Here is a 65,000-nt window from a genome sequence, read left to right as displayed (position 1 = left end):
GTGTCACGAACCACCGGGGGGGTCACTCAGAAATCCCCCGCGCTGGCTACCAGTACGTCACAATCGGGGTGTAACAAGTGGGGGGTCACCCCTCCTTTATACCTCCCGACCGACAGACAGAGCACGTGATGCGCTCTCTAGCGCCCCTCTCATAGTCAGGCCAATTATGGAATTGCCCGACGATAAGCAAGGAGGCCGCTATACTACTTATGCCGATTATTGAAGGGTCCCCGGTGAGAGTAGGGTATATATTCCCCCGACCTCCGCGGGCGGAATATATAAAACCTCCCCGAATCTCACTGGCCTCCCCACAATAATCCTTGGCACAAACTCGCTGCCACCAACCGATTTACGGTAACTATTAGCCGAACACACAGACGTGGGATTCAAGATCGAGATAACAGAACAGCCCAAGATTAATTATATAATTTAATCAGCCTAAAGCACACTAGAAACTACAATATATACAATAGGGAATCTACAGAATATACATATGTCAGAGTACAGTTACAAGCAAAGCATGGGTTACAAACAGGCATACACAGTTCCAGCAGTTACCTTGTGCGTCTGGCCACAGGGGGGCGCTGTAGGCCAGGTTTCTAGGATCCTTCCCACAGATGTTTCCTACACGTGACCCCCAGCGAAAGAACACTGGAAAATGGCCGAAGTAGGGTTATCAACCTGGGCAAATCCAGGTCCCCTCCTACCTTAGTGACCTCAGAGGGAGCACTGCTCCACCCCTGGCTGGAGTTATGGACAAAATCCACAACATGGAATATGGCCATAACTTGGCCTGGGAGCGTCGTAGGCGGACGCCGACGCTCTCATTGTGACAGCTATGAATTTAGCTACCGAACGAGAGGACTCATGACTTGCCTACTAGTTCCCCATTGGCTGATATCACGCCTGGGGTATTTCCCCAGGTCCTGCTCCCATAAAAAGGGTGTGCCAGCATCGTCCGCATGCGGAGACACCATTTTTATGGTTGCCATATTTATCGGAAATATGGCTTGCGAGATATGAACCATTTTTTACTGGAGTCGTTCTGTCTGGATACTTCCATAGCCTTGCTAATTAGATAGCAGCCCCTACTACAGGGTCACGGCAGGGAGTCATCCTGTGTCCATTGTTCCCACATCACCTAATCTCCATATCACAGGAGATGGCTGTTGGAGGTGTAAGTGGGATGTGACACCTTCCCAGATGGTGGACATTGAGAACAAGAAGGGAGGGGGCACTGCCATGGAGTGATGAGAGCGATTATGACTGGAAGTCATAATTCATCTTCATATCCCAGGGTTTGCCTCACACCTCCCCCCTTTTGAGGGCGCTAGGGGGCAGCACACTCCGGTGTTCCCCCGTGCGCCCGTCCGCGACCTCTCCTTGTCGGGACAGCCCGTCTGCGTTACCGTGGTCACGGCCCCTTTTGTGGCGAATGGTGAAGTTGTATTGCTGGAGCGCAAGGCTCCATCGCAACAATCGCCCATTCGTCCCAGAGACGGTGTGCAACCAGCTGAGGGGATTGTGGTCCGTCTCCACGATGAAGTGGCGCCCGTATAGATAGGGTTGCAGACGCTGCAGGGCCCACACTATGGCCAGGCACTCCTTTTCCATCGTGGAATAGGCCACTTCCCGTGGTAACAGCTTCCTGCTCAGGTACAAGACTGGGTGCTCTTGGCTCGCAGAGTCCACCTGGCTGAGCACCGCACCGAGGCCGAAGTCACTGGCGTCGGTCTGTACTACAAACGGCCGCGTGAAGTCGGCTGCCTGTAGCACGGGCGGGCTGGACAGGGCGTCCTTTAGGGCCCGGAAGGCTGTCTCGCAGTCCATTGTCCAATCGACTGCAGAGGGCAGCTTCTTCTTGGTGAGGTCCGTCAAGGGCTTTGCCAGGCTACTATAGCATGGAACAAACCTCCTATAGTACCCAGCGGTCCCCAAGAAGGACATCACCTGCTTCTTGGTCCTGGGGGTGGGCCAGGATGCGATGGCCTCCACTTTCTCAGGCTCGGGCTTCAGTGTTCTCCCACCTACCCGGTGACCGAGGTACTGGACCTCGCTCATGGCCAGCTGACACTTTCCCGGCTTGATGGTCAAACCTGCCCGGTGGATCCGCCTGAGCACCTGTGCTAGATGCTCTAGGTGGTCCTCCCAGGTGGGACTGAAGACGGCAATGTCATCCAGGTACGCGGCCGCGTACCCTTCAAGTCCCTTGAGCAGGGTGTTGACCATCCGCTGGAAAGTGGCAGGGGCATTCCTCATCCCGAATGGCATCACCGTGGACTCGTACAGTCCAAATGGGGTAATAAAGGCAGAGCGTTCCCTGGCCTTGCGAGTCAGGGGGATCTGCCAATATCCCCGGCTCAGGTCCATGATGGTCAGGTACTGAGCCCCGGCCAACTGATCGAGCAGGTCATCGATGCGTGGCATTGGGTACGCATCGGCGACCGTGACAGCATTGAGCCCCCTGTAGTCCACGCAGAACCGAGTGGTTCTGTCCTTCTTAGGGACGAGGACTACAGGCGAGGCCCAAGCGCTGTTGGATGCCTGGATCACCCCCAGCTTCAGCATCTCGTCAATCTCCTGGCGCATGTGTTGCTGCACCTCCAGGGAGACCCGATATGCTGAACGCCGGATCGGGGGATGATCCCCAGTGTCCACGTGATGGACAGCCAAGTCAGTCCTTCCGGGCTGGTTGGTAAACAACCCCCGGAAGGGGTGTAGGGTGGCCCACAGCTGGGACCGTTGGTCCTCCAAGAGCTGGTGGCCAACCTCCACATCCTCAATGGATCCGCCTGCCCTAACCTGGGCTAGCATATCCAAGAGGGTTTCCGCTTCTCCCTCCTCGGGCAGGTTGCACACGGGGAGCGCACATGCCTCCCGCTCATGATGTGCCTTCATCATGTTCACATGGAAGGGCTTCCGCCTTCCACGGGCAGGGTCCAGGGTGACCAGGTACGTCACAGGGTTGAGCTGCTGGTACACGAGGTATGGGCCTTCCCAGGCTGCCTGAAGCTTGTCCTGTGGTACGGGGACCAGTACCCACACCTTTTGACCCACTTGGTAGGTCCTCTCACAAGCGTTCTAGTCGTACCAACGCTTCTGATCGGCCTGGGCTTGAGCCATATTGTCGCGTACCAGTTGCGTCAAGGCCTGCATTTTGTCCCGGAAGCGCATGACATACTCGATAACCGACACTCCAGGGGTGGCCAAATCCCCTTCCCAAGCCTCTTTCACCAGAGCCAGGGGGCCCCGCACACGTCGCCCGTACAGGAGCTCAAACGGTGAGAATCCTGTTGAGGCCTGTGGAACCTCCCGGTAAGCAAATAACAGGTGTGGGAGATACCGCTCCCAGTCACGCCCATGGGAGTCGACCAACATCTTAAGCATCTGCTTTAAGGTGCCATTAAACCGCTCGCACAGGCCATTAGTCTGTGGATGGTACGGGCTGGCCACCAGATGTCGCACCTGGACTTGCTTACAGAGGGCCTCCATCAGCTGGGACATGAATTGGGTCCCCCGGTCAGTGAGCATTTCCTGGGGAAAACCCACTCGGGAGAAAATCTCCAGCAATGCGGTGGCCACCTTGTCAGCCCGAATGGACGACAAGGCCACTGCTTCTGGGTACCGGGCGGCATAGTCCACTACCGTCAGTATGAAGCGTTTCCCGGAGCTGCTGGGGATGGCCAGCGGGCCGACCAGATCCACAGCCACCCTCCTGAAAGGCTCATCGATGATTGGCAGAGATACTAGTGGGGCTTTGGGGTGTGGCCCCGCCTTCCCCACTCTCTGACAGGTTTCACACGAACGGCAGTAGGCAGCCACATCGGCCCCCATTTTTGGCCAGTAGAAATGCTGGTTTAACATGGCCTTGGTCTTAGCGATCCCTAGGTGTCCGGCCATCGGAATCTCATGTGCGATCCGCAACAACTCCGTCCGGAACGGATAGGGTACCACCAACTGTCGGTCCCTGGGCCACGCCTCCGGTGAACCCTGCTGGACCGTGGCCCGGTACAGCCGTCCTTGGTCCCAGACCACTCGCTCCGGGTCCGAGTCCGAGGGAGGCTGTGCCGCCTGCTCCTTAAGAGCTTTCAGGCTGTCGTCAGCTTCTAACGCTGCCTGAAACCCCTGACTAGATGTGGCCAGAATCGACGAGACTGTCACATCTTCAGTCAGTACTCCGGGACCTGTGTCCTGGCCTCCACCTGACTCGGCTGCCACTTGGTCAGAAGGGGAAGAGCTATCGGACCTCCGGGAGGCCCCTTGGCTTCCAGCACTCCCACTGCGGGTGACAGCGGCCACAGCCGCTGCGACCGTGGGTCGTGCCTGCTCCTCCTCCGTTCCTGACCAAGTCGCCGGTTCAGGCAGACCTACCTGGCTTCCTGACACCCCGGTTGTGGGGGAACCATGCACCGAGATCTTACCTGGGAGCACTTCCGCTCCTGGACCGGCCCCAATCTCACCTGCCTGTTCCCCTCCTGCAGCAACAGAACCCCGCTGTGAAATCTCTGGGGACCCCACATTTGCTGTGGTAGCCCCCACCCCACACACTGGTCCTCCCCCTGCAGCACCCTGCTCTCTGCTTATCCCTGCAGAGGGCAACAGATCCCAGCTCACTGGCTGGTTACTTGTAGAGGCATTGTCACACCTTTCTCTGACCCCCTCCCCTGTCACAGCTGCAGCTGAGTGTGTGTCTATGGTGTCTATGCAAGCAGAAATATCAGAGTTCACTCCCTCCTCCCTTACATCATTCATAGATAACACATTAACATTGTTAGGAGTCATGTCAGTACGGGCTGAAGGTTCAGCCCTTGGGGGGGGGCCCAAACTGGGAGGTTATCTGCCCCAAATCTGTCCCAAGTAGCACGTTTGCAGGGATCCGATCAGTTACCCCCACCTCCCTCACCCCTCGCCCTGCGCCCCAGTCCACATAAATGTCAGCAACAGGCAGCGCCGGGTCAATGCCTCCAATCCCGGAGACAGCGAGGGTTTTTCCAGGGATCAAGTCTTGGGGGGACACCATCTCAGGCCGCACCAGAGTCACCTCCGAGGCGCTGTCTCGCAGTCCTATGGTCACAGACCGGCCGACGGTGACAGGTTGGAAGCTGTCCAGGGACCTACCACCACCCCCACCCACACAATACACCTTGGGCGGCCCTTGGGACGGGGACGGAGCCGGGGCCTTGGGACGCTGAGGGCACATGGCCTTGAAGTGTCCAGGTAGGTTGCACTGGTGGCACCGTCTTGGTTCTGCCACGGGCCTGGAGAGGGGAGTTGAGGGGGACACCCCCTGCAGTCTAGGGGCAGGTGGGGCAGTCGCAGAGTTCATCTTACCCCCTCTCCAGGTGCTGCTGGTGGCTGCTCTCCTGGCCTCAGGAGCCCGATTGTTGGTGTAGTCATCGGCCAGGGCAGCTGTAGCCGTGGACCCCTTTGGCTTCTGGTCTCGGATGAACTGGCGGAGATCCTCAGGGCAGTTCCACAAGAGTTGCTCCGTGATGAACAAGTCCAGGATCTCCGGTCCGGTGGAAAGCTGCAGGCCTTGGGTCCAGTGGTCGGCAGCTCGGGCAAGTGCCCGCCGGTGGTCAGCCCAGGAGTCCTTTGGTCCCTTCTGTAGGCTCCGGAACTTCTTGCGGTAGGACTCTGGAGTGAGGTTGTACTGTTGGATCAGGGCCCGCTTGATGGTGTCGTAGCCCTGATCTGCCTCAGCAGGCAAGTCCCCAAGGATATCCAGGGCCTTACCCCTTAAACGGGGGGTCAGGTATTTGGCCCACTGGTCCTTGTCCAGATGGTGCTGCAGGCAAGTCCGTTCAAAAGCAGTCAAGAAAGAGTCCAAGTCTCCATCCTTCTCCAGCACTGGGAAGTCCTCAACACGGACCTTTGGAAGTTTGGTGTCTTGAAGGTCACGTGTGGCTGATGAGGGCCGGAGCTGAGCTAGCTGCAGCTGGTAGTCACGCTCTGCCTGGCGCTCTTCACGTGCTGCTTGCCGCTCCGCAGCCTCACGCACTGCTTGCCGCTCCGCAGCCTCAGCGTCACGCGCTGCCTGTCGCTCACGCTCGGCCATGAGTATCTCGTAGGTATCCCGGTCTCCAGCCTGGAGAAGGGCCATAGCCATTTGAAGAAGGCTATCCGAGCCTCCCAGGCTCGGTGGAATGGCACGTGGTGATCTGCGGCCCGCTGCGGAGCCTGGTGCTTCACTGTCCATTGCAGAGCGGAGGGCTGGCATCTGGCTCGTTGAGGACCCTTGGGTGAGCTGCTCCTCATCTTGTCCATAATTGCCAGGTTGTGCGCTGTCCTCTGCAGAACGGTTTTCTGGCGTCGAGCTCCTGGAGGGCTCGTGGACAACCTCCTCATCGTCTCTGGCCTGAGCATCGGCCATTCCTTTGGCTTTGCTCCTGGTGCTCTCAGCCATTGTTGCAGACTTTGGTCACTGACACAGAACTGACACCTGATGCCTCCACACACCTTACAGTATCTGCACTCTGACACTCTAGTGTTGGTCTGGTCTGAAGACCCCAGCAGCCACAGCTGCTGCAGGCAGTCTTTAGTGTCTGGGAGTATGGGTCTCACACTCACACACACTATTATCTCGATCCCACCGCTATGCCACCAATATGTCACGAACCACCGGGGGGGTCACTCAGAAATCCCCCGCGCTGGCTACCAGTACGTCACAATCGGGGTGTAACAAGTGGGGGGTCACCCCTCCTTTATACCTCCCGACCGACAGACAGAGCACGTGATGCGCTCTCTAGCGCCCCTCTTATAGTCAGGCCAATTATGGAATTGCCCGACGATAAGCAAGGAGGCCGCTATACTACTTATGCCGATTATTGAAGGGTCCCCGGTGAGAGTAGGGTATATATTCCCCCGACCTCCGCGGGCGGAATATATAAAACCTCCCCGAATCTCACTGGCCTCCCCACAATAATCCTTGGCACAAACTCGCTGCCACCAACCGATTTACGGTAACTATTAGCCGAACACACAGACGTGGGATTCAAGATCGAGATAACAGAACAGCCCAAGATTAATTATATAATTTAATCAGCCTAAAGCACACTAGAAACTACAATATATACAATAGGGAATCTACAGAATATACATATGTCAGAGTACAGTTACAAGCAAAGCATGGGTTACAAACAGGCATACACAGTTCCAGCAGTTACCTTGTGCGTCTGGCCACAGGGGGGCGCTGTAGGCCAGGTTTCTAGGATCCTTCCCACAGATGTTTCCTACACCTGACCCCCAGCGAAAGAACACTGGAAAATGGCCGAAGTAGGGTTATCAACCTGGGCAAATCCAGGTCCCCTCCTACCTTAGTGACCTCAGAGGGAGCACTGCTCCACCCCTGGCTGGAGTTATGGACAAAATCCACAACATGGAATATGGCCATAACTTGGCCTGGGAGCGTCGTAGGCGGACGCCGACGCTCTCATTGTGACAGCTATGAATTTAGCTACAGAACGAGAGGACTCATGACTTGCCTACTAGTTCCCCATTGGCTGATATCACGCCTGGGGTATTTCCCCAGATCCTGCTCCCATAAAAAGGGTGTGCCAGCATCGTCCGCATGCGGAGACACCATTTTTATGGTTGCCATATTTATCGGAAATATGGCTTGCGAGATATGAACCATTTTTTACTGGAGTCGTTCTGTCTGGATACTTCCATAGCCTTGCTAATTAGATAGCAGCCCCTACTACAGGGTCACGGCAGGGAGTCATCCTGTGTCCATTGTTCCCACATCACCTAATCTCCATATCACAGGAGATGGCTGTTGGAGGTGTAAGTGGGATGTGACACCTTCCCAGATGGTGGACATTGAGAACAAGAAGGGAGGGGGCACTGCCATGGAGTGATGAGAGCGATTATGACTGGAAGTCATAATTCATCTTCATATCCCAGGGTTTGCCTCACAGATGGATAGATAGATAGATGGATAGATAGATAGATAGATAGATAGATAGATAGATAGAGGGATAGATAGAGGGATAGATAGATGGATAGATAGATAGATAGATAGATAGATAGAGGGATAGATAGAGGGATAGATAGATAGAGAGATAGATAGATAGATAGATAGATAGAGGGATAGATAGATAGATAGATAGATAGATAGATAGATAGATAGATAGATAGATAGATAGAGGGATAGATAGAGAGATAGATAGATAGATAGATAGAGGGATAGATAGATAGATAGATAGAGGGATAGATAGAGGGATAGATAGATAGATAGAGGGATAGATGGATAGATAGATAGATAGATAGATAGATAGAGGGATAGATAGATAGATAGATAGATAGATAGATAGATAGATAGATAGATAGATAGATAGATAGAGGGATAGATAGATAGATAGATAGAGGGATAGATAGAGGGATAGATGGATAGATAGATAGATAGAGGGATAGATAGATAGATAGATAGATAGATAGATAGATAGATAGATAGATAGATAGAGGGATAGATGGATAGATAGATAGATAGATAGAGGGATAGATAGATAGATAGAGGGATAGATAGATAGATAGAGGGATAGATAGATAGATAGATAGATAGATAGATAGATAGATAGATAGAGGGATAGATAGAGAGATTATAGATAGATGGATAGATGGATAGAGGGATAGATAGATAGAGGGATAGATGGATAGATAGATAGATAGATAGATTATAGATAGATAGAGGGATAGATAGATAGATAGATGGATAGAGGGATAGATTATAGATAGATGGATCTGTCCATCTGTGACATTTACTTTTGCCACTTTGCATAGAAATGACACATAACCTTCTTCTTCTTCACGTCTGCTCATCCATTGCTAATTATGCGAGAATTTCCCATGTTAGGGTCAGAGAAGGGAGCGTGATCACCAGTAATATCTGCAGAGAAGGCTTTTTATGGCATTAGTGATATTTCCCACCACCATTTACACAGCTCTGAAGGGTAAATATCAGGCACTTAGAGTAAGGGTAAATTCTGCAGCAATAGAGATATCCTTTAACAAAGCAAGATTGTTTTTTTTTTTAAATTGTAATCCATTTCTCACAATGGTTTTGCTGATTTTTATTTCTACATATTTGGGACTTAGCAAATTATTTTTCAAAAATAATGAATCCTATTTTGAAAGCATAATTTATTTATTTATTTATTTCCAGGAACAGCGCCCCTTTTGTCCACAAATTGTGCCTGATATAGTAGGTCTAACCTCACTGGTGGATATACTCCTTAGATGCCGTGGTTAAAGATGACAGCAGCATGTAAGTAGTTATACAGAAGGTGTCACGAGTGTGTTGTGTCCGCATGTTACTTCTAAAAGATCTGGGATCAGGAGATCTAACATTTAATTGATCGCAGGTCCTTTGTGGAGTCTACAGAATATTGGAATGGATTTACTTTCAATTGATGCTGAACAGGTTAAGGACCTTTTCCTTTTTGGCTGAGATTACTCTTAGGCGGGCTTTGCACGTTGCGACATCGCAAGCCGATGCTGCGATGTCGCACGTGATAGTCCCCGCCCCCATCGCAGGTACGATATCTTGTGATAGCTGGCATAGCGAAAATTATCGCTATGCCAGCTTCACATGCACTCACCTGCCCTGAGACCGTCGCTCTGGCCGGCAACCCGCCTCCTTCCTAAGGGGGCGGGTCGTGCGGCGTCATAGCGACGTCATACGGCAGGCGGCCAATAGCGGCGGAGGGGCAGAGATGAGCAGGATGTAAACATCCCCCCCACCTTCTTCCTTCCGTATAGCCGGCGGCGGCAGGTAAGGTGATCTTCCTCGCTCCTGCGGCTTTACACACAGCGATATGTGCGGCCGCAGGAACGAGGAACTACATCGTACCTGTCGCGGCAGCGTAATTATGAAAAAGTCGGAGCCTGCACCGATGATACGATAACAACGCTTTTGCGCTCGTTAATCGTATCATCTAGGATTTACACACAACGATGTCGAAAGTGACGCCGGATGTGCGTCACTTTCGATTTGACCCCACCGACATCGCACGTGCGATGTTGCAACGTGCAAAGCCGCCCTTAGAATTAATTAGCTGCATTATCTTATCAGTCCATTCCACTATATATACCCACCCCTGACTTCACTCCATGCCAGTGATATATCTTTTATACTGACCACTTCAAAGGAGCCTGTCTGTGGAGAAGCTGAGGAGTTTATATCAGTTGCAGCTGTGAAGTTTCCTGATGGAGAAACCGAGGAGTGCTATTTATTGTGTATTTCCCTTGTGTTGTTTTATTGCAGTAGTGAGACTAGTGTCTTGCTGGCTTACACACTAGTCAGGGTGAGTTAAGGCCTAGTCACGTGACGGTGCATGGGAGAAGGACCCGACTAGGGATGTTAGGACTGCAGGGATCAGACTCAGGTGAGTGTTAGGAAGTTAGCCCGCTTCCCTCTCCCTATTGCCAGGGCCTTCCTTTACAACATAAAATTCCCCTAATTCCTCCTTCTCAACCAAATCCCCAACATGATGAAAAAGTGGCATCAGTCGGCTTTACAGAGTAACTAACAATATCGTAGTCAAAAAATGCCCAAATAAGTCTAAATGGAGAATGCTGAGGTATGTACTGTGTGGCTAAGGCAGGGCTAGTAAGGTGTGCCGAGTCAATGCATGAAGGGACACTGTCGCAGAAAAAAAATGAGCCATACAGCCAAGCTCCAATGATAAAAGGTGGAGCACAGTGTGCAGCAGGATTATTTTGGGGCAACATAGTATAAGTATTATTTTCAGTGGGCACAGTATGTGGCAACATTATTTTTGGGCGGCAGAATATAAGTATTATTTTCAATGGGCACAGTATATGGCAGTATTATTTTTGGGCGGCAGAGTATAAGTATTATTTTCACTGGGCACAGTATATGGCAGTATTATTTTTGGGTAGCAGAGTATAAGTATTATTTTCAGTGATCATGATGTCTGTCAGCATTATTTTTGGGCGGCATAGTATAAGTATTATTTTCAGTGGGTACAGTATGTGGCAGTATTATATTTGCGCAGCAGAGTATAAGTATTATTTTTAGTGAGCACGATGTGTGGCAGCATTGTTTTGGGTGGCAGAGTATAAGTATTATTTTCAGTGGGCACAGTATGTGGCAGTATTATTTTTGGGCAGCAGAGTATAAGTATTATTTTCAGGGACATAATATGTGGCAGTATTATTTTTGGGTGGCAGAGTATAAGTATTATTTTCAGGGACATAATATGTGGCAGTATTATTTTTGAGCGGCAGAGTATAATTATTATTTTCAGTGGGCACAGTATGTGGCAGTATTATTTTTGGGTGGCATAGTATAAGTATTATTTTCAGGGACATAATATGTGGCAGTATTATTTTTGAGCGGCAGAGTATAATTATTATTTTCAGTGGGCACAGTATGTGGCAGTATTATTTTTGGGCAGCAGAGTATAAGTATTATTTTCAGGGACATAATATGTGGCAGTATTATTTTTGGGTGGCATAGTCTAAGTATTATTTTCAGAACATAATATGTGGCAGTATTATTTTTGGGCGGCAGAGTATGAGTATTATTTTCAGGGACATAATATGTGGCAGTATTATTTTTGGGCGGCAGAGTATGAGTATTATTTTCATTGGGCACAGTATTTGGCAGTATTATTTTTGAGCGGCAGAGTATCAGTATTATTTCAGTGACCACAGTGTGCAGAAGGCTGATATTATTGGAACGGCCCCAGCACTGGAGGTGAATACAGTACAGGCGTCTTTTATTTTACATGGAGAATATAGTAATTGAGAAGGGGTTGTCCGAGTAATGGGACACCAGCATGGGCAGCAGAGTATAAGTATTATTTTTAGTGTGTGGTAGTATTATTTTTGGGTGGCTCAGTATAAGTATTATTTTCAGTGGGCACAGTATGTAGCAGTATTATTTTTGGGGCAGCAGAGTATGAGTATTATTTTCAGTGGGCACAGTACGTGGCAGTATTATTTTTGGGCAGCAGAGTATAAGTTATATTTTCATTGGGCACAGTATTTGGCAGTATTATTTTTGGGCAGCAGAGTATAATTATTATTTTCAGTGGGCACAGTATGTGGCAGTATTATTTTTGGGCAGCAGAGTATAAGTATTATTTTCAGGGACATAATATGTGGCAGTATTATTTTTGGGCGGCAGAGTATGAGTATTATTTTCATTAGGCACAGTAATTGGCAGTATTATTTTTGAGCGGCATAGTATAATTATTATTTTCAGTGGGCACAGTATGTGGCAGTATTATTTTTGGGGCGGCAGAGTATGAGTATTATTTTCAGTGGGCACAGTATGTGGCAGTATTATTTTGGGCGGCACAGTATCAGTATTATTTCAGTGACCACAGTGTGCAGAAGGCTGATATTATTGGAACGGCCCCAGCACTGGAGGTGAATACAGTACAGGCGTCTTTTATTTTACATGGAGAATATAGTAATTGAGAAGGGGTTGTCCGAGTAATGGGACACCAGCATGGGCGTCAGAATCGGCCTTAACCCCTTCATCCCCGGGGCACTTTCCATTTCTGCGTTTTTGTGTTTTGCTCCCCTTCTTCCGTGAGTCGTAACTTTTTTATTTTTCTGTCAATCTTGCCATATGAGGGCTTGTTTTTTGCGGCACAAGTTGTACTTTTAAATGAAACCATAATTTTTACCATATAGTGTACTGGAAAACAGCAAAAAAATTCCAAGTGTGGAAAAACTGCAAAAAAAGTGTGATGGCACAATAGTTTTTGGGATGTTTTATTCACGGTGTTCACTATATGGTAAAACTGATGTGTCAGTGGGATGCCTCAGGTCGGTGCGAGTTTGTAGACACCAAACATGAATAGGTTTACTTGTATCTAAGGGGTTAAAAAAAAATTCACAAGCTTGTCCAATAAAAGTGGCATATGTTTTGCGCCATTTTCCGAAACCCGTAGAGTTCTCATTTTTTGGGATCTATGGCTCAGTGATGGCTTATTGTTTGCATCTCGAGCTGTCGTTTCTATTGGTATCATTTTTGCGCAGATGCTACGTTTTGATCGCCTGTTATTGCATTTTGCGTAAAACTTGCGGCGACCAAAAAACGTAATTTTGGCGTTTGGAATTTTTTTGCCACTACGCCGTTTACCAATCAGATTAATTGATTTTATATTTTGATAGATCGGGCATTTCTGAACGCGGCGATACCAAATATGTGTATATTTATTTATTTTTTAACCGTTTAATTTTCAATGGGGGGAAAGGGGGGTGATTTGAACTTTTAGGGGTTTTTTTATTGTTATTTTTTTAACTTTTTTTTATTTTACTAGTCCCCCTAGGGGGCTATAGTGATCAGCAATCCGATCGCTCTGATCTATCTGCTGATCACAGCTATACAGCTGTAAACAGCAGATACGGTCACTTCTTGATTCATTCGGCTCCGGGCCGGGTGAAAATGAAAGTGAAACGTCATAGCTGCAGGCATCATCACATGACCCTGTGCTACCATGGCAACCACCGAAAGTCACGTGATCACTCACGTGACTTCCGGTGGGGGCGGCGGTAAGTAAAAATCTTCACCGCTCGTATATACATCTCGCTGCCAGACTTTGGCAGCGAGATGTAAGGGGTTAATATTACGGGTGGAAGCGATTCCGCTCGTAACATGCAGGCACACATGTCAGCTGTTGAAAACAGCTGATATGTGCACTGATCGCAGCCGCCTGCCGGGGGCGGGGCTTAACGGGACACGCTCCATGACAGATAGATCTGTCCATGGTCGTGAAGGGGTTAAAAGGCTGGGTTGTTCCCATGTAAATTGCGGATCGCCTTGCACCCCTCTATGGGTTGGGGCTGCTGGGCTTCCTCCAGGTCTCACCCTTTATGGTGATTTCCTGGCTATTTAGCTCCCTGGCATTGGTCAGATCACTGCCACTTGTAGTTTTAGGGTATGACCGCACTTTGCATTTCTACCTGCGTTTCCGCAACGTTTTCATGCCAAAACGCTGCGTTTAATTTGCATAATTTGTGGCAAAAACCATGCGTTCAAAGAAGCAGCATGTCAGTTGTTTTTGCCATTTCTGCAGCGCTTTGGTATCATTAAATCCTATGAGAAATGTCAAAACCTATGTTTTGTAGAAAAATATGCGTTTCAAATGCGTTTTCTCTGCATTTCCACTGCGTTTTGCTTGTCAAAAACGCAATTGTTGGAGGATGGGAACGAAATCTCAAACGTCATCACCTACATCACATCCGTTTTGAAATAAAAGGAGACATGGGCATGCACTATTTTCCCACAACATTGTATGCAAAAACGTTGTTAAATTTGCCTACACTTATATTTTGTGCCACGGCTTGGTATCAGCGATTGGAAATCGATGTTTCTAAATTGATAAGTATGGTAAGTTTTATGTTTTGATTTAATTATTTATTTGTGATTTTTTATATAAATAATCCTTTTAATAATTTTTAAAAAATATTGTTAAATATATAATGATGTCCCTGAGGGTCTGGGACGTTGAGTGCGGGCGGGGATCTCTCTCTAGGGGTCCTGGTCCACTCTCACCGCTTTTCTCTAACCCAGAGTTCCCCCCAGGGATGGGAGTCGAGCGTTTCTTAGGTTGGAGAAGGGGTGAGGACACACGGATAGCCCAGACTTTGCACGGTTTGGAGGTACCCCCCTTTTCAGCCCTTTTGCTCCCAGAGGGTCGGCATCCAACGGCTTGGCTGGAATACCTTCAACTTAGGTCCTTCTTGATGGTTGACAACAGACTTGGGCTTTTTGCGGCTCAGCCCACAAAATTTGAACAATTGTTTTTGTGGGAGGATTCTCCCGGGCATCTCTTGTCTCTTGTTTACTCCTTCCTGATTACAGAGGCGGACATGGGAGACCTTAAATATATCGAGAAGTGGAATAGAGATTTGGGGACTTTCATTCCTGAGGAGGACTGGAAAAAGTCCTTTATCCTCACTCATAAATTTTCCATCGCCTGTGCAGCACAGGAAAAAAATTATAAGATTCTGACCCGTTGGTACAGGTGCCCGGATACTCTACACGCAATATTTCCCGGGGTCTCAGATAGCTGCTGGAGGTGCGGAAAGGGAAGGGGGACAATGCTGCATATCTGGTGGGACTGCCCATTGATACAACCTTTCTGGAGGTCCGTGTTCAAAGCATACGCTGTGATTTGCGGAGAGCAGTTGGTGGGTTCCCCTCAGATGGCGCTGCTTTCAATTCTCCCGGGATCGCTTAAATCACAGAAAGCGGGCCTTCTGAGATACTGTCTTACGGCGGCACGCATGGTGATCCCGAGATACTGGAAATCGACTGGGGTGCCATCTGTGAGGGAGTGGTTTGCGGAGATGGCCATCATCCACAGGATGGAGTCCCTAACGGTAGAAACCAATGACTCAGTGGATAAATTTCTTAGGATCTGGACCCCCTGGACCCTGACTCTTGATTCTCTACCATTTCAGAACCTTATTGGTAATGCATGACGTGTGTTACGTTAGTCCAATGTAGCGGCCCGAGTACTGGGGAAGTAATCCCTACCATGCCTTCCCTCCCTCTCTTTCTGTTGCTCTTCTCTCCCCCTTTTCCTTCTCTTCTTTTCCTTATCTTTCCCCCTTGCTACTTTCCTTTCTCTCTAGTTCTCGTTAAATCTTCAAATTTTTTCCTTTTCTTTTTTGTTTTTGGCAGTAGCCTCACTTTGTTTGAGGTGTAGTTCTCAATTGGAAGGAGATTGTCTGTATTATAAAAGGTGGTTACATGTCATATGCATGCCTTATGATAGTAAGAGAAGAGGTGTTAGTTAGGATGTGGCTTATACTCTTCTCTGTAAGTTGACATGAAGTACCGTATTTTTCGGACTATAAGACGCACCGGACTATAAGACGCACCCTGGTTTTAGAGGAGGAAAATAGGAAAATAAAACTTTAAGCAAAAAAAATGTGGTCATGACACACTGTTATGGGGCGAGGATCTGCTGCTGACACTGTTATGGGGGTAATGTCCCCAAATTCTCTACTAAGGTACCCCATCCTGGTAATGATCCTCCTGCCTTGTATATGATCCTGCTATAAACCCCCATCCTGCTTATATACCAGCATCCTGCTCATATTCCTCCATCCTATTCATATACCCCATCCTGTTCATATACCCCCATCCTGTTCATATACCCCCATCCTGTTCATATACCCCCATCTTGTTCATATACTCCCATCCTGTTCATATAGCCCCCATCCATCCTGTTCATATAGCCCCCATCCATCCTGTTCATATAGCCCCCATCCTGTTCATATACCCCCATCCTGTTCATATACCCCCCATTCTGTTCATATACCCCCCATCCGGTTCATATACCCCCCATCCTGTTCATATACCCCCCATCCTGTTCATATACCCCCCATCCGTCCTGCTCATATACTCCCATCCTGTTCATATACCCCCATCCTGTTCATATACCCCCATCCTGTTCATATACCCCCCATCCATCCTGTTCATATACCCCCCATCCTGTTCATATACCCCCCATCCATCCTGTTCATATACTTCCATCCTGTTCATATACCCCCCATCCATCCTGTTCATATACCCCCATCCTGTTCATATACTTCCATCCTGTTCATATACCCCCCATCCCTCCTGCTCATATACTCCCATCCTGCTATATGCCCCCATCGTGCTCATATACCATCCTGGTATATGGCCTGTATCCTATAGCACAGAGAAAAAAAAACAAACGTTTATACTCACCTTTTCCTCACTCCCTCCAGCACCAATCATCTTCCTCTCTGCGCCGCTGACCTGCGTGTGTGGAGCCGTTCCCCTGCAGCACGTGATGTCTTCCTGTCTGTGCCGATCAGCTGATCAGCACAGATCAGCTGACCGGCACAGACAGGAAGACATCGCGTGCTGCGGGGGAACGGCTCCACACACGGGGACGGGTGAGTGTACTGATTCACTGCACCCCGCGCTGATAATGATGTGCGGGGGGCAGTGAATACAGCCGCACATGATCACTCCAGGCTGTAATTGCCAGGGGTGATCATGTGGACCGGCTCTTTACTATGCGCGCGTCCCCGCTCGTCCTCCCGCCCACCTGTCAGCGCCGGCTTCTGCGCTGAGAAATGGGCGGGAGGATGAGCGGGCACACGTGGTCACGGCAGGCTGCTATAGTAGCCTGCTCGTGCCCCCGATGACCCGCTCCACCGCAGCACCCTCATTCCCCACAGCCACAGTCAGACCATAAGACGCACCCCCAACTTTCCCCCAACATTTGGGGGAAAAAAAGTGTGTCTTATGGTCCGAAAAATACGGTAATCACGTATTTGAATCTTCTTTTTTTTTTTCTTCCTGTAAATTCTCTTGTTTACTTTAATAAAGAAAGATTAAACATAAATATATGATGTTGGTTAAAATTTATTTAATATATTTGTTAATTTTAGTTTATTATATTTTTTTTGCGTAATTTTTGGTTCATTTTATATTGCATTATAATATATTTTATTTTTTCTTCTATTTAATATTATGTTCTTTCTTCTATTTAATATTATGTTCCTTCTCCTATTTAATATTATGTTCTTTCTATTTAATATTATGATCTGTGTTTCTTCTATTTAATAATACATTTTAAGTAAAATTCTTTATCTTTAAATTTGTTTGTTTACAAAATTTAAAATTTAATTATATAAACAATGTAAACCTTAATAAATAATTTTTGAATTTTTTTTATTTTTTTTTATAATTTTTTAAATTTTGCTTATACTTTGCTATTGAAAATTTATCTAAATGTGTAAAAACATGTGTAACATATTTGATTGTTGTAACAAATGATTTTGTTTTTTTAATAAGATATATTCCACAATAGTTTATTTTGGGGAACAGTTAGTAGTTTATGTATATTTATTTTTGTATATAAATAAATAAAACCTAGAATAAAAAGTACAAAATACATTTTGATAAATCTAAGTAATGTAATTTCTCATGATAACTCAGGTGGAAACTATGCCATGTTTGTGGGACCCTACGTCTTCTGACTACATGCAGAAGTTGAAATGTGCAGACTGTTGGGTGACCATATGCACAGAATTGTTCCCTTAATGGCATGAGGCTGATGAGGCGTTGCAACATAAAATTGTTTTTGTTTTTTTTTTATCTAATTAATTATATAAATTTAATTTTTTTTTTTTTTTTTTTTTTTAAAAATACTGTTTTATTACATTTAATTTTTAGAACAAGATGTACGCAAACGATGGTGGTCGGTGAAAGATCGGTTCAATAAAATTAGATTGGAGGGTTGTAAAAGTGGATCTTCACCGAAGAAACCAAGTTTTATTTATTATCAGGCTCTAAAGTTTCTTCGTATTAGCCGTCAATTACATCAGTAAGTTTTTAATTTTTATTTCAAATGCAAAAAAAATAAAAAAAAAATTAAATAATTTCTAAACTGAATAGTTCTCAAAAATAAAATACACTTTCCTTTTGTTATGTGTTTCATAAATTCATAAACTAAAGCAGTGTTTAATGGTTTTGTAGTTATATAATTTTTTGTTTTTTTATTTTATAAAATCCATTTAGAACATCAGGAAACATACCTCCACAAGGACAACCAACGGGAGAAGATCAAGAAACAGAAAATCCAATTACTACTGAAAATGTTGAAGAATTACCGTCCAGCCTTCAACAATTAATTGAAACTAGCTGTACTACCCGGCTTCTCCCAGGTTAATAACTGTTGTTAACAAAATAGTCTGTCTCTTTGTCTGTGTCTGTCTCTTTGTGTCTGTCTCTTACCCTGTCTATGTCTATTTCTTACCCTGTCTGTGTCTGCCTCTTTCCCTGTCTGTGTCTGTCTCTTTCCCTGGCTGCATTGTGACACGCCAACATTCCATATAAGGGCGTGGCTGCGCATTCTTCTGAAGTTCTGGCTGCACTGTGGCTCCCAGCTCCATTTGCTTTAATGGAGGCAGGTTTTTTGGCGAATAACTGTAAAGCGCGGGGTTAAAATTTCCACTCAAAACATAGCCTATGACGCTCTCGGGGTCCAGATGTGTGAGTGTGCAAAATTTTGTGGCTGTAGCTGCGACAGTGCAGATGCCAATCCCGGACATACACATACACTCACACACACACACACACTCACACACACACACACACACACACACACGTACACACACACACACACATTCAGCTTTATATATTAGATGTTATGAAATTATCTTTACTTTTTTTAAGAATTGTTGTTTGACTCCAAAGCAACATATAATCTCATAAAATGATCGTTTGCAAACAATATTATACTTGCCATGTGTTTAATTTGTATTCTCCTTCTTTTTTTTTTTTTTTGGGATGATGACTTTGATGTTATCATTTCATGTGGAAATGACATCAGTAGAACTCTACTGGTTTTTTTTTTTTACAAAGTCAGACATCTTTGTCATTGACCTGGTAAGCTTTATTTAGCTTTGTTTTTAGTTGGCAAACGCATATGGATTCTTGCAGTTCAAAACGCATGTAAAAAGCGCTGAAAACGCATCTAAAACGCAGTAAATACGCATGCGTTTTTAGCGCTAAATTTCTGAAAAAGGCAACTTTGGCTAAATCAATTAAGGCCAAAACGTGCGTTTAAAACTGCAAGTAGGACAACGCAAAGTGCGGTCATAGCCTTAAGCTCAGTGGTGTCTATGTGCCTCGTTTCTGTGCTCAGTCTCTGATAAGTTGCTGCCCGACCTTTGAACTCGTTTCTGACTATCCGTTTGCCTAGCCCCTTTGTCTTTATCCACTACCTTCTTGGAATTCAGACCTTGGACTGTGACCATTTTTTTTACCCCTTTATTGATTACAAGCCCTCATGGAATCTGACCCCGGACCTCTTATCTACCCAGCCTCACAGCTAGCCCATGAGTAGTGACTAGAGTCACAAAGCCAAGACACATAGAACCTAGATCCCTGATGCCTCCTAACTGATACACTTAGATCTCTGCCTCCTTGGAATCATAGAATCCTACAACCTCATAACCATAGACACCTCATAATTACAGAGCCCGGCACCTCACAATCATAGAACTCTACCGCCTCATACTGATAGAACTTTCCTGCATAGAAGGAGCGATTTCACCATTTCTCTTGGATTGGTTAGAGATTTCTAAAGAATTTGACGACTTGTTCTCCGCTGATGACTCCGGTTGTCACCACTATGGAGCAGCAGATCATTGTATTGAGGGGGAAGACTGGTCAAAAGCCACCGAGCGTCCGTCAGCTGATCCTCTGGATTACGGTCCTGTTTGCTGCAGTAACGATCCTTGGATCCCGTTCCGCGACTCTTCCTCCCTTCTGGAATCTTGCTGGCTTCATCATTATTGGACAGATTTACTTTGCTCACATTCTACTATATCTACTTACTGTTTACATGAACTTCTCGAAGGTGTAGACAGCTGTGAGCTACGTCTGTCCGAAAGAAACACGGATAGGGCTCTACGTGTCTCGGTATGAACGAAGCAGAGTGATAGAAGATATCCGCTGTTGTATTGGATGTGTCACCGCTGGAGTTGTGGTGGCCACACTCCTGGCTATAGCATCTTATGGTGTTATAGTTATATGGAAGATCAACTTCTGGTCTCCTGTGTCGACGGTGACAATGGTTGGATACTGGTTATGCCTCTACGTGTATCTCATGTACCGCGTATTTACCGCCTTGTACTGAAGATAAGAGGCAGAACTCACTTGGGTATTATTAATAAATTTATATTTTCTTGTAATCGGCTCTGGTTTTGTCTAAATGATATGGTCTATGTGACAAAAACATCTCAAAATGGGGGAGGGGGGATTTATGGACATTGGTGTTTGGGCATGTGTGGGACCCTACCTCCAACGGTCGCCCCAAGGACTTCACCACTCCTCCTTCGGGACGCCACAGGGTCTCCACTTTTTGGTACTTCTGGCAACAGGTATGTCAGGTTTATTTATATGGGAGTCGTGACGCCACTCTCCGTTTACGGTCAGGGTTATGGGTGACCGCCACTGCAGCTTTAACGAGTGTCTGGGGCTGATGGAGTCTGCAGTCTGATGGTGTGGCCTCCCGTGAGTGAGGCTGGCCCCAGGGGCTCGGGTGTGTGGAACAACAGGTCCCAGAATAACTGAGTCTCAGTCCAAGATGTCTTTCAACTGTTCTTTACTCACTTTTTGGTGTTATCGTGAGGTAACCCAGGCGATGCTGAGATAAACCAGGTGGAACCAGGTATCCTTTAGGCCGGTCTAAGGGTAACCGTTAACTCGCCTTCCTAGCACTTCTTGTTTCGGATAACCCCTGACTTGAAGTACCGTGGGATTCATCCAGGGAAGTCGCTACTGCCTTTTCTCCCCTTTTTGGCCCGTTTGCCGGCAGCGTGGCTAAGGTAGCTGGCTCCAGGCTCGATCCCCCTTATGGGCCCCCTCGTTGCTGCTGAGGCTTGGACTCTAGTTGATTGGTGAGGGACTTGTGGTCTCCCTCACCGGCAGGTTTAGCAGATCAGTAAATGGACGGCTACTCTAGGGACCTGTTCCCCGTGCGTGCCTAGTCACCGGGAGTCCCCGTACTCGACAAGCTGACTTCCTCAGCGTCTTTCTGACTGACTTGCTGGTAACTGTTCTCCACCGCTAATGGCTACTTCATGTGCAGGGTCTGACTAGTGTGTCAGCGCACGTCCTTCTCTCTTGCCACCTTTTGCGCTTCTCTCTGCTACCAGACTGGCTAGCTCCTCCTACTTTCCTGACAGCCGCTGCAACCTAGCTTCCAGCCCCTCCCCTACACCCCTAGATGAGATGTGGAAGAAATTCCCCTCTTGGGTCTGCCCAAGGGTCCTCTCTAAGGTGTGGGAGACCTGGTTGCTATGTGTTGTGCATATACACCCTATTCCAGCCTTTGGATTACCTGAAAGTACTGCCCCAGCATGGTTGCAGTACTTAGTGGTGCCTGACCAGGTCAGGGGCGCCACACATGCAGGTCATAGAAAGCTGCGATCTGATGCTTTATTCCAGAGACATCCACGTTTTTCTATAATATGTAAATGGGGTGTTAAGATCTATTGTCAGAATATAGATCTCCCCAAGAATCTGCTTCTAGGGGCGTGTGTTGTGAATGTTAGTTATGTTTTGGCTGCTGGGAGGCTCCCTCTGGTGGCCAGGAATGGTTTGGACATGGACCAGGTGTGTTGTGCAGTGGGTGTTTCCTTTGCTAACTCTCTGCTTATTTAAATCCTGGTCTGATTGCAGGCTGTTGCCGGATGTCAGTTGTTCTTTGTATCACCAGCCTGCTTAATCCTGCTCTACACCACATCTACTCCAGATAAGTGCTTGCTCTTTATTTATTGTCTTGTTCTTTTGTTTATCTGGGTTTGTCATTTGCTGTGGTTGGTTTCAGTGTATTTGCTTGCAGGGATTTTCCCCCTCAGTGGATTGTTGAGGAACTCCCTGCAGTTCTGTGTGGAGTATAGCTCCTTTGGGTCCATGTGTTTGTGGCTTGTTGACTTTGTTATGATTCTTGTTTTCTGTTCATTGGTATGACAAGGGCACCTGGTATAGGACGGAGTTCAGATCGTGCGATCTGAGGGCCTTTTTGTACTATCAGGAAGTTGGTATTTTGCAGGGTTTTTCTCTGGCCACCATCAGTCCCTTTCCTGTCCTTTCCTATTTTAGTCAGCGGGGGCCTCACCTTTTGCTAATCCTGTCATCTATCTGTGTATTGTGTTTTTCCTATATCACCGCAGTCTTTGAATGTGGGGGGCTAGCTATTCTTGTCTATTTTCTGAGGCAGAGAGTTATTCATCTTTCCAACCTTTAGGATAGTTAGTTCTCCGCCTGGGTTCGCGGTGCACAGGATGTTAGTTCACCCCTCGGCTACTTCTAGTTGTGATGGTTAGTAAGGGGATGGCGGCCAGATTAGTTGCCAATGCTCTTGTCACCTTTTGCCAATGATTTGTGGGGTCTTCCATGGTTCCGGATCATAACAGGCGTGTTCTTCTTCCACATGTATGATGTTGGCCAATTATACACAGGCATGAAAAAGAGGGGCGTGTTTTTCTTGCCTCTGCATGTTGTCTGCTTGTAATTGGTCAACATCCTACAGGGGGAAGAAGTACTCGCCCCTGGCTCTCTGGGAGATCTATGTACGGCCCATAGATATTAACATTGGATTTCTCTGGAACAAGAGATCGGATCGCAGATATCAAGATATCATTTTATTCCAGTTTCTGTCACATACATTCTCATATACTGTAGATGGTTTAAAATGGGTTTATCTTTTTGACACATTCTATTTAAACTATAATTTATGATTAACCCTTCCACAGCTGGAGTTCTAGTGCTGGCCATTATCACTGGAGCATGATGTTCGCTCCTGATCCTGGCAGCTTAATTGCTCCTATGGCCAATCAGTGAGCTCAGCAGCTCAAGTTCTCCTATGGCCAATCAGTGAGCTCAGCAGCTCACGTGCTTCTTGGGCTTTTAAAAAGTGCCAAAAAAGTCACAAAATTAGTGCGCGCCAAAGTTAGTAGTGGAAATGGGTACAAGCCCTTCCTAAATTTCCCCTTTGAATATATTGTATATAGGAGAACATATAATGTTATGTAGCTTTTACCAGAAAAGTACCCAACAGTAAAAATAACACTGAATGGGGATCGGTCACCATAAAATGACTGTTCAAACCAAGTACAAGAGCCGGGTGCACCCTTAGTGTGGCCGAGCAGTTCAGTGCTCCCTCCCATCTGTTTGACATTTATCTCTGCCCCCTTTTGCTTGATTGACAGCTCGGACTCTATAGGAACCAAATAGAGGTGGGGATGTTCAGCCATGCCAAGGGTGCACCAAGTGCATGTGTGGCACCCCCTGAGGCTTCAGTCGCCACAGAGTATTGCACCCAAATTTGGGTGTAATGCTAAACCCGGTTCCTAAGGAGATCAGTCCTGGTTTCACCACATTACACCAAAAAATACACACCTGGTTGCCCTGTTCCCGCTGGGGACTGGGCTAGGGTCGGGTAATAAAGGGGTCGCCGATAGAGAGGCATTTTCAGGATGCCCTCAACAGAGGCCCCAGTCCCACTAGCTTAGGACCTGGGAGGGGGAGGAGCAGCCAGCAGGGGGAGTCAGGAGCCAACACAACAGTTGTGAGTTCTCGAGCAGGAGAGGAAGGAAGCAGTCGCATCTTCAGGTGCTCCGGTGGGAAGGAGGAGAAGTTCATCACGGTTGCCGGCGGGGAGAGGGAACTCTGCTCCCCACAGAAGATCTTACTTCACATTCGTTTTCTAGAATCTGCCTGGACGGGGACGGTTTCAAGCTCCCCTGACCACACAGCGCCATATAGGATCCGTGGCCTCGTTCCAAGTCGGACCCCACATCAGAACCGCGGCACTTGCAGATAGGGACAAGAGTACATCTCATGAAACCCCAGGTCCCCTCGTAGCTTCAAGCCAGGGGATCCACAGGCAGGCGTTACAAGGAGGAAAGCCACTGAACACCAAATCGGACTGATCTCTAAAGGGATTCGGGTTACACGGAGCCCATCATAGCAAGTGACCGGTACTATCTGGGCGAGTGGCATGGTACAAAAGTGAGTAAACAACCTGGAAACGCAGCTATAGACTCTGACTCTTTATTACCAGTACTGCCGCTCCCCGCCACCATTACTACTCCCCTCATCATCCTCCCTGGGGCCCACTCCACCTGTGGGGAGCGATACCATCCTTGGCTGCGATTAACATCTGATTAGCCATAGGGGTATTTAAAGAGGTGGTTCACTACTTAGTTTTCCAAGCCACATTGATATAACGTTGAGAAACAAGGCTTCTCTCAAATACCTTGTGTTGGCAATTCTGCCACTGGGCAGTTCTATTGTGCTCTGCACATCCCCATCGCGTGACCCCCGGGCTCCATGACCTCTGATGTCCGGTGATGTCACGTCAACTTCCAGATGACTAGACATCACCGAGGCTGGCCCCAGTCTTCCTGACTGGCTATGAGCGGAGTTTCACCGCTCGTCACAGCCCAGCATCTCGCGCTTTCCTTCACTGCAGAGCGCCACAAGGAGGAGTGATGCTGGGCTGTGACAAGTGGTGAAACGTCGCTCACAGCCGGGTCACAAAGGAAGACTGGGGCCGGGCTCGGTGATGTCAGGTCATCTGGAAGTTGACGTCACATCACCGGACATCAGAGGTCACGGAGCCCGGGGATCACGCGATGGGGATGAGCGGAGCACAATAACGCCGCTCAGAGGCAGAATTGCCAACACAAAGTATTTGAGAGAAGCCTTGTTTATCAACGTTATATCAATGTGGCTTGGAAAACTAAGTAGTGAACAACCCCTTTAAGCTGCTGAGGTCACTGATTGGCCCAAGGAGCAGTTGAGCTGCTGAGTTCACTGATTGGCCATAGGAGCCCTTGAGCTGCTGAGTGCACTGATTGGCCATAGGAGCACTTAAGCTGCTGAGCTCACCGATTGGCCATAGGAGCACTTGAGTTGCTGAGCTCACTGATTGGCCCAAGGAGCATTTAAGCTGCCAGGATCGGGAGCGAACATCATGCTCCAGAGATCCCGGCCAACACTAGAACTCCAGCAGTGGTCGGTAACCTCGGCAACAAACAGTAAACAATATAAAACTGTAATTATAATTTAAGAAGGGGGAGGTTAAGTAAACACTCAATTCAAAAATGTATCTTCCATCTAGGAAGAGGCCTTAGGCTACATTCACACGACTGTCTTGTTTTTGCGGTCCGCAAACAACGGTCCTGTTTTTTCACGGATTCATCCGTGTGTCATCTGAGTGCCTTCCGTTTGGTTTTTTTTGCGGACCGCAAAAAAACAGAAGCAGCTAGATAGATAAATAGATGGATAGATAAAGATAGAGGGATAGATAGCAGGATAGATAGAGAGATAGATAGATAGAGGGATAGATAGAGAGAGAGATAGATAGATAGAGGGATAGATAGAGGGATAGATAGATAGAGGGAGAGATAGATAGATAGAGGGATAGATAGAGAGATAGATAGATAGAGGGATAGATAGATAGATAGATAGATAGATAGAGGGATAGATAGAGAGATAGATAGATAGAGGGATAGATGGATGGATGGATGGATGGATGGATGGATGGATGAATGAATGAATCTGGGATAGCTAGACTTCCTCTGAGCTCCTCTCGAGGGCTACTTTCCACCTCCTTCTCCACTCACTGACTCTACTCCACTCTCTACACTCCTCACCTCCACTCACTGACCCCCCAGGTCGGCGACTCTATTCCTCTCAAGCCGTCCACTGGTGTGTCAGGTGGGTGTGGTGCAGGGTGTATCTAGGATTTGATGTTAGAGGCAACACCACTTAAGTAGGGACCCAGAACCAAGAGGGAGACCAGACGGAATACTGCACGGAAGGGCGGCTTGTGCAGTACCCTGTGACGACCTGATAGCTAGATATGTGACGCCCCTGGACTATCCATCACTCTATCTATCTATCCCTCTATCTATCTATCTATCCCTCTATCTATCTATCTATCCCTCTATCTTTCTATCTATCCCTCTATCTATCTATCTATCCATCTCTCTCTATCTATCCCTCTATCTATCCATCTCTATCTATCCCTCTATCTAGCTATCCTTCTATCTATCTATCCCTCTATCTATCCATCTATTTATCCCTATATCTATCCATCTCTCTATCTATCCCTCTATCTAGCTATCTATCCCTCTATCTATCTATCTATCCTTCTCTCTATTTATCCCTCTATCCAATCTATCAATCTATCCCTCTATCTATCTATCTATCTATCTATCTATCTATCTATCTATCTATCCCTCTATCTATCCCTCTATCTGTTTATCAATCTATCTATCCCTCTATTTATCAATCTATCTATCTCTCTATCTATTTATCTATCTATCTATCCCTTTATCTATATCTATCCATCTATTTATCTATCTAGCTACTTCAGTTTTGTGCAGTCCGCAAAAAAAACCCCAGAAGACACACGGATGCACCCGTGAAATAACAGGACCGTTTTTTGCGGACCACAAAGACGGGATGGTCGTGTGAATGTAGTTGTGGCACCCTGGACAAGCCAGGACGTCACAAATACTGCAACAGCACACCCCACACCCCGGCTAGGCAGATCGAAGTCAGACAAAAATCCTTGTTGCCTCCCTCCAGGGGCTGATGTCCACACCAGGGGGTGGAGCCAGGCAGTTGGCCCCACCCGCCGAGGAGTTCACAGTCCTGGAGGCGGGAAAAGGAGAGAGTTGAGTTTGGAGTTAGATCTGTGAGGGAAAGTGAAAGGAGAGGAGTGAAGTGGTAGAGGAGCAGACTGACCGTGTCCGGGTACGTGGCCTGGGCACATACAGCAAGGTTGGCAGACGGTCGTGACCGTCTGCAGGAGAGGCCTATCGACGCGGAACCGTAGGGCCGGGGTTGGGCAGTGGCCCACGGGTACCGAACCGGGGAACGAAGAGAAGCCAGCACCATTCGGCAGGGCTTATGGACCCCGACCAGGCTTGGAGTCACCGTAAAACCGGTCAAATCCGTCAGCGAAGGGAACCTCCGGGGTTTCCCAGCAATCAAGTCCCGATTGAAGGCAACCGCTCAAACCGTGAAGGGAAACAGTCACCGCCAAGGCTACAGTTCCCAGGGCCAGAGCCTGCGGGCAAAAGGGGCTCCCTCAGCATCCATCCAAGCTGGGGAGCGGGTTACCGGTGGGAAGCTATCGGAACCGAGAACACAACACAGGTGCAGGGAAAGGCAGTCACCGCCAACCTACCGGGAGGACAAACACTGCAGCCGTCTGGGGGACCCGTCCATCCAGCCGTTTGTTTTACCGGAGACTTTGCATTCATCATTGGCTGAGTGAGTACCCCTGTGCCGTGCCCGCGCTGCCCCCGCGACCCTGCACCTCCCCAGGTCCCGTCACCCACCTGTCATCTCTCCCTCACCGGGCCCTCGGGACAACCAACCCCCCTACCCACGGAGAGGAGAAACAACATCCAAGCTGCTCCCCGTCATCGCTCCCGGGATCCCCGTCCAGAGCAGCGGTGGTGTCACAACCTCACCACAACCGTGGGTGGCGTCTCGGACAATAAACCCCCAAAACCATTCCCCTTTTCACTCATGGGCGAGGAGCGCCGCTCGAGTCCCCGGATCCGGCTCACCGCTCGAGCCACTGAGCAGCAAGCGAAGCAGACCCGAGCCGGACTCGAGCGTGGTGGTGAGAGCGCAGCGGCCCCCCTCCCCGCCCGCGACAACTTGGCGTCACGAACAGGATCTTACCGCTCTGCCGTCTGGTAAAGGTGCGCCTTGTGACCGCCGGAGGTGTCCGGCCGAAAATCTTGAGAAGCCGCCATTTTGGGCGCGATAAGTCCCCGCTCGAGCGTCTTCCCGAGCAGTGGAGGCGCGAAAGCCGAAACGCCGCCCCTGTAGAGGAGGAGCCGGAAACGACTAAGGGGGACGGATGGCGTCTGGCCGCATGTAGCTGAAGCTGCGGCGAAGCGGGGACGCCAGGACTCCGTACCATCATCGTTCCTGGAAATTCTGAAGTTGCCGCAGCATGTCCGCCCCACCCGAGCAGCCCGAGGATGCGGGGCCCGCGCCCGGAACCGTGGCGTGGCTGAAGGCCCAGATCACTGAATCTAATCAGTGCCACCGGAATCGGATCCGTCTCATGGCAGAGCAGTGGACCACCGAGGTGGAGGCGCTGGTGGGGATCGCCCAAATGTGTGAGATGGGAGAAGACGTGACGGAGCTGGTGAGTGGCCCACGCCTCCATGTCCCACAGGGACCGGCCACTGCGGCTGGGAGACCCGGTCAGATCCAGGCCCATGTACCATCCCTGTCATTCCTCGTGGGACCCGCCTGCGCTGGTCTGCCCGACCTGCTGCCCCGCACTACGACGGCGAGGCCCGAACCACTGGGGCAAGGAGAGCCGGCGGGCGGAAGTGAGGTGCCTGCCCCAAGGGAGGCCGGTGGTGATGACTCCGGTCCCGACACCGAACCGGTCTCCGAGTCCGAGGAGATGGGTGAAAACCGTCCTCGCGATGATGCAGTGGTGGCCTTTTATGTGCCGCGTGGCGGCGGAAATGGATATCGGGCCAGTCTCACTCAACGGAACTGTTACCGCATGTTTGCCTCGCTGGGGAGTGAGGCCACCTCCGAAGACGAGATAGAGTAGCCGGCGGTCCTCCGCCCAGAAGTTGTCCCCGTTGGGACCATCAGCACCGTTGTAGTTAAAAGTTTAAATGATAAGAAAAATGATAAGAATGAATCAACCGGATGGCCCAGTCACGTGGGCAGACAGTAGAGATAGCCGCCAAATGGTTTCAGTGGGAATCATTCCTGTCAGGTAAAAAATTTCTGGAACTAATCTAATCTCCGGAGGACAGGTACCCTGGCCCCCCTTATTCTTCAGATAATATACTACCCTTTTGATGTGTTATGGTCCAACAGACACAGTATCAGCTCCGGTCGCCGTGCCCAACTTCCCTCCCTTCCACTTCCTCCTCTGACCCGCTCTTTTCTCTCTACTCTTTACGACTGCCTCTTTTCTTAAGCTTTCTTCTTTGTTACACTATCTTCTAGGGTTTAAAAATGATTATCCATATATTTTTGTAATCATCCATATTCCATTATGAAGCTCTTGATAGTTTTTTTACTGATTCAGATTATGGATGAACGCTATTTGATGCAGCATGGTTTTGTGTCCTTCTCATGTATGTTTTATGTTTCTTTTTGAAAAATTTAATAAAACTGTAAATTGGAAAAAAGAATGAATCAACCGAAGAAGTTATCTGATTGTAAACCGTGATTGAACCGGCCGTTGCCGGCAACTAGTCCCCGTAGGGACTTCCTGCCAACGATGCGTAGAAAGATTGAAAAATGCTTGTGATTTACATGTTGTTTTTACTCTTTTGCAGTTAACAAAAATAAAACCGGTGATGGACGTGCAGCCCGCGGACGGTCTGCATTTTACTAAGGGGGAATGTGGCGCCCTGGACAAGCCAGGACGTCACAAATACTGCAACAACACAACCCACACCCCGGCTAGGCACATCGAAGTCAGACAAAAATCCTTGTTGCCTCCCTCCAGGGGCTGATTTCCACACCAGGGGGTGGAGCCAGGCAGTTGGCCCCACCCGCCGAGGAGTACACAGTCCTGGAGACGGGAAAAGGAGAGAGTTGAGTTTGGAGTTAGATCTGTGAGGGAAAGTGAAAGGAGAGGAGTGAAGTGGTAGAGGAGCAGACTGACCGTGTCCGGGTACGTGGCCCGGGCACATACAGCAAGGTTGGCAGACGGTGGTGACCGTCTGCAGGAGAGGCCTATCGACGCGGAACCGTAGGGCCGGGGTTGGGCGGTGGCCCACGGGTACCGAACCGGGGAGCGAAGAGAAGCCAGCACCATTCGGCAGGGCTTACGGACCCCGACCAGGCTTGGAGTCGCCGTAAAACCGGTCAAATCCGTCAGCGAAGGGAACCTCTGGGGTTTCCCAGCAATCAAGTCCCGATTAAAGGCAACCGCTGAAACCGTGAAGGGAAACACAGTCATCCCAAGGCTACAGTTCCCAGGGCCAGAGCCTGCGGGCAAAAGGGGCTCCCTCAGCATCCATCCAAGCTGGGGAGCGGGTTACCGGTGGGAAGCCATCGGAACCGAGAACACAACACAGGTGCAGGGAAAGGCAGTCACCGCCAACCTACCGGGAGGAAAAACACCGCAGCCGTTTGGGGGACCCGTCCATTCAGCTGTTTGTTTTACCAAAGACTTTGCATTCATCATTGGCTGAGTGAGTACCCCTGTGCCGTGCGGCACCGCGCTGCCCCCGCGACCCTGCACCTCACCAGGCCCCGTAACCCACCTGTCATCTCTCCCTCACCGGGCCCCGGGACAACCAACCCCCCTACCCACGGAGGGGAAAGACAACATCCAAGCTGCTCCCTGTCATCGCTCCCGGGATCCCCGTCCAGAGCAGCGGTGGTGTCACAACCTCACCACAACCGTGGGTGGCGTCACGGACAATAAACCCCCAAAACCATTCCCCTTTTCACTCACGGGCGAGGAGCGCCGCTCGAGTCCCCGGATCCGGCCCACCGCTCGAGCCACCGAGCAGCAAGCGAAGCAGACCCGAGCCGGACCCGGGCGTGGTGGTGAGAGCACAGCGCCCCCCCTCCCCGCCCGCGACATAGCCTTGAGCTGCGGAGTTCTCTGATTGGCCCAAGGAGGATCGGGAGCGAACATCATGCGCCTGTGATCCTGGGCTGCACTAGAACTCCAGCAGTGGTCGGTAACCTTGGCAACAAACAGTATACAATATAAAACTGTAATTATTCAAAAATGGGGGGGGGGGTAATGGTTAAGGAAACAATTAAAAAGTGTATCCTCCATCTAGGAAGAGGCCGCAGAACATCCCCAGTCAGGGCAGCACCAACTGATGATCACATCTCTGTGGTGCTGTATGACCAGGACAGCAGCCGCAGCAACACGTGATAAGACGAGGGTCACGTGACTGTCAGGTCCTCAGGGCGGGGCCGGCAATGAATGAGGTGATCACGTGACGCGGGCAGTGACGTGTCCGGTCATCTGACCCTGAGAGATAACTTCCTCCACTGCTGAACGGCGGCGGCGACAGTGAATCTTCCCTGAGCTGAGGCATCATGGCGAGTCAGTCCGCGGGAATCCAGCAGCTGCTGCAGGCGGAGAAGAGGGCGGCCGAGAGGGTGGCGGAGGCCCGGAAACGTGAGCGCGCTAGTTACCATAGTTACCTAGCCCCAGAGGTCCCCAGCCCTGACGACCTGTTGCTTCCCCCTCCCCCACCAGGGATTATCCTCAGCGGCCTGCTGTGACCTGCAGGAGGATTATGTGGCCGTGGAGGATGCTGGGAGTTGTAGTTTCAGAGCAGTTAGAGCTCTACAGGTGGTCACAGGGCAGAGGGCGCTTCTTTATTATGTCGTGGCAGGGGGCAGAGGCTCATGGGGGCGGGGATGGAGACATAAGATGGTGCCCATTCAGGGAAGCCTTAAAGGGGGTGTCTATGACTAAGGGGTCTTCCATTTTTTTCCTCTTTTTATTATATATTTTTATCCTATACCTCATTACTTGGCCACGTGACGCTCCACCCCATCACCCCGCGCCTCTCCTTGTCGGTGTACCTCCTTGTCAGGGGTATAAGCGATGATTTACCTGGGGATTTAGTGCGGTGCGGCTCCAGGGGGCTGCCCGGATCAGCAGAGGGGCTCTTCTATGCACGCATTCCACCGCCGCGCCATTCACTCCCTTGTCTGTTTCCACCAACTCCATAGAGAATGAATGAAGAGACGTCCAACCTGAACCTGCGGCACCTCCCTATAACGGGGATAAAAGTGCCAAATTATCACCTACCCTACAACTTAGATCACCTAGAACTTTTTTTTTTATGGACAACCCCTTTAAGGAGAGAGTGCTTCATAAGTGAGTGACGTCATGTACTTGGGTGTCTATAGAAAAGTTCCTATTGCCCATATACGTGACGTCACCTACAATAACCTGTGCATTGAGGGAAGGGGCCAAACAGGGGGTGCGTGATGTATGGCATGTGATTGGCCGGGAGAAGGGACCCATGGGGGGAACAGTGGAGTAGATTAATGAGGCATATGACCCCCTTCTCCCTTAATCTCTGACAGCCCCTTTAATAACCACATGATGCCTGGTGGGAACTGAAGCTTATGAATAAGGGATATAACCCCCCCCCCCTTCCATCCTTACAGCCCCTTTAATAATTACATGACCCCTAGTGGGAGCTGAAGCTTATGAATAGAGGATATAACCCCCCCCCTTCCATCTTTGCAGCCCCTTTTAATAATCACATGACTTGTGGTGGGAAGTGGAGCATGTGAATAAGAGATTTAACCCCTCCCCTACATCCCTTACAGCCCCTTTTCTTCAGCGCTCTATTGGGAGACCCAGACGATTGGGGTATAGCTACTGCCCTCTGGAGGCCACACAAAGCACTACATTAAAAGTGCAAGGCCCCTCCCCCTCTGGCTATACCCCCCCCCCCGTGGTATCACGGGTTCTCCAGTTTTAGCTTTGTGTGCGAAGGAGGTCAGACATTCCATGCATAGCTCCACAGATTTTAGTCAGCAGTAGCTGCTGACTATTTCGGATGGAAGAAAAGAGGACACATATAGTGTCCCCAGCATGCTCCCTTCTCACCCCTGGATGGTGTTGTAAGGTTGAGGTACCTATTGCTGGTACAGAGGCTGGAGCCCCACATGCTGTTTTCCTTCCACATCCCCTGGTAGGGCTCTGTGGAAGTGGGATCCTGCCGGCCTCTCAGCTCTGACGCCGGGCTCCATCCACAGACCCATTAGAACCTGATGGAGACGGAGCAGGAGTACGATCAGGGACAGGCCCTGCATCATACAGGTACTCTGTGTCCCCGGCAGGCACAGACACACTCCGGGCTGGCTGGGTGTTGTAGTGCGCCGGGGACCGCAACGTTGGAGCTAGTGTCCCTACAGATTACTGGGGGATTGTTTGTGTATGGGAACGCAGCGCCGACCCCCTCTGGACCGGGCGGCGCTGCTGTGACTTGTGGTGCGCCGGGGATCCGCCGTCCGCGCTTTTACGGCGGCGGCGGTTATAAATTGAGTCCCCGGCTTTTTGGGCCTAGGACGCCGGCAGCTCCGATTCGTTCCCGCCCCCACCCTGTCATTCAGGGTAGGGGAGAGACGCTGTTCGCTAGCAGCGACGAGGGCTGGAGCCTGATTTACATGCTCCAGCCCTCACACTAGGCACAGAGGGAAGCAGGCTTCCCGCTCTTGGCCAGGAACGCCCAGGGCCCGCCCCCCTTCTCTCTCAGACGCCGGCAGCCATTACATGCATGCCTGGCTGGAGGAAGGACGCAAGGCTCTGGGAGACCTGGACTAGGGGCTATCTGGCGACCACACACCCGCTTTTTAAGCGGGCGGTAAGCGATTTTTCTGTGCTGGTCCCTCTAGTGCCTCACGGTGTAGGTGGACTGTGTAGGATATAGAGATATTGTATTTCTTGCACTGTAAGGTCGCTTCTGGCTGCATCTCCCAGATCCCTCTGTGGAAGCAACAACATGCCATCCTCAAAACGCAAGGCTGCCAAGGCAAAAAGGGCTGTGTATACTGCGTGTGCTGCATGTGGGGCTAATCTACCAGCAGGCTCCGATGACCCCCATTGTGTGCAATGCTCCGACCCGGTGCTGCTTCGCCAGCCGGAGTCAGGAGGGAGAGTGACCCAGGCTGAGACGCCTGTAAGTTCTGCCCCGGTGACAGGGACAGACTTTGCAGTTTTTGCTGATAATATGTCTGTCTCTATGGCAAAAATACTTGAAACCTTGCAATCTATGCATGGGGCTCAGTCTTTGGGCACGGCGAGGCCTCTGTCCTCAGGTCCCCCTCACTTGGAATTATTCCAGCCCACAGGGGAGTCCCCGGCTTCACAGGCCGAGGATTATGAGTCAGATGATAGCCCCAGCCACCCTAAGCGAGCTCGCTGGGAAAGACCCTCGACGTCATCACACTGCTCAGGGTCTCAGCGCAATCAGTCTCCCTGTGATGTGTCTGATGAGAGTGATCAGAATCCATTCCTGGAACCCCTCTCAACCTGGATACCCCTGATGGGGATGCCATGGTAAACGACCTTATCTCAGCCATCAATAGGCTGTTGGATATTTCTCCCCCAGCCCCTTCAGCAGAAGAGGCGGCTGCGGAGCAGGAGAAGTTTCGTTTCCTTTATCCCAAGCGTAAATTGAGTGCTTTGTTGGATCACGCTGATTTCAGAGAATCAATCCAGAAGCACGACGCTCACCCAGAAAGGCGTTTCTCTAAACGATCTAAAGATACGCGTTTCCCTTTCCCCCCTGAGGTGGTCAAGCGCTGGACACAGTGTCCAAAGGTAGACCCCCCGATTTCCAAACTCGCAGCTAGGTCCATAGTTGCAGTGGAGGATGGCGCTTCACTTAAAGATGCCAATGACAGACAGATGGACCTTTGGTTAAAATCTGTCTATGAAGCTATCGGCGCGTCGTTTGCTCCGGCATTCGCAGCCGTATGGGCACTCCAGGCTATTTCAGCTGGCTTAGCAAAAGTGGATGCTATCATACATCCAGCAGTGCCGCAAGTGGCGCACCTTACCACGCAGATGTCGGCGTTTGCGTCTTACGCTATCAATGCGGTCCTAGAATCTACCAGTCGCACCTCAATGGCGTCCGCCAATTCGGTAGTTTTGCGCAGAGCCTTGTGGTTAAAGGACTGGAAAGCAGATGCTGGTTCCAAAAAATGTTTAACCAGTTTGCCTTTATCTAGAGATAGACTGTTTGGCGAGCCATTGGCTGATATCATTAAGCAGTCTAAGGGTAAAGACTCCTCTTTACCACAACCCAGAACAACCAAACCTCAGCAGAAAAAGTGGCAGCAGAGGTTTCAGTCCTTTCGAGGTTCGGGCAAGACACCATTTACCTCGTACAAAGGGACTCAGAGGACGCAAAGAAACTCAGATTCGTGGCGGGCTCACACGCGCCCCAAGAAAGCAAATGGAGGTACCGCTTCCAAAGCGGCTACCTCATGACTTCCAGCCCCCTCCCTCCGCATCGCCGGTCGGGGGCAGGCTCTCCCGCTTTTCCGGCATTTGGATGTCACAGGTCAAAGACCGGTGGGTGACGGACATTTTGTCTCGCGGGTACAGAATCGAGTTCAATTCTCGTCCTCCAGCTCGGTTCTTCAGAACCTCCCCACATCCAGACCGAGCAGATGCTCTGCTGCAGGCGGTGGGCTCCCTAAGAGCGGAAGGAGTGGTGATCCCAGTCCCTCCTCAGGAACAAGGGCAAGGGTTTTACTCCAATCTCTTTGTGGTTCCAAAAAAGGACGGCTCGTTCCGTCCTGTTCTGGACCTAAAACGGCTCAACAAACATGTGCACGCCAGGAAGTTCCGGATGGAAACCCTGCGTTCTGTCATTGCCTCAATGTCCAGAGGAGACTTCCTTGCCTCAATAGACATCAAAGATGCTTATCTCCACGTGCCAATTGCTACAGAACATCAACGTTTTCTACGTTTTGTGATAGGAGACGACCATTTTCAGTTCGTAGCTCTGCCATTTGGTCTGGCAACAGCCCCACGGGTCTTCACCAAGGTCATGGCGGCGGTGGTAGCAGTCTTGCACTCTCAGGGACACTCGGTGATCCCTTACCTAGACGATTTATTGGTCAAAGCTCCCTCTCAAGAGGCATGTCAGCACAGCCTGAATGCTACGCTGGAGACCCTACTGTCTTTCGGATGGATCATCAACTTTCCAAAGTCGATCCTATCACCGACTCAATCACTAACGTATCTTGGCATGGAGTTTCATACTCTAGCAGCGATAGTGAAGCTTCCGCTGAACAAGCAGCGGTCACTACAGACAGGGGTGCAATCTCTTCTGCAGGGCCAGTTGCATCCCTTGCGGCGCCTCATGCATTTCCTAGGGAAGATGGTGGCAGCCATGGAAGCAGTTCCCTTTGCGCAGTTTCATCTGCGCCCACTTCAATGGGACATTCTCCGCCAATGGGACGGGAAGTCAACGTCCCTGGACAGGAAAGTCTCGCTTTCCCAGACGGCCAAGGACTCCCTACAATGGTGGCTCCTTCCCACCTCATTGTCTCAGGGAAGATCCTTCCTGCCCCCATCCTGGGCAGTAGTCACGACAGATGCGAGTCTGTCAGGGTGGGGAGCAGTATTTCTCCACCACAGGGCTCAGGGGACGTGGACTCCGCAGGAGTCCACCCTCCAGATCAATGTCCTGGAGATCAGAGCAGTGTATCTTGCTCTACTGGCCTTCCAACAGTGGCTGGAAGGAAAGCAGATCCGAATCCAATCGGACAACTACACAGCGGTGGCATACATCAACCACCAAGGAGGGACGCGCAGTCGGCAAGCCTTCCAAGAAGTCCGGCGCATTCTAATGTGGGTGGAGGACAGAGCATCCACCATATCCGCGGTTCACATCCCAGGCGTAGAAAACTGGGAAGCAGACTTCCTCAGTCGCCAGGGCATGGACGCAGGGGAATGGTCCCTTCACCCGGACGTGTTTCAGGAAATCTGTCGCCGCTGGGGAGTGCCGGACGTCGACCTAATGGCATCCCGGCACAACAACAAGGTCCCGGCATTCATGGCGAGGTCGCGCGATCAAAGAGCTCTGGCGGCAGACGCCTTGGTTCAAGATTGGTCGCAGTTTCAGCTCCCATACGTGTTTCCGCCTCTGGCGCTCTTGCCCAGAGTGCTACGCAAGATCAGATCCGAGTGCAGCCGCATCATACTCGTCGCTCCAGACTGGCCGAGGAGGTCGTGGTATCCGGATCTGTGGCATCTCACGATCGGTCGACCGTGGTCACTGCCAGACCGACCAGACTTACTGTCCCAAGGGCCGTTTTTCCATCAGAATTCTGCGGCCCTGAACCTGACTGTGTGGCCATTGAGTCCTGGATCCTAGCATCTGCAGGATTATCTCAAGGAGTCGTTGCCACAATGAGACAGGCTAGAAAGTCGAATTCGGCTAAGATCTACCACAGAACGTGGAAGATTTTCTTATCCTGGTGCTCTGCTCAGGGAGTGTCTCCCTGGCCATTTGCATTGCCCAAGTTTCTTTCCTTCCTGCAATCGGGGTTAGAAAAGGGCTTGTCGCTCAGCTCCCTTAAAGGGCAAGTTTCGGCACTATCCGTGTTTTTTCAGAAGCGTCTAGCACGTCTTTCTAAGGTGCGCACGTTCCTGCAGGGGGTCTGTCATATTGTGCCCCCGTACAAGCGGCCGTTAGATCCATGGGATCTGAACAGGGTACTAGTTGCTCTCCAGAAGCCGCCCTTCGAGCCTCTGAAGGAAGTTTCCTTTTCTCGGCTGTCACAGAAAGTGGCGTTTCTTGTTGCGATCACATCGCTTCGGCGAGTGTCTGAGCTGGCAGCTCTGTCATCCAAGGCTCCCTTCCTGGTGTTCCACCAGGACAAGGTAGTGCTGCGCCCCATTCCGGAGTTTCTCCCTAAGGTCGTATCCTCTTTTCATCTTAATCAGGATATATCCTTGCCTTCGTTTTGTCCTCATCCGGTTCACCGGTATGAAAAGGACTTACGTTTGCTAGATCTGGTGAGAGCACTCAGAATCTACATTTCCCGCACGGCGCCCATGCGCCGTGCCGATGCACTTTTTGTCCTTGTCGCTGGTCCGCGCAAGGGGTTGCAGGCTTCTAAAGCCACCCTGGCTCGATGGATCAAAGAACCAATTCTAGAGGCCTACCGTTCTGCGGGGCTTCCGGTTCCTTCAGGGCTAAAAGCCCACTCAACCAGAGCCGTGGGTGCGTCCTGGGCATTACGTCACCAGGCTTCGGCTCAACAGGTGTGCCAGGCAGCAACCTGGTCCAGTCTGCACACTTTCACCAAGCATTATCAGGTGCATACCTATGCTTCGGCGGATGCCAGCTTAGGTAGAAGAGTCCTGCAGGCGGCAGTGACACCCCCGTAGGGGAGGGCTGTTTTGCAGCTCTAACATGAGGTATTTCTTTACCCACCCAGGGACAGCTTTTGGACGTCCCAATCGTCTGGGTCTCCCAATAGAGCGCTGAAGAAGAAGGGAATTTTGTTACTTACCGTAAATTCCTTTTCTTCTAGCTCTTATTGGGAGACCCAGCACCCGCCCTGTTGTCCTTCGGGATGTTTTTTTGTTGTTTGCGGGTACACATGTTGTTCATGTTGAACGGTTTTTCAGTTCTCCGATGTTATTCGGAGTTAATTTGTTTAAACCAGTTATTGGCTTCCTCCTTCTTGCTTTGGCACTAAAACTGGAGAACCCGTGATACCACGGGGGGGGTATAGCCAGAGGGGGAGGGGCCTTGCACTTTTAATGTAGTGCTTTGTGTGGCCTCCAGAGGGCAGTAGCTATACCCCAATCGTCTGGGTCTCCCAATAAGAGCTAGAAGAAAAGGAATTTACGGTAAGTAACAAAATTCCCTTCTTAATAATCACATGATCCATGATGGGAACAGTGAAGTGTCTATATATATATATATATATATATATATATATATATATATATATATATATATATATATATATATATATATATATATATATATATATATATATATATATATATATATATATATATATATATATATATATATATATACACACACAGATATATATATATATCTATGTATGTATGTATGTGTGTATGTGTATGTGTGTATATATATATATATATATATATATATATATATATATATATATATATATATATATATATATATATATATATATATATATATATATATATAAATAAAATGCACTCCCACCACCCTTTTATCCCTGACAGCCCCTTTAATAATTCATGTTAGTCCAATGAGACCGCTAAGGCCTGTAGTCACAGATTGGGGCTCCTGATCTGACCTATATACCTATGAGATTGCTGAGTTCTGCATGGCCGCCAGTCCGAACTCTTAGTGATTGCTGTTCTGTTTGACCCAATATATACCTACTAGTTCTGAAGCCGTCCGGATCCGGGCAGTCCGTGCTTCTCCCATACAACAGAGATAATGCTGCCTCTACTGGCAAGACACGGGAGCGCACCGCCTCTGGCAAACGAGGACAAATGATCAGTGCCCTCCTAAAGACTGGACCATTAAGAGCTGCTGTCATCCACATTGTCGCAGCCACCATAGCTCTGTGCTCTGGTCATACTCAGGACAGCAACAGTTGGACTTTGGCCTTGTTGCCCCCCCCCCCCCAATCTCCTTACAGATGACGCAGCTCATTACCAGTATAACCCATCTCCTACTTTCTTTTCTTCCAGAAAAGAACAGACGTCTGAAACAAGCGAAAGAAGAGGCGCAGGCCGAGATCGAGCAGTACCGGCTGCAGCGGGACAAGGAGTTCAAAGCTAAAGAGGCCGCGGTACGTGTCAAGCCTGGACATCTATAGTATTTTGGGGTTTTTTTTTACCCTGATTACCCCAGAAAATCCCATATTGATCTAATAAATCCCCAATAAATGAATACTGCGCCAGAAATGAAGGATAAGTGATTGAGAGATAAAGGAGCCCTCACTACAGAAGATCCGGCAGAGGAACAAGGGGTTCATTATTTTATAGAATTGCTCCATTATTTTATGGTAACGCCGACTTCGGGAGGTTTGGGAAAGGTGCCTGGTCTTAAGATCTTTTTCTCCTATAAGACAGATAAAATGGGGGGAGGCTCCTGCTGCAGCCGGACACAGGACAGTGAGGAGGAAGACAGTGAAACAGACTATTTCTTTATAGATTTCCAATACTTTATTGTAATATTTAATAGGATGGGAGGAATTGTCTGGATTTTCGGTGTCTCGCCTTCCTTTAAATGTTGTCTGAATTAGATCCAGTGTAACGTCCCCTCCCCCGCACACATTTTCCTTCCTTATTTTGCTCGGTCATTTGTTCCACCTGACGTTCCCTTAGAATAACATTTCACATAACCTTGAAAACTCCAGTAAATGAATGGACAAATCTTACAAATCGCATTGGGATTCGGCAGACACTTGGTTGGTGAAAGGTGTAAGTAATAACTATGGCAGGGGGGGTTCGGTTACTCGTTTTTCTTTTTGTTTTCTGCACCCATTCATTATTGTACACGCTTGAGAGCTGCCTCCGGTCCCTGCGCGGTACAGATAGGATCGCTCTGTAATGATTTGCGGTGATCTGACGGGTCACATTATTCATATTGATACATATAGGCCAGTGAACGTTCATCATGTCCTGCACTAAATCATGCACACACTAACATTTATCATTGATTTATCGAGCCCTTCTTCCCATCCCACCCTAAACCTTTTTGGATCGGCTGCATTTGCTGTTATGTTTAGTCACTTATTCCATAGACCCCTGTACAAGTTCAACTCCGCAGGACCACCAAAGATTTAGTGCATATGGTGGACCTGGATTTTCTTTGTCGCTCCATTGGGAGACCCAGACAATTGTTTTGTTTTGACAATTGGGTGTATAGCTATTGCCTCTGGAGGCCACACAAAGTATTACACTTAAAAGTGTAAGGCCCCTCCCCTTCTGGCTATACACCCCCAGTGGGATCACTGGCTCACCAGTTTTGTGCTTTGTGCGAAGGAGGCAACACATCCACGCATAGCTCCACTTTTTAGTCAGCAGCAGCTGCTGACTATGTCGGATGGAAGAAAAGAGGACACATATAGTGTCCCCAGCATGCTCCCTTCTCACCCCACTGTATGTCGGAGGTGTTTGTAAGGTTGAGGTACCCATTGCGGGTACGGCGGCAGGAGCCCACATGCTGATTCCTTCCCCATCCCTTTTTACAGGGCTCTGGGTGAAGTGGGATTTACCGGTCTCCAGGCACTGAGACCGTGCTCCATCTACAGCCCCTGGAGAAGATGCTGGATGGAGCGGAGTACATCAGGGACATGGCCCTGCTTCCTCAAGGTACTCTGTGTCCCCGTGCATTTGGCGCTCACACCGCAGCATGCTGGGTGTTGTAGTGCGCCGGGGGACATCAGCGCTGCGGCGCCTGTGCCATGGCCTCATTCAGCTTGCTGAAGCAGGCTCACTTATGGGAATTGGTCGCGCCGGCCGCTGGGACTGCGGCGCGGCTGGCACTTGTAGTGCGCCGGGGACTTCAGCGCGGCCTGCGCTTTTACGGCGGCCGCGCTGATAACTAGAGTCCCCGGCTTTTGCGGCCTGCTTCCGTTCGTTCCCGCCCCCAGACCTGCCAGTCAGGAGAGGGGCGGGACGCTGGCCACTTCCAGGAATCGGTCGCGCCGGCCGCTGGCAGCGGCGCGGCTGGCACTTGTGGTGCGCCGGGGACTTCAGCGCGGCCCGCGCTTTTACGGCGGCCGCGCTGTTAACTCGAGTCCCCGGCTTCTGGGCCTAGTCTCCCTTCGTTACCGCCCACAGCCCTGACAGTCAGGGTAGGGGCGTGACGCTGCATAGAGCAGAGCTGAGAGCTGGAGTATGTTTTGCATACTCCACCCCTCTCACTGTGTGCACTGTGAATCCGGATTCCCGCACTTTCTCAGGCACGCCCACGGCTTCCTTCTCTACAAGGACACCGGCAGCCATTAGTGTCAGTTTCTGTACGATACAGAGACAAGTGTGGAAGACCCTGGCATTCTGATAGTCACACAATCGCTGTAACAGGCGTTAAGCAGCACCTGTGGTGCTAACCCCACTAGTGCAGAAGTGCACTTATAGATATGCTTGTACTATATACATTGCACTGTTTGGTCGCACGTTGTATATACCCTCCTGGATTATGCGGAGGAGTTATCAGCATATTCTCTGTGTAAAACAAAGGTGCAGAACCACATGTTTTTCTATACAGCTGGTACAGCATGTACGGCTATACGGCCGGCAGGTACATAGACTCCCATTGTATGCACTAATGGCCAGGAGATGAGGACGGTGTCTGCAGTATTTACTGACAGTTTTTCTGAGACTATGGCTATGATACTAGAAGCCTAGCAGTCCGGACATGTCTCTCACAATATGGGCACTGTTGAATCATTGATCCATGGCCCCCCTCAGTGTGAATAACTAACAGCTCCGGGAATGTCACACGCATCCCAGAGTCACGGCTCTGCACGGACGTCAGTCCCAGACAGCCTAAGTGGGCTCGCTATGAGCGGCCTCGGTTTCATCAGGGTCCTAACAGAAGGACTCGCTGTGTAATGAGGCGGAAGTAGCGGCTCAGGATTCTGATCCTGAGACCGCTCTCAATCTGGATACACCTGATTGTGACGCCATAGTAAATAATCTTATAGCGTCCATCTATAGAATGTGGGTTATTTCTCACAGCTCCTCCAGTGGAGGAGTCAGCTTCACGTATTTTTCTGGACCACTCTGCCTTCAGAGAGGCAGTCCAGGAACACCACGCTTATCCAGATATGCGCTTCTCCAAACGGCTTAGGATACACGTTATCCCTGTCCCCTGACTTGGTCAAGGACTGGACCCAATGTCCCGAGCGGCATCCTCCAATCTCCAGGCTTGTAGCTAGATCCATAGTTGCAGTGGGAGATGGAACTGCAAACTCAAAGATGCCACTGACAGACAGATGGATCTCTGGTCGAAAGCCATCTATGAGGCTGTCGGCGCACCGTTGGCTCCGGCATTCTCTCCCTTGGGGCACTCCAAGCTATTTCAGCTTGTCTTACACAGATTGACACGGTTACACGTACATCTGTGCCGCAGGTGGCATCCTTAACCTCTCAAATGTCTGCATTTGTTTCTTACGCGATTCAGGTTGTCCTGGACTCTGCGAACCGTGCGGCGGTAGCCTCCGCTACTCCGTGTTTTTAAGCAGAGCCTGGTCTGCTCGTTAAGTGAATGGCAGGCAGATTCTGCTTCCAAAAAAGGTTGCCTAACCAGTTGCCTTTTTCTGCTGACCGACTGTTTGGTGAGCGTTGGATGTAACCATCAAACAGTCCAGGGGTAAGGATTCATCCTTTCCTCAGCCCGGACACAACAAACCCCAACAGAGCAAGAGGCAGTCGGGGTTTTCGGCCTTTTCGAGGCTCGGGCAGGTCCCATTTTTCCTCGTCCAATGTGGACTCAAAAGGATCAGAGGAGCTAAGATTCTTAGCGGGCTCAGTCTCGCCCAAAAAAGCGACAGTCTGAAAACCCGCTTCCAAGGCGGCTTCCTCATGACTTGCGGCCTCGGTCGGTAGCAGGCTCTCCCGCCTTGGCGATATTTAGCTGCCATAGGTCAATGACCATTGAGTGTGAGACATTCTGTCTCACGGGTACAGGATAGAGCTCACTTCTCGTCCTCCAACTCGATTCTTCAGAATTTCTCCACCTCCCGGCCGGGCCGCTGCTCTTCTGCAAACAGGGTGCACTCTATAGGCAGAAAGAGTGAGGACCCCCGTTCCTCTTCAGGAACAAGGTCACGGTTTTTACCCCAAATTCTTTGCGGTACCTATAACAACGGGCCGTTCCGTCCCGTTCTGGATCTAAAAATGCTCAGCAAGCTCGTGGACACCAGGCGGTTCCGGATGGAATTCCTCCGCCATGTCATCGCCTCAAGGTCCCAAGGATATTTCCTAGCATCATTAGGCATCAAGGATGCTTATCCACACGTGCCGATTGATCCAGAGCACTAGCGTTTCTACGCTTCGTTATAGGAGACGAACACCCTCTGTTCGTAGCTCTACCTTCCGGCTAGCGACAGTCCAACTGGTCTTCGCCAAGGTCAGGGCAGCAGTAGTCACAGTCCTGCACTCTCAGGGTCACTCTGTGGTCCCGTATTTAGACGATCTACTTGTCAAGGCACTCTCTTAGGAAACATGCCAACACTGCCCGAACGTTGCGCTGGAGACTCTCTAGAGTTTTGGGTGGATCATCAACTTTTTAAAGTCAGATCCGACCCCGACCCTATCGATAACATATCTAGGCATAGAGTTTCTTACTCTCTCAGCGATAGTGAAGCTGCCGCTAGACAAACAGCATTCACTACGGGCTGCAAGCTCTTCTTTAAGAACCAGTCGCACACATTGAGACGCCTCATGCACTTCCTACGTAAGATGGTAGCAATGGAGGCAGTTCCTTTCGCGCAGTTTTACTGCGTCCACTACAATGGGACATTCTCCGCCAATGGGACGAGGAGTCGACGTCCCTCAACAGGGTCGTCGTTCTTTCTCAGGCGGCCAAGGAATCTCTACGGTGGTGGCTTCTTCTCACCTCTTGGTCAAAAAGAAGGTCCTTCCTATCCCCGTCCTGGGCGATAGTTACGACAGACGCGAGTCTATCAGGGTGGGGAGCAGTTTTTCTCCACTACAGCGCTCAGGGTACGTGGACTCAGCAAGAGTCCACTCTCCAGATCAATGTTCTTGAACACAGAGCAGTGTATCTTGCCCTACAATCCTTCCAACAGCGGCTGGAAAGCAAGCATATCCGACTTCAGTCGGACAGCTCCACAGCGGTGGCATACATCAACCACCAAGGAAGAACGCGCAACCGGCAAGCCTTCCAGGAAGTCCGGCAGGTTCTGATGTGGGTGGAAGACACGGCATCCACCATATCCACAATTCACATCCCAAGTGTGGAAACTAGGAAGCTGACTTCCTAAGTCGCTGAGGTGTGGCCGAAAGAGTATGGTCTCCTCACCCGGACGGGTTTCAGGAGGTCTGGCGCCGCTGACAGAGGCCGGACGTCGATCTAATGGCGTCACGGCACAACAACAATGTGCCAGCTTCATGGCACGGTTTCACAATCATCGAGCTCTGGCGGCAAACGCCTTAGTTCAGCATTGGTCGCAGTTCCAGCTACCTTAGGTGCCACCTCTGGCATTGTTGCCCAGAGTACTGCGCTAGATCAAGACCGACTGCGGCCGCGCCATCCTCGTCGCTACAAATTGGCCGAGGATGTTGTGGTACTCGGTTCTGTGGTGCCTCACGGTAGGCTAACCGGGGGCACTACCAGACCAATCAGACTGGCTGTCTCAAGGGCCATTCTTCCATTTGAATTCTACGGCCCTCAACCGGATGGTGTGGCATTGAGTCCTGGAACCTAGTGTCGTCAGGATTACCTCAGGACGTGGTTGCCACCATGAGACAGGCTAGCATACCAACGTCCGCCAAGATTGACCACAGGACGTGGAAGATGTTCTTATCTCGGTGCTCGGCGCAGGGTGTTTCTCCCTGGCCGGTTGCATCGTCTATGTTTCCTTCCTTCCTGCAATCTAGGTAGGAAAATGGGTTGTCGCTCAGTTCCCTTTAGGGACAAGTCTCAGCGCTATCTGTATTTTTTCAGAAACGACGACTTCCTCAGGTACGCACGTTCCTACGGGGAGTTTGTCTTCTCAGCACTCCGTACAAGCGGCCGTTAGAGCCCTGAGATCTGAACAAGGTTCTAATTGCTCTCCAGATGCCGCCTTTCGAGCCTTTGAAGGATGTCTCCCTTCCCGTTTTTCACGGGAAGTGGCCTTCTAGTAACGGTCTCGTCTCTTAGGAGAGTTTCCGAGCTAGCAACGCTCTCATACAAACTCCCTTCCTGGTCCTTCACCAGGACAGGGTAGTTCTGCGTCCGGTTCCGGAATTTCTCCCTAAGGTGGTATCCCATTTTCATATCAATCAGGATATCACCTCACCTTCTTTGTGTCCTCGTCCAGTCCATCAATTTCAGAAAGATTTGCATCTGTTGGTTCTGGTGAGAGCACTCAGGTTCTACTTCCCGCATGGCGCTCCTGCGCCACCCGGATGCACTCTTTGTCCTTGTCGCTGGTCGGCGTAAACAGTCGCAAGCTTCCAGATCCACCCTTGCTCGGGGGCTCGAGGAACCAATTCTTGAAACCTACAGTTCTACTGGGCTTCTGGTTCTCTCAAGGCCGAAGGCCCATTCTACCAGAGCCGTGGGTGCATCCTGGGCATTACGGCACCAGGCTACGGCTCAGCAGGTGTGTCAGGCACCCACCTGGTCGAGTCTACTTACTTTTACCAAGCATTATCAGATGCATACCTACGCTTCGGCAGACGCCAGCCTAGGTAGATAAGTCATTCAGGCGGCGGTTGGCCACCTGTAGGAGAGGGCCGTTTGACGGACCTATCATGAGGTATTCTTTTACCCACCCAGGGATTGCTTTTGGACATCCCAATTGTCTGGGTCTCCCAATGGAGCGACAAAGAAGAAGGGAATTTTGTTTACTTACCGTAAATTCCTTTTCTTCTAGCTCCAATTGGGAGACCCAGCACCCGCCCTGTTTTCTCGGGGTTTTTCTGTTTTTTCGGGTACACATGTTGTTCATGTGGTATGGTTCAGTTCTCCGATGTTTCCTCGGATTGAATTGGTCTTTAAACCAGTTATTGGCTTTCCTCCTTCTTGCTTTGGCACTAAAACTGGTGAGCCAGTGATCCCACTGGGGGTGTATAGCCAGAAGGGGAGGGGCCTTACACTTTTAAGTGTAATACTTTGTGTGGCCTCCAGAGGCAATAGCTATACACCCAATTGTCAAAACAAAACAATTGTCTGGGTCTCCCAATTGGAGCTAGAAGAAAAGGAATTTACGGTAAGTAAACAAAATTCCCTTCTTTCCCCCTACAGTTGATGTTACAGTAGAAAAGGACTGGGCATGATCAGTAACCTTGCCCGATCCTTTTGTATTCCCAGGAGAAAAATAGCAGCTTACTACCCTCTCCCCATTAAGAATATGTATGATTTAGCCTAGTATAAATGTGTATGGAGAGGGGCGAGATTAGCAATAATATCACAGAATGAAGTATCCCCCCCCCCCCCCCCTTTCCAGCAATCAGACTGCTAGTCTATCTGATATTGCCAGGGTAAATTAGGTTGATTTTGTGAGACCCTATAGTGCTCTATGGCCAGAAGACTGTCATTGAGGGGGAGGCCAAAGTGGTGACCCCCCCCCCCCCCCCCCCCAATACTTCCATATCCCCTATCTTGTGCACAATCTGTTGTGGATTTTTAACAGTACTGTTTGCTTTCAGAATTTATAACTTTGGAACGTCTTAAAGGGGTTGTCCCATAAATAACATATATTATCCCTCTATACAATGCATGATCGTATGGAGTACCCCCACCAGGCATGAGATCAGGGGCCTCAAAGTCCCCTCTGTAAATGGATAGGTAGTGAGCATGTGCGACCACTACACCACTTAGTCTATAGGATGAGTGGTCGCACCTGCTCCGTACATCTGCAGTCACAAGGGAACTTCACATCACCCCTTCTCATGGTGGCCAGACCCCTCCAAGTAATCATACATTTACCCTGGGAGGATCCTGAACAGAGGACCCCCTATCTATTACCTAAATTACATAAATAATAAAAGATATATAAATTATTATAAAAATACTAATACAAAAATAAATTAATAATTAAAAAATAAAATAAGTAAATAATAAATAGAATACTAAAATACTAAAAATTAAAAAATACTTAATTTATTTTATCACATTAAGTAATTAAAAAAAAATACAATACTATGAATACTTATTTTTGTATATATTTTTTTAATTACTTATTATTTTTCATTTTATTTTTTAATTTATATTTTTATATTTATGATTACATTTTTAAGTATTTTTTTCATTTTTACTATTTTTATATTTTAATAATTTATTTTCTTAGTATTTTTATAATTGTTATATTATCTATTAATAATAATATAATAATACTATGATATTATAATATATTAGATATTTTTATTATTATATTTTATTTTTTAATAACTGGACAACTTCTTTAACAAGAATCCATGTTTCTTTATATTATGATTTAATGTCTCTGCTCTCTCTTCAGGCTTTGGGCTCTCACGGTAGCTGCAGTGAAGGAGTGGAGAAGGAAACCATCGAGAAGATCGCCGTCATCCAGGAGAACTATCAGCAGAACAGAGAGATGGTTTTGGATCAGCTGCTGTCCCTGGTGTGCGAGATAAAGCCAGAAATACACGTCAACTATCGTGTGAGCGGTTAGCGTCCCTTCCACGTCTCCAGGTCGGCTTCGCTCTCCTCGCGGCCGACTTGTGCTATTTATTGTGCCCCGGTCACATGAGCAGCCCTCCCTGAATTTAGCACTGCCCCCACGTATAGTCTATGCAAAGCCGTGATATAGCTGCACGAAATACCACGAGCCTTACACGAGGGGTTAACATTACACAATATGGGAATTCCTTATTCTGAGAAAGGGGAAGAAAAAAAAAATGGGCGTTTTGTCCGAGGGTTGAAAATAAAATCTTCCAAGTCTTCTAGTTTTGAGGAAGGAGCGCGTCTTATTCAGGTCTCGGATTTTCTACTGATTTGTCTTAGTTTGCATTTCCTTATCTACCTTTTTAAAATTAAAAATGCTCCATTTTCCTTCATAACCTGTGTCTTTATTGTAGCGCAGCTTTATATTCTGCTCTGTGCTTCCAGCTCATCACTCATAGACTATGGGGGAAAAGGCTAATCTGTTATTGACAGGTACGTCAGGATTGCAGGTACCCATTTTCTATAGTTAGAGACTTATTACTGTAATTGTTCCTCTTATGAGCTACTGATAGTGTTTTTATGCTTTACATGAAAGTGAGACAACATCTGTCATTATCATGGAAAGTATTCTTTACAGTAAGAGCACTACTCCAGTGTTTTGGGGTTTTTTTGTTTTGTTTTTTTCCGCAGCGCAGGAGTGGTGCTACAAACCTTCAATCCTTGACTCTAGTCTCATACTTATCACTTGCCGTCTTCAGCAATTTCTGACCCCGCTCTTGTCCCTCGGTGCCACTGAAGTCAAAGGTAACGGTCACAATGTCTCAATTTAAGTCTATGAGAGCCAGAACTAAATGAGCTCCACTATTGCTATATACGTAAAGGTTTAAGGTGCCAAGTACACATTTAGTGTGTGTGTGTATATATAATAGAGATATACACATACAGTGCCTTTTCGAAAGTATTCGGCCCCCTTGAATTTTTCAACCTTTTCCCACATTTCAGGCTTCAAACATAAAGATAAAAATGTTAATGTTCTGGTGAAGAATCAACAACAAGTGGGGCACAATTGTGAAGATGAACGAAATTTATTGCTTATTTTAAACTTTTGTAAAAAATAAATAACTGAAAATTGGGGCGTGCAATATTATTCATCCCCCTTACGTTACTTTGTAGCGCCACCTTTTGCTGCGATTATAGCACAAGTCACCTGGGGTATGTATCTCGATGTGCAAAACTGAGACACTGAAATTCTCGCCCATTCTTCCTTTATAAACAGCTGGAGCTGAGTGAGGTTGGATGGAGGCGTTTGTGAACAACAGTTTTCAGCTCTTTCCACAGATTCTCGATTGGGTTCAGGTCTGGACTGTGACGTGGCCATTCTAACACCTGGATACGTTTATTTGTGATCCATTCCATTGTAGATTTTGTTTTATGTTTGGGATCATTGTCTTGTTGGAAGACAAATCTCCGTCCCAGTCTCAGGTCTTTTGCAGACTCCAACAGGTTTTCTTCAAGAATGGTCGTGTATTTGGCTCCATCCATCCTCCCATCTATTTTAACCATCTTCCCTGTCCAAGCTGAAGCAAAGCAGGCCCAAACCATGATGCTGCCACCACCATGTTTGACAGTGGGGATGGTGTGCTCAGGGTGATGAGCTGTTACTTTTACACCAAACATATAGTTTGCTATTGTGCCCAAATAGTTGGATTTTGGTGTCATCTGACCAGAGCACCTTCTTCCACATGTTTGGTGTCTCCCAGGTGGCTTGTGGGAAACTTTAAACAACACATTTTATGGATATCTTTAAATGTCTTTCTTCTTGCCACTCTTCCAGGTCAGATTTGTGCAGTGTACGACTGATTGTTGTCCTATGGACAGACTCTCCCCCCTCAGCTGTAGATCTCTGCAGTTCATCCAGAGGGATCATGGGCCTCTTGGCTGCATCTCTGATCAGTCTTCTCCTTTTTTGTGTTTAATCTTTCTTTATTAAAGTAAACAAGAGAATTTACAGGATGAAAAAAAAGAAGATTCAAATACGTGATTACTTCATGTCAACTTACAGAGAAGAGTATAAGCCACATCCTAAGTCTTCTCCTTGTTTGACATGAAAGTTTGGATGGACGGCCGGGTCTTGGTAGATTTGCAGTGGTATGATACTCCTTCCATTTCAGTATGATCGCTTGCACAGTGCTCCTTGGGATGTTTAAAGTTCTGGAAATCTTTTTGTAACCAAATCTGGCCCTAAACGTCTCCACAACAGTATCACGGACCTGCCTGTTGTGTTCCTTGCTCTTCATGATGCTCTCTGCGCTTTACACAGAACACTGAGACTATCACAGAGCAGGGGCATTTATACGGAGACTTGATTACACACAGGGGCTTATATTTATCATCATCAGTCATTTGGGACAACATTGGATCATTCAGAGATCCTCAATGAACTTCTGGAGTGAGTTTGCTGCACTGAAAGTAAAGGGGATGAATAATTTTGCACGCCCCAATCTTCAGTTATTTTTAACAAAAGTTTAAAATAAGCAATAAATTTCGTTCACCTTGGGGGCGTGGCCAGCAGGCAGCATGAGCGGTCGCATCTGAGAGCAGCTCCGCAGTCCAACGCTGATATATACTATTAATCCTGCCAAAATTGGTGCCTAAATACACCTACGGATTACCTGTGGTGCGGTGATCATTCTGAACGGTAATATGAGTAGAGGTCGCAGAGCAGCGGCGGCTGAGAAGCTGAAGAAATTTGCCCGAGACTCCCAGCAAGATGGCGCCGGCAAACAGGCAGAGCGGGAAGCCAGTGAGGCGGAGGAGGAGGAGAACATGGAGGCCGAATCAAAGGAATCCCCGGAGTTGACCTTGCAACAAGTTACTTCGCAATTACTTGCAGCGATCCAGGATTCAAAAGTGTCGCTGACGGGTAAAATTGAGGAGGTTAAGGTCGATGTGGGTCTCCTCAGGCTGGATTTGCAAAATCTGAGAGAGCGGGTAACTGACACGGAACAGCGGATCTCCACGCTGGAGGACGGCGCAAGAGCGACGCCGGGCAGATTGTCCGCTTTGGAAAGCCCGGCAAACAACTGGGCGCAGAGGGCTGACGATCTGGAAAACCGCCTGCGTCGCAATAATTTAAGGTTTTAAGGTAATTTTTAGGTTTTTGCACCCAGTTCAGACTTAGAATGGTGTTCCAAACATTATTCGTTATTGGCAATAATTTAAGAATCCTAGGGATGCCGGAGAGAGCAGAAGGGAGCGACCCATGTAAGTTCATGGAAACATGGCTCTCCGAAACTTTCCCTGAGCGACACTGTCAGCGGCCTTCGCCATAGAAAGAGCCCACCGGGTGCCGGCCAGACCTCCTCCCCCTGGAGCGCAGCCCAGACCCCTCCTGGCCCGACTGCTGAGCAGCAGGGATAGAGATGCGATCCTTGGTGCGGCGAGACGCAAGGGCCCGATCTTACACAACAACGCTTCCATATTGATCTTCCCTGACTTCTCTGCGTCTCTTCAGAAAACGAGGGCATCCTTCATTCAAGTGAAAAAACGCCTTAGAGATCACCAAATTGCCTACTCCATGATCTTCCCATTCCGTCTCAGAGTGGTTTATCAAGAGCGCTCCCTTTTCTTTACTTCTGCGGAGGCGGATGACTGGATCAACACACTGAAGAGGAAGCGCTGATGCGTTACAGTTACGGGCGATGCCTGGAGGGTCGTTGTTGTGTTGGCGTCGCGACTTTGATCCACTTATTTCATCTTCTCCGGAGTGAGGTCGGTAATGCGATCCTAATTACTGGGACGTCGTGTCTGAAATCGCAGTTGCGATCGTTTTATGATCATCCTATGCAGGTACTCGGCGTCCCTTGTTATCAAAGGCGCGAAATAGTTTGTTTTCTACACCTCTTCTGTCATGTGAGTGGAGCGGGGTCGGGATCGCAGTTGCGCCCGCGCCCTGATCTCCTGGTTCCAGTTCGTTGAGAAGCTGATGAACTTATCAGGATGCGCTGATGCGCCTGTGGCCCTCCGGAAGCATGTGAGCTACTGGGTGCGATTATTGTTGGCCTTCCATTGAGCCAGTTTCCAGGTCGGCTCTTCTCGGGTCTGGGCAGCTTGAGGTCGCACCTGGGATGCGATGTGGCCTGCGTTCACTGTGATCATTGCTAAGCCCAGTTTGAGCTCCGGATCACTCGGTCGCAGGTGCGTCGCTTGTGGGACCGGACCGAGTTGACATCAGGCGGGACTTGGGCCAGACCGCAGTTGCGGCATCAAGAACACTTTCCAGCGAACTTGTTATCCTGTATTTTTTTGATCCAACATGGGACTTTACTTTGGGTTCGCAACAGTTGGCAACGCACTTAAGTTCATATTGTTAAATTTTGCTTTTAGAGTTGTATTCAGCTTCTAAGGTTACCATACATCATAATATCTTATAACTTAAGATTACCTGCAAATTCTCCTCTCATTTCCTTCACACTTCCATCTCTTCCTTCCCCCTTCCCCTCTTATTTGCTTAATTCCCTATCCTCCCCATCCCATCCCCCTACCCCCTCTTTGTCCTCTTACTCCCCTCCTACTCTAAGTCTCTCCCTGCTCTTCTCTCCAAACTTCCCCCTTTACCCTTCCTCTCTTCCCCCCAGTTTCCTCCCAGTTTTGCCCACCGTTACCCCTTTCCTCCTCATATCTCTATATTCTCCCTCCCTCTTCCTCCCTCTTATTTCATTTTCTCCCCTCTCTCTCTCTCCTCCCCTTGCCCTCGTTCTTTTCTTTTTCACACTTCTATTTCGTCCCCCCCCCCCTGTTTTTTTTTTTTTTCTTTCTTCTCTCTTTCTTTCTTTCTTCTCTGTTTCTTCCTCGTCTTTCCTCTCCCTTATTTCTATACTCACCTATTCTTGGTCCTTTCACTTAGGCACGATTAAAGGTTATGTTGCAGGGTAATTCAATTTATTGGACTGCAGGAGAAGCTTAAGTCCTTGTTTGAGGACACCCCCGTACCAAGTACACCATCTAGCCACGTTGGTTCACCCTAGTCGTTGCTGGGGACAATCTCTCCTGGTCACACTACTGGACCAGTTCTTATCGGCTGTGTGAGTGCAACCGATTGTTTGTATTTAAGGGTACGTTTACCCCAGTTCTACTGTAGGTTAAGTTTTGACTTTTTTCATTCAATTTAGCAAGTGATATCTTTCAATGGCTTTAAGCTTGATGACATGGAATGTTAGGGGACTGGGCACATCCAGGAAAAGGGCGGCAGTATTTGCACACATCAAAAGATCCAAAGCTCAGATTGTATGTTTACAGGAGACCCATTTATTGTTGGAGACCACTAGAGTGCTTCAGAAGCCTTGGGTTCAATGGTCAGCTCACTCTGTTCATTCCTCATATTCTAGGGGAGTATCGGTACTAATCCACAAAGCACTACGGTGGGACCCGGGTAAGATTATAAAGGATAATGATGGGAGGTATGTGTTTATCCAGGCTCATATTGATGGGGTAATGATAGTGATCCTAGCCATATACATCCCCCCTGCGATGGGAATCTCGATTCTGTATGAGGCGGCTAAGTTCGCCTCACAATTCCCACAAGCCTTGGTGCTCTGCATGGGGGACTTCAATTTGATCAATAACCCAGGACTGGATAGATTCAACACCCGACAGGTCCCGATCTCCCCCACGATACAAACTAGACTGAGTGCATTCCTACAGGAGGTGGGATGGTGCGACATGTGGCGGTTTTTCAACCCAGTACTGAGAGAATATACATGCTATACTCCAGGGAAAAACTCATTATCTCGAATTGATTACATTTGTGGAAACGAAAGTCTGTGCCCATATACAATCGGTATGTCACCTGCCCAGATCAGTATCAGATCACTCCCCGGTTTTTGTAAGCATTAAATGGGAAGGATGTAAATCTCGTAAAGTGTCACGGAAGATTAACCCTTGGTGGCTCTCACTCTTTGATACCAATGATAGGATTCCTGACCAGCTCAGGTCATACACTGAGACGAACACCGTGGAAGAGAATCACTCGGCTTATTGGGACGCGCTTAAGGCGTATCTGAGGGGATGTTGTCACTCCTCTATCTCCTATCTCAAGAAACAGGCGGCCAGAGAGGAGGAGGAATTGGCCAATCAAAATAGAGTGCTCGAACATAGATTCACCTCGGACCCTTCTGAGGAAAATAGATCTCAATGGCTAGAGGCTGGGAGGAAATATCTTTTGTACTTGCAAGATAAGGCTAAGAGACATGTCTTCTTCATGAACCAGAGATATTTTGAGCAAGGGAACCAATCTAGCAGTTTACTAGCGTTCTTGGTGCACCAATCCAATAGCTCACCTGCGGTCCTTAAGATTAGAGACCCTAGCGGTGAATCAGTCACTTCCGTCAATGGTATTCTGGAGGTGTTTCTGGACTTCTATAAGAACCTATATGAGTCCAGGCTGACCGTGTCAAGGGAGGAGATCACTGATTACTTACGAGATCTGGAGTTTCCCAGATTGACTTTGGCCCAGAGATCGGCCTTGGATGAGCCCATTAGTATGGAGGAGATAGTGGAGGCGATGGGAGCCCTCAATAGGGGTAGGGCGTCTGGGCCAGACGGACTCCCAATTGAGATATTTGACAAATATCAGGGGGAGCTGGCTCCAGCCCTCCTGGAGATGGTTGAGGCTTCGTTCCGCAGGGGACGGTTGCCTGATTCTTTCTATGAGGCAACCATCGTTCTACTATTGAAACCAGATAAGGACCCATTGGATTGTGGCTCGTACAGACCGATATCTTTGTTAAACTCTGATTACAAAATTCTTACCAAAATTCTAGCAACTAGACTCAATAAAGTGATCTCCTCCATAGTGCATGAGGATCAGTCTGGATTCATTCCGGGTAGGAGTACCTCGGATAACCTGAGGAGGGCGCAGGTGGTCTTACAGATGGGCACCAAGTTAGAGGAGGATTGGGCTTTGGTCTCCCTGGATGTGGCCAAAGCCTTTGATTCTATAGAATGGCCGTACCTGTTGGAGGTACTGCGGGCATTTGGTTTCGGCAACAAATTCATTAGATGGATTGAGATTATATATAAAGCCCCATCTGCTAACATTCAGGTGGGCGGCGGGGTGTCAGAAACTTTCCCCTTGGGGAGGGGAACCAGACAGGGATGCCCCCTATCCCCTCTCCTGTTCGCCCTCGCCATGGAACCGCTGGCGGTGCGCATTCGGGCGGACCCAATTTACCGGGGAGTGAGACACCGTAGGGGAGATGAACGCTTGTCTCTGTATGCAGATGACTTGCTATTGTTCGCATCTGATCCGGATTCCTCCATTCCTAGAGCCGTGGAACTAATTGACCGATTCGGGGAGTTCTCGGGTCTGTCAATAAACTGGTCAAAGTCGTACCTCCTCTTTCTGTCCCGGGACAGAGAGGAAATGGCGAACACTCGCATATGTAGGGTTCCAGTAGTGGATCATTTTAAATACCTTGGGATTATACTGGCGGGAGGCCCTTCAGAGATGATAGCAAGAAATATTGCCCCCCTGTTGTCACACCTCGGGGAGAAATTTAATAGATGGAGCCAACTCCCGCTCTCAGTGGCGGGAAGGATTAACCTCCTTTAAAATGATAGTGCAACCAAAGTGTCTTTATATTACCCAGCATGTATTTGTACAGATTCCTCGCTCTTTCTTTCGGTCCCTGGAATCCTTAATGATCACCTCTGTCTGGGGCGCGTCCAGATCGAGGGTCCAGTTGGCCAAATTACAGAGACCCAAGGACATGGGGGATATGGCCCTTCCTGATCTGTACATATACTACTTGGCCGGACAATTGAAATATCTGGGTCAGTGGACACTTCCTGGGGTAAGGGGTTCTCCGGAGGGACTCCTGGCAGAGTTCACAGGGGTGGATCTCCTATGGCCACTATTGACAGATCACAAGAGGGCCCCTGAGGGCCGCATCCTCCCGATACACAAACTAGGGGCCAGGATCTGGAAAGAGGCTAAAGCTATATTCGGATTTCAGGATATACCAACTGAGACACCCATATGGGATAACCTGGACCTTCCACACTTTTGTGGGCTGCCGGGGTTTGGCGAATGGAAGAATCGAGGAATAGTCTCCCTGGGATCACTGGTCCGGGATGGTGAACTCCACCCCTTTGCACAACTGCGTACGGAATTCGGTCTGCCGGAATCTCATGGGTTTCAGTATCTCCAGATTAGGCACGCCTTTCGGGCTCAGTTCTCTGGTCGTGGGGTTAGATTCTCTTCCTTTCCAATCATTGGAATTATTAGATCACAGGGCCCTGGCGGCCTTATTTCCAAATTATACTCCTCCCTTATTCGGGCCAAGGCCATGAACAGTCCTCTTTCTATCCGGGAGAGGTGGAGTGCCAGGATTCCTGAAATTGATGATGTAGTGTGGGACGACATTGTCGAATCCCACACGCTGGTCTCTCCCGCAATTAATAATAGACTGATTCAGTTATATATCATACACCAGAGTTATATCACTCCCCAGAGACTAAACAAGATGAAAAAGGCGAATAATTTGATGGGGGTGGGTTGTCCGAGATGCAGGAGAGACGGTGCTGATTTCTGGCACATGATATGGGATTGCCGGGCCATTCTCTCCTATTGGAGTGAGGTTGTAACGACTCTTTCCACCATACTTCAAAAAGGGGTTGCTCTGTGCCCAATTCTGTGTTTATTTGGAGTGGTGGATGTACACTCCTGGTCCCAAGATGAAAATCTATTAATAAAAAAGGTATTGTTTCTGGCCCGGAAGGGCATTATATTAAATTGGATGAGCACTCATCCCCCAACTAGAGCCTCTTGGATTGCACTGGTAAATGCTATAATCCCGTCAGAACAATTTGTTTATAAGACAAGAGGTTCATTACATAAATTCGACAAAATATGGGGTAGATGGCTGGGATCGCCCTTGACCGGAGCATCACCCGGCTCCCTAGCTGATAACCTACAGTCGGTATTATTGCAATAATAATCAATAATGCTCCGGTGAGAGGAAAGGAGAAACATGTGATTCAAGATATACTGTATCAGGATTATGATGAGGTCCCTGAAACCTGGGTTGCACTTTCCTTATTAACATGGGCTTTTTGCCTCAGGATGGATTTGCCTCGCGAGCTGACACCTTTGTTATGTTTAATGTACTAAGGCCATGCTGAAAGTAACAGACGTTGACTTGATTATTGATGCTTTATTACTCTGATTATCAACCAGTTTACAGGTATTTTTTTTTTTTTTTATATATATATACTGTACATTTTGCTGATTTATCTCTCAATGTAATGATTTACTTAACCTTCATTAAAACGAGTTTAAAAAAAAAAAAATTTCGTTCACCTTCACGATTGTGTCCCACTTGTTGATTCTTCACCAGAACATTAACATTTTTATCTTTGTTTGAAGCCTGAAATGTGGGAAAAGGTTGAAAAATTCAAGGAGGTGGAATACTTTCGCAAGGCACTAGCAATGCTGATGCACTGCTGTGTATAATACAAGCAACCGGATGATCGCAGGTTCAAGCCATTAAATACAGTAGAAAGTGAAAAAGAAATTTTAAAATGTGAAAATAAATCAAATCACCCCCCCGCCCTTTTTTGACCCATGCACATTAAAACATTTACCGTATTTTTCGGACTATAAGACGCACTTTTTCCTCCCCCAAATGTTGGGGGAAAGTGTGGGGTACGTCTTCATAGTCTGAATGTAGGTGCGGGGAATGAGGGTGGAGCGGGACATCGGGGGCACGAGCAGGCTGCAGCAGCGCCTGTCGTGACCACGTGGGCCCGCTCATTACATATGCACGCCCATCTTCCCGCCCATCTCTCAGCGCTGAAGCCGATGCTGACAGATGGGCGGGGGGTGCACGCTTACTAAACAGCCAGCCCGTGATCACCCCTGGCAACTACAGCCTGGAGTGATCATGTGCAGCTGTATTCACTGCCCCCCGTGCATCATAATCAGCGCGGGGTGCAGTGAATCAGTACACTCACTGACAACGATCCCTGTAGCACCGCGATGTCCTCCTGTCTGTGCCGGCCGCGGCTGTGTGGAAACTAGCGGTGCTCACAGCGATGACGTTATCACTGTGCGCACGTGTCCACAGCTGCGCCGGCACAGACAGGAGGACATCGCGATGCTGCAGGGATCGTGGCCGGCTCCACACAGCGCTGCCGGCACAGACAGGAGGAGGAGCAATGCTGCGTGGAGCGAGGAAAGGGGAGTATAAACGTTTATTTTTTTTTTTTTTTTTGTGTGCCACAGGATGCAAGACATATAGCAGGATGATGGGCGTATATAGCAGGATGGGGTATATAGCAGGATGGGAGCACATACCAGGATGGCAGTATATAGCAAGATGGGGCTATACCAGGATGAGGGACATATATATATACACACAAGGCAGGAGGATCATTACCAGGATGTAGAGAATTTGGGGACATTACCCCCATAATAGTGTTAGCAGCAGATCCTTGCCCCATAAGTGTCATGACCACATTTTTTGCTTAAAATTTTATTTTCCTTCTCTACAACCAGGGTGCGTCTTATGGTCCAAAAAATACGGTAACCCCTTCACGATTTTTGACGTATATGTACCACATTTGGTATTGCGTACAGAAATGAACCTTCAGCAGCAGTTTGTGTTTCCCTCGTATTCCTTTCTATATCCTTTTATCCTTCAGCTCTCTCATATCTTACCCTGGGCTGTACATAGTCCTGAGCTACAGCCCTGAAGGTGAGATTCTTGCAGAATTAGCCTCTCCATATTATTGCTCTGCATACCTGGCCTTATCTGAACATCTGCCTGTCTATATATATTTAATGAGCAAGTCCAGGCCTCCTGCAAAGCTCATTTATTTGCATCTATGTACTAGACAGCGTTCATTAGCCTGAATATCAGAGGCATAGTCTGCACCTGATGTATCCTATTCAGAATACACTGCCACATATCCGCTATGCCCCATCCTTTTTGCTGACACCAGACGTTCCCGGCACCATCTTACCCTGGAAAATTAGATGCATGCTCGGTTGGGAGAGACGGAACATGAAGGGGTAGCTTTAAAAGGGGTTCTACAGTCTTTCTGTTAGAGTATATGTTTGTGCTGATTTTATTGATTTTCCTCCCTTATATAGCGCAAATAATTGCGTACCTTACAGACATCGCTGTCCCCATTGGGGCTCACAATCTTTGTTTTTGGAGGGTCGGAGGAACGCGGATAACCGAGAGGAAACCCACCCAAAATGATTTTTTGCTTTTATTAAAAAAAATTACGCCGCAGCCACATTTAGGATCCGGTGAGACGTAGCCGCATAACCATATTATGGATCAAATGTCGTGCCGCAATCGTTTGACCAATGGAGGAGCTTTCATTGTTGATGACCTTTCTTCAGCCAGGGTCCTGGGTGTCAATTATGATCCCAGCCATCATTTTACGCTTCCTGTTATTTCATCAGAGCATCACGATCCTTCCCAAAACTTGCAGAACAATCGTCTAATTAGTTGTCTTTTTTCCGCAGGTATCCTCAATTTTCCTTGGTGTTTTGAGTAAAGTTTATATAGCTGCTCCAGTGTAAGGTGTGCGACACCCCTGCAGGTATTGTGCGATATGGTTCATAGTTTTTTAGGTTAAAAGTAGACTTAAGTTCATAGAGTTAACCCCATAGTCTAACATGTTGATCCAGAAGAAGGCAAAAACCCCAAGAGGCAATAAACTCCACATTAGGTGAAAAATTGCTTCCCGACTCCACATATGGCCATCAGACTAGTTCTCTGGATCAACGCCCAATCACAGAATCCAGTGCACATAACCAGTAATAATATTATTGTTCAAGAAGGGCATCCAGGCCTTTCTTAAATTTTAGTAGTGAATTAACCATTACAACATTGGGGCAAAGTTTCATAGTCTCACTGCTCTTACAGTAAAGAATCCTAATGAATTAACCATTACAACATTGTGGCAGAGTTATAGTCTCACTGCTCTTACAGTAAACAATCCGAATGAATCAACCACTACAACATTATGTTTTAGAGAGTTCCTAGTCTCACTGCTTTTACAGTAAAGAATCCTAATGAATCAACCATTACAACATTATGTGGCATAGAGTTCCATATCTCACTGCTCTTACAGTAAAGAATCCTAATGAACCAACCATTACAACATTATGTGGCATAGAGTTCCATAGTCTCACTGCTCTTACAGTAAAGAATCCTAATGAATCAACCTTATCATTATGTAAATCAAAAGGGTCCGTGGAGCCTCTGTTAGGAGTCTCGACACGGAATATAGCCAGATATTCCTTGGGGAAGGACCTAGCCAATGAGTGGCTCTTTTTAGGAGACCACCATAACCACCATATTAAATGGCCCTTTTAGTCAATATCCAGCTCTTGACGAGTTTAAAGATATGACAAAGGAAATACCAAGGCCAAGTATCCATCCACAGACAGCTGTTTCGGGGTATTGCCACTCATCAGTGTGGAGTAGGATTCTGGCCAGGTGGGAGCAATGCCTAGACGACCAACAAGACAAAACAATAACTGATTCTCTGGCTGGTCTCCCCGAGATCAGTGATTGTTTTAACCATATCATTATGAGGCAGAAAATTCCATAGTCTCACTGCTCTTGAATCAACCATTACAACATTATGTGGCAGAGAGTTCCATAGTCTCATTGCTGTTACGGTAAAGAATCCTATTGAATAAACCATTGCAACATGTGGCAGAGAGTTCCATAGTCTCACTGCTCTTACAGTAAAGAATCCTAATGAGTCAACCATTACAATATTACATGGCAGGGAGTTTCATAGTCTCATTGCTCTTACAGTAAACAATTTACGTCAAAGAATTGTGTTTTTCTGATCGTTATGAGTAAATCGCAATACGTACTCTATATTTGTCATGGTATATCCATATCTGGTTTAGATGGAGTTCAAAAGACCCAAGTTTGCCCTCCAGCAACTGAAACAGGAGTAATTGGCGTTGGTGCGAATTGCATCGCTCGACCTTGTCAGTGAATCTGTTGATGTTACACCACCTTTATCCTGACAGCACCTGCTCCTCCGTTGGTTAGTCGGCCTGCCCATCACCGTATACTACGGTCACATGTGGCGGATTTGGCTGTGCATTTCACCCTTGCAAATCATCAAACAGGGTGAAATCCGCACAAGAATGAGCACACGGTGGAGCTGAAAGTCGCACTTTTTTCCACCCGCAGTGAGTGCCCGCTGGTCCTTAGTATTGTCTTTGGAAGGAATAAGTCATGTGCCAATCCTTTATATTGACCACACATGTATTTATACATACAAATGAGATCTCCTCTAAGGCATTTTTTTTTCCAACCTCTCATCATATGGGAGGCCTTCCATTCCTTGTAGTAGTCTAGTTGCCGCCTTTGAACTGACTCTAACTTCTGAATGTCCTTTTTAAAATGTGGAGCCCAAAACTGGATCCCATATTCCAGATGTGGCCTTACAAGTGATTTATAGAGAGGTAACAATACGTTGGGATCATGGGATCTAATCTCTTTTTAGACACCCTAAAATCTTGTTTGCTTTTGCAGCTGCTGCCTGACATTGAGTGCTGCTGCTCAGCTTACTTGTAACCAGAATCCCTAAGTCTTACCTTTCTATTAGTCAGTGGGACAAATCCTTCAGTAGTCCTTTTAATGGAAGGAATCTTTAATCTGTCTCCTTTTAATCAATTTCTTAAGAATTTTAGGATAGTGGTAGACACCAAGAAGCAGCATAAAATGTATTTAAAAGGCTAGGCTGAGGAATGAGTCGGGGAGTTGACGTTATATCTACTGTTACCTGCCGAAACGCATGCAAAATTACATCCGGCCCATTATAGTGAACCAGAGCCTCTAATGGTGAGGGTGTTACGCTGTAGGTGTGAGACCGGTTGCCACTCGGGAAGACTAATGCTGCGATGGCTGGCAACAGGGGTATGGAAAGGACAGTCTCTGATGGTAAGTAAGAGCATCCTTGATGGATGGATGGATGGATGGATGGAGCAAGCGAGCGATGAATGGATGGAGCGAGCGATGGATGGAATGGGTGAACGATGGATGGAATGGGCGAGCGATGGATGGCTGGAGCGAGCGATAAATGGATGGAGCGATGGATGGAATGGGCGAGTGATGGATGGAATGGGGAGCGATGGATGGCTGGAGCGAGCGAGCGCGCGATGGATGGCTGGAGCGAGCGAGCGAGCGATGGATGGCTGGAGCAAGTGAAGGATGGAATGGGCGAGCGATGAATAACTGGAGTGATGGCTGGAGCGAGCGATGGATGGAATGGGCGAGCGATGAATGGCTGGAGCGAGCGATGGATGGAATGGGCGAGCGATGGATGGATGGAGCGAGCGATTGATCGAGCGAGTGAGCGGCAGGTTTACTGGTAGGCGGCCGGCTTGACAGCTTGTAGCAGCCACAGGGTTTGGGATAACAGCAGCACACTGAAACACAGACACAGATGAGCAGCAGACTATAGCACACTACAGCAACAGTGAAGAACACAGCAACAGTGCTATAAGACCTGAGAACTGGCAACGTATCTGACTCATTGCCCAGGCACTGCCCACAAGGGGGGGTGCCTTATATATCTGCAACCTCTCAGCTGACCTGAGAGGCACTCCCGGGTCAGGGTACGCTGGGCTTTTAAGAAAAGGGGTGTGGCCGCTGGCGCACCCTTCGGGCAGATCCAGGTGGTTTGTAAAGTGTACACAGGCTTTAAGAAACAGCAGCATGGGCAGGTGACGGGGCAGCCATCCCAGAGCATCTGGGTAGGTGAGAGAACCGACGTGAAGGGGGACAGGACAGTGTGCCGGTATGGGTGTTACGGCCGGTACTCATTACCTGCTAAATGTGCACGTGTCCTGGCTTATATAGGTAGATGTGATATTGGCTACCCCCGCTCACCTTCTGAGCAGGATTAACTGTTCTTTGGGTGTGGTATTGAGCCTGCACTGTACATGGCAGGTGCCTCCTGTGTTATACAGCCAGCACTTGTAGCTAATAGCAGCAATTAGAGCGATATAATGCAAAAATATTAAACAATATTTGTTATTGCCACATTAGCAAAATTTCAGATGATTTATATATAAAGTTACGGTAAAGACTTCTGAATTGCCATTTTTTGGACTTGTAGTATGTGGAATTGTGCACCTATTAGACGTAAGAGCAGGTCACAAATTTTTGAGTCTTGGTAAAACCCTGAATGTTTGTTAACTTGCCGTGTATACAGCCGCTGCATAGGATACAGATATATTGTGAGCAGCGAGCGTTGTGGAGGGGGTGGTGCGTCTTCTGAAATATTTATGAAATCAGCATGCGTTCACAAAGGTAATGAAAATTAGAGCTACCTCCACAATAGGGTCTAATTTTGCTCGCCCTGGGAGAAGCAGGTACGCAGCGTGGGACCGAATTTAGCACGTACCCACAAAAGCGCAAAGTGCTGCAGTTTTGTATGAGAACAAAAAGATTAATTGTATTTTTACACCTACTTGTTCCTATTTTAGCACCGAACACTGAGATTTTATCAGTAATATTGTGCAATTATTTCTCACTTTTAGCTTCTAACGGAGAGAATATGGAGCGATCTTTTGTTTTACGGCAATTTCATAATTCCCTTTCATTTTTAGAGATCTGTAGCAGGCAAATATATGTATACCTGGATGTAATAAGCATCCACCACATGGCAAAAACCACACTTGCATGCAAAATTGCTACCGTTGACCTCAACATTAGTCGTGCGACACACCATCGGACTGCAATATTTTTGGCTTTGTTTTATTGCCAAATTGCAATTATGAAGTGGTCACCCCAGGATACGCTGCAGAATTGGATGTGTTAACGTGTCGCTATTAAAGCCCAGACTAAAAAAAGAATGATACTTCTTCATCTCTTTGTTATCCACTATTATGCTTGTGATTCCAGTTGAAAACGGCACACAAATTGCCTTTGGTTACTCCAGATGCATGTTACGGGGTATGTAATGTCGGGACAGGGGCCCCTAGGCTGGCCCTCAGACTACAGTCATTGCACCTTCCCTTATCTTGCAAGTTGTTCTCCTAATTGAATCTCCTATGAAGAGTGGCATCATGGGCTCCTCAAAACAACTCTCCAATGATCTGAAAACAAAGATTATTCAACATAGTTGTTCAGGGGAAGGTACAAAAAAGTTGTCTCAGAGATTTAAACTGTCAGTTTCCACCGTGAGGAACATAGTAAGGAAATGGAAGAACATAGGTACAGTTCTTGTTAAGCCCAGAAGTGGCAGGCCAATAAAAATATCAGAAAGGCAGAGAAGAAGAATGGTGAGAACAGTCAAGGACAATCCACAGACCACCTCCAAAGACCTGCAGCATCATCTTGCTGCAGATGGTGTCAATGTGCATCGGTCAACAATACAGCGCACGTTGCACAAGGAGAAGCTGTATGGGAGAGTGATGCGAAAGAAGCTGTTTCTGCAAGCACGCCACAAACAGAGTCGCCTGAGATATGCAAAAGCACATTTGGACAATGCTTTTTTGCCCAGTGCCTTGGGGTCATTGTACCTGTAGC

General features: G+C 48.4%; 1 protein-coding gene and 1 long non-coding RNA gene across 2 annotated transcripts; both read left to right on the top strand.

Annotated features, from left to right (window-relative positions):
- Positions 1 to 9,169: 9,169 nt before the first annotated feature.
- On the top strand, positions 9,170 to 18,690 carry LOC142250662 (uncharacterized). Its single transcript, XR_012725248.1, has 3 exons — positions 9,170 to 9,265; positions 18,206 to 18,356; positions 18,551 to 18,690. It is a non-coding gene; the product is annotated as an uncharacterized LOC142250662 (long non-coding RNA).
- A 12,839-nt stretch (positions 18,691 to 31,529) lies between these two features.
- On the top strand, positions 31,530 to 48,809 carry ATP6V1G1 (ATPase H+ transporting V1 subunit G1). Its single transcript, XM_075324205.1, has 3 exons — positions 31,530 to 31,709; positions 39,795 to 39,895; positions 48,251 to 48,809. The coding sequence occupies exons 1-3, from the start codon at positions 31,628 to 31,630 to the stop codon at positions 48,422 to 48,424; spliced, it is 357 nt and encodes a 118-aa protein (XP_075180320.1). The 5' UTR covers positions 31,530 to 31,627; the 3' UTR covers positions 48,425 to 48,809.
- Positions 48,810 to 65,000: the final 16,191 nt, after the last annotated feature.

This window comes from Anomaloglossus baeobatrachus, chromosome 9 (genome assembly GCF_048569485.1).
Source record: "Anomaloglossus baeobatrachus isolate aAnoBae1 chromosome 9, aAnoBae1.hap1, whole genome shotgun sequence".
NCBI lineage: Eukaryota > Metazoa > Chordata > Amphibia > Anura > Aromobatidae > Anomaloglossus > Anomaloglossus baeobatrachus.
Note: the sequence above shows the minus strand (reverse complement) of the source record. Positions and strands in the feature narration are given on the sequence as shown.

Bases quoted from the DNA above. Each gene is read 5' to 3' on its own strand.
- ATP6V1G1 (XM_075324205.1), top strand. From the start codon at position 31,628: ATGGCGAGTCAGTCCGCGGGAATCCAGCAGCTGCTGCAGGCGGAGAAG. The intron at 31,710-39,794 runs GTGAGCGCGCTA...CTTTTCTTCCAG, and splicing joins GGTGGCGGAGGCCCGGAAAC to AAAAGAACAGACGTCTGAAA. The intron at 39,896-48,250 runs GTACGTGTCAAG...CTCTCTCTTCAG, and splicing joins TCAAAGCTAAAGAGGCCGCG to GCTTTGGGCTCTCACGGTAG.